The sequence below is a fragment of the Alosa pseudoharengus genome, unplaced genomic scaffold, assembly GCF_046254945.1.
Source record: "Alosa pseudoharengus isolate Yale_2024_CS ecotype anadromous, Long Island Sound unplaced genomic scaffold, YU_APseudo_1.1 YU_APseudo_1.1_scf_3, whole genome shotgun sequence".
Classification (NCBI taxonomy): domain Eukaryota; kingdom Metazoa; phylum Chordata; class Actinopteri; order Clupeiformes; family Clupeidae; genus Alosa; species Alosa pseudoharengus.
In genome coordinates, this window is record NW_027468718.1 from 25598366 (window position 1) to 25670454 (window position 72089).

Consider the following 72089-nt stretch of genomic DNA (forward strand, 5'->3'; position numbering starts at 1 on the left):
AATACCTCTATGTCTTGAACGTGTCTCAGTTCCTCTTCCAGACTTCTTTGCAAAGAGCAGTCATATTCAGTGAGCACCGTCACAAAGTCCACCTTTCTCTGTCACAAAAATAAATATAGAGGATTATTTTATTGAGGGGATATTTTAGGGAATGATTAACTCTGGTTTTGCATATTTGTGGTTATATAATATGCCACTATGCATGTGTAAATATAACAACTAAAGGACAGTGACCTTACCATGTGTATGCTTCTACTGTGATAAAAGTTTGCTATTGCTCCAAAAGACAGCTGGCCACCTATGAAGATAAGAAATCTGTTATCACAAACATAGTATAGCCTACCTCACTCTTGATGTGACTGTAAGTGTGTTGGTGCTCATGGCTCTCTTGATAATTTTTCAAGTTAATTCTACAAATATGATGCAATTGTCAAATATATAGCCCTGAGAAAAGTTTGACAACCCATATGCATAGAGGGTGGTAGTACCGTCATTTTGTATGGTTTGATTAGCATTTTTACACGTTCCGGTTCTGAGAGAATGAATGGGGTTTCGGGAAATTATAAAAACAACGCCCCGACAATAAATTAACTGGGAATTCCCGCATTTGTTTCCTTTCAATAAAATCAGTGTGTATGTTGTCTCCGTGTAGACTTTAAACTCGTTATATTGTTAACCCATTATATAGTCTGTTGCTACGCCTCTAATCATAGTTAGCAAGTTTTCTCACAATAATCGCATAGTTAACATATCGATTACAGAGGGGTTTGGCAGCCACAATCGGTGGATCGTATTTCAGATATTTTAGGCATTATGCAAAGTTACATAAGAAGTCGAGGGGAGTGAGTAAAGAGTTACTCTATCTGTAACAAGGGATACCTCTCAACCGTACTGCTTGCTGCACCAGGCAAGCGATGTGCTGTAGTCCGCTTAATTTCTGCTGTAACATTTTGATAGCAGCAGTTTGTGACAAAATACTGAATAATAAATACATTTTAACTCGCCAGACCGAATGCCTAGGTTTTCAACAGCTGTTGTTTCGCTCACACCTTATTTGAGCCGTATTGAGCCGTAAAACTCCATTCATTTTTCCATAGAGAAACCAGGACCAGGAATCGTTAAAATGTCTAAACACTACTTCTGGGTGGCTACCACACTCTATATGTTGAATTTATTATGTCAATGCATGTTTAAAACCTTAGTGAAACCTAATTATCAATGATAAGGTCTTACCTTTTACAGAGACACGATGATAGAGTTGATACACTCTATCATGGACATGGAGGGCACCTTGCAGAGCAGACGCAGAAGAGGCCTTGTCTTCATCACTACTCAGCTCATCTAGATGGCTGAATGTGATCCAGTACTTGACTGAGTCTCCGAACTCTGCAAACACAAATTCTGCATAACGCTCAAAGGCCTTTGGCAGTTCAGGACTGTCCCAGTCCCCAAGTGTGGCCCTGAGTCCCTCTGGAACAGCTGAGCGGTGTAAGACCACCAGGGGCTGCAGGCCTGATTCAGTCAGCTGCTCCAGAAGGGTCCTGTAGCACCTCACTGTGTCCTGATGGGGGCGACTGGAGTCTCCTGTGGGGAGGATGTGGCACCAGGAGAGGGGCACCTTGTAGTGCGTCACCCCCCGACTCTGCAGATACTGGAAGTGGTCTCTGAGCTTTGAGGGCAGTGCATGGCTGCAGTCAAATACATCATGAGTCTCCTCAGATGGGAATGTCTGGCTCGCAGAGGGACTTAAGGTCAAGTCTTTCACTAAACTGTGGGTCAAAGGGCCAGCAAGAAGCATGAACTCCTGTGGGATATCCCCTTTCCCGTGGCAACCCTGAAGGCTCAGCAGCCACAGAGAGAGCAGAAACATTGTCACCATCATCTCTGCAGGTACTTAACTAAGAACTTTCTCTGAATTTATAGCAATGCAGGAGGCCACTGTTTCATAACATGGCTTTACACCAGTAAGGCACAGTTTATTGTGGTTCTGCTGATAATGCCCTTTGCATATAAACACTGATAGTGGTATTGTTCACCATTGGCATTCTCCCCATAAAACACAAATGTCTGTCTAGAGGTCACAACAGCTATTAAGAGTAGAACACAATCATCCAACACATTTGCCTCATACATTTGTCATCCATCCCTCATGATTTTAGTTGATACCATGACAATTTAACAACAGCATTGCTCCTCAGTTTTTAAAGAATTGAAACTGACATTTGATTGTAACTTAAAAGTTGATCATTTGCAAAATACTGTTTTGCTGTGATGCACTCATCAGGAGATGCTGTACCTCAGTGCTAATTCATCTCTGAATTCATATAATTTGTCCTTGGTGCAATATTCCACTGCCTTACATGCATGCTTTGAGAATTATTTGGAAATTCTTTGAATTGAAAATACACCTAAATGGATTGTAATTTGTCTGTTATCTTATCATTAATGCTGTTGATGTGTGAGTGAGCTCTTGTGAGAAGGCTACATTTAGTAAACGTGGGTTATATGGGGTGTGAAACAGAGTTATGCAACAGGGTGTAAGGTTGTTGTGGAAGTTGTTAGGTTCACGTGAGTTTTTGTGGGTTCTGCTCTCTGTTATCTCCTGTTTAGTGGTCACCCTCTAGTCTAGGGTTTGAAAAATATTGATTTTGGCTTTATTATTGTAAGCAACTACAAAATGTCTAGTTATTTCATTTTTTTATTTCATTTGCTAATTTGATAGGGACAATGCTCAACAATTAAGACATAAAAGTGTAAATACAATAGAGATAGCTTGCGAGTGCTACTTTCCATCTGTTGTCCCTAGCCAGTTCTTAAAAAGGCAGCCTAGAATAAAAGAGCAAATAGAAAAATAAAACCCAGACCCAGGTACTCAGACCCAGACTAAAGATACCCATCAGACAAGACAGTACAGCTATGGATACATATTACACACAAGACAAACAGCTATGGTTACACATTACACACACATGTTAGTTCCATCATGTCATTGTGAAGATGGCTTGGTCATCCCTTCACCTGTTAACCATACAACACTGGCTGCTTGTTTGCATTTATGTGGAGTTCAGTTGTAATGCCTGTACAATTGCAGTGCACAATTCATTATTATATCACAGTGTCACAATATCTTTAAAATCCAAAAAAGCCAATCCAGACAATCAAAAGAATACATCTGCTAGCCTAAAACCACCACTACTACCACCATTACATTTCATGTTAATACTGTTAAAACCTCTGAAAAAGGGGTCATTCCGTGTCAAATCAGATAAGGTTGTTGCTGCACCGTCTCAGATTTTGTTCAAACCTTGTCTACTGTATATCATCAATGGGTCCTAAAACCAAGGCCTGTTAAATATTTCTGTGCAAATCTTATGTCTTCATGTCTTTTTCAGACCTTGAAATTCTTTCATTTTTACAGCTTGAAAAACATGTGCCATGTTTGGGCATTAATATCTTGCCAAATATTTTCCCTAGCCTCCTCAAATTTTCTAGGGTGGAAGACCAACTCATAAAAAGCATGTGTAAACAATTTAAAGTCTGTACTAAATGTCTCCTGACTTTTGAAAGGGCCCTAGATTTCAGAAAAACGTGCATTAAGCTATGTTTTTTTCATTTGGTATCAGTATATACAATCAATGTCTAGTAGCAAAATGCTATGTTGTGTTTCACCTGAGGAGGTGCTAAAATTATTTTTTATTGTAAATGTTTATTTTGGTGTTCCCAAAACACCTGTAACTACATGCATATTCTGTGAATGGGACTTGGTACACTATTGGTATTTTACACTAAATGTCCATATACTTCGCTATTTCCACATAGATTTTTATGGTCCTACTAGCTACCCCACATACCATTTCAGTTGCATGAAAACGACACAAAAATACAACACGCCATGTTTTATCCTTATTATTGTCATGGCCTTTTGTTTGGGAGACTTCACATTTTGGGACAACATTAACAAAAGATTATATTCAGGTGTGTCCCAATAAAGGAGTTTTGAGACCCTCAATATCACTTTTTTCAATGAGACTGTGGTACAAATTTGTAATCATTGAATCGTACTGAGAACATGTGTGAACAAAGTTTCATCATATGAATGTCGAAACATGGCCTCCAAGATAAGGCCTTTTAGAGAGCGTAAACAATCAAGGGCAAAAAGACTATGAAACAATAGAATTTAATAAAAATATTTTACAGGTTTTAGTTATGGAAACTAAACATTGTGTAGACAAACTTTGAGGAAAATCGGAGTCAGTGCTGCAACCATTTTCCTGGATTTTGTCTGATTTGACATGGAATGACCCAAAGAACTTTGTCCTCATCATACGAGATTACTGTTGTTATATGTCATTATCCATTAATCGAAAGACACTTGCAATGTAAACAATATCGATTAGAAAGTCAAATATAGTTGAGTTATCCAAGGTGAAAGTAATAGGTTTTTACTTTTTATTACCGCTCCGTAGATAATCTTACGACACTAATTACATGCAAGTAATAAAAAAATTCATGACACTTACTTCTGCCAATTGCAATTTAACAATGTGACATGGCTGTGTGTGGCGTGGCTTAAGAATGTCCCCATGGCTGTAATTTGCGATTGGCCGAGTGCCCAAGGTAATTACTGCCGTCAGTGCCGTGGTGATATCCTTTACCAACACCACGACCACGTGTGTCATATTGCTTTTATACAACGGTTCCATTACCAACTCATTTAGTTTAAAGATACAAAATTGTGTTTTCTATTGTATGTTTTGATTAATTCATCCTCTGCTTATACAGAAATACTGTAGTTCCATTCTTATCCTTGGCGTTTCAGTGAGAGGCTATATGTGCTTGTGCACACAGTAATTTGTATAACCTACTTACTTATATTAATTTCTAATTAATATTAAATTGAACATTCACCTACTCTTTATCTATTCTATTTTCTCACTCAAATGTCACATTATGAAATCACTGCTCACTTGCTTTGAATTGAATGGAATATTTATGTTGGATAATTTAATGCAAGGCCGTAGTCAATGTCAACATTGAGGGGGGACCAAATCTGTGGTGGGGTCTGAGGGACCCCCAAACAGAATTTCAATAAATTTCCTACCATGCAAAAAATATTATTAAAAATCACAAACAAGTCGTTAGTTAAGTCAGTCAATTAGGGTATTCCAAACTTTTGACGGACATAGGCATAGCATAGATGGATTATGAACCCCTGGGCACAGATGCCCCCCCCCCTCCTCCAGATAGAGGGGTCCTGAGGCATTCTCCCATGGAAGATTTTTTTTTTTAAATGACCCTTTAAATGATGACTTCTGGGGAGTTTTGTGAAAAGAGAAGGGTGGAGAAGAACCAACTTCACACAGAGGCTTGGGCTTCAGGGCCCCCTGAGCTCTTGGGCCCAGTAAGCCCATTCAGTAATCCATCCCTGGACCTGTAGTATGACTCCATTTGTCTTCAAACTTTATACTTTTAAAGAAATGACAAACTAGAGTATCTTTGTTAACCTCTATATTACACAGAATGTGGTTCTTTGACTTATTACTTACACCTGAAGATTTTTTTAACTAAGGCTTAAACTCGTTGGACCTATAGCCTAATAAGATTTTGTCTTTTAATTTAGATTTTATTATGCTGGCGGCTATTCACACAATTTTAACATATGCAAGATGCAACAACCATTTCTAAGAGGCCTATAAACGGCAATTTCTGGCATTACTACTAGCATATGAATGCATTAGCCTATTTATGTTGAAAGACGTGAAAGAAATTAATGACACAGGTTTGCACAAATTCATCATTTAAAATAAAACGTTTCACTTTAGCTATCATTGTGAGAATAGGCTACAATATGGAAAATGTTTCAAAGTTCCCTTTGAGTCTGATCAGCTCCAAAAATGTATGGGATTTCCTTAGCCTGTGCTACACCTTTCCAACAAGTGAAAATTGTACCGGTAGCTTTTGCGATATTGTTGACAGCCCTACCTCACCGCAGTAGGGTGCAGTAAATGGAAGCTTTTGATAGCGCAAGCCACTTACGAAAAACAGAAAACCACCAGGACAAACCACTCAGGGGTGTAGGCTACTCTGGAACCATCACTAGGTCACTAATTTGTGCGTTATTTACGTTTGATTACATTTCAGATGGCGGTGCGTGTTGGTTTCCTGTAGGCCTATAGCGCTTTTTTCTTTCTTTATTTTGCTATGTCCGTATATTGGGGGGGACATTTTGGTCATATTTGAATATTGGGGGGGGGGGGATATTTGTCTATGGTGACTACGGCCCTGATTTAATGCAATGTCATTACTTGTGTACAATAAAGCCCCTGGTCCAGATCTTTTTTAATTATAATTATAAATAATTTGTGGCTACACACTGAAATATTGTGCTGAGCAGCTTGGAGGAGTTTTCCAGCAGATATTCCAGAACTCTCTATCTACTGCCACTGTCCCACAACCATGGAAACACTCCAATTATTTCCATTCCCAAGAAGAGCAGCCTTAAAGTCCTGAATGACATCATGAAGGCATTTGAGAGGATTGTGAAAACTCACATTCAAAGATGGATCCTCTTCAGTTTGCATATCAAACTAGGCAATATATTCCCATATATGGAATTTAATAGTTATATTTTCCAATATATTGCAATAAATGGGAAAATACTGCAATTATTGCCGTTTTCATATATTGAATAAATGCATATTGTTATACTATTTAATCTATTGTTGTGTATATTGAAATATGTCCCACATTATATGAAATTATATATTGGAAGAGGCATTTTATATATGTAAATATATATATGTACAATTATATGAGATCATATACCTCAATGTACAAGATAATATAATCTGATACGGGAACATATTCTGGCTGCCCGCAGGAAATCACGTGCATTGTGGGTAGCTTATTTTTTAATGAAAACATAGCTGACATAGCCTACTATAGAGTGTACAAATGATTTCCTTTAATTTCACGTTTCCATATCATTACAATCCGATTCGAAATTATGTATTATTTATTAATGAATTAGATTATTAATTACTGTAATGAATCATTTTAACACCTTTCCGACATTGCCCTTTTCATCTCGCCTACCCCCTAGTGGCAGCTCGCGTACCACCGTATAGTATATCACATATTTTCCAATGTTCCATAAGGGATAACATCCAAAATGAGATCTCTATACAACGGCCAGAAAAAAACTTTATTGATTCCCAAGGGGAAATTTAAGGTCTCAGTAGCATACAGACATCACACACAACATTCACTATAAGCAGAAAAAGTAATCAAGTATATACAGTTTTTTACAACTGTTTACACACGTTTTCAAAAATGTATGTATTCATAGGTCTATAGAAAAAATTATTGAGCTAATGGTAACTTGGGGAGACACAAAAATATAGTAAAAAAGACAAGTTTTACTGTACATAAAGTCGACGTTTTGTAGAACATTCCTTTCAAAGTATTATATCTGCATTAGTTCTGAACATTTCAACTGGAAATCCTCTAGGGCCAGATTGAAAGGGTCCATACCTACATATAGAGTATATCTACTGTATTCATAGGCCAATACTAAGGCAATGATTGGATGGTGTTCTGTAAAGTAATGAGTGTTTACACATGTGAAGAGAGAGAGTGAAGCACTGGTGATTTAGTGTGGCATTTTGATGGGTTGTGTTTGAAAAACGAAATCAAGTTACTTCCTGTTAGCTTTTTGTGTGTTAAGTAGAAAATTGTGTGTGGTGTTTTGCAAAATGTGTTTTAGTACATTGAAAACTGTTTTGCAGATTTGGTGTGGGGTTATGTTGTTTGGATTGGAAGACATGTTTAGAAAATTGTGCCAAGCAAAGATTTAGTGTGTAAGCAGTTGAAAAAAACTGTATAAAAAACACAGTTAAGCAATAAGGACAGTAGAAGATAAAGAATATACTAAAATACAAATTATACTAAATTAAATTAAAATTTAAATAACACTAAATCTAAATCAAGTCTAAAACAGTATCCACATAGTAAGCTTAGGGGTGATTAAGCATGAGGCGCTTGCAATGACAGAGTATAAGTATATATAAGTATATATACTCTTTTGATCCTGTGAGGGAAATTTGGTCTCTGCATTTATCCCAATCTGTGAATTAGTGAAACACACTCAGCACACAGTGAACACTGAGGTGAAGCACACACTAATCCCGGTGCAGTGAGCTGCCTGCAACAACAGCAGCGCTCGGGGAGCAGTGAGGGGTTAGGTGCTTTGCTCAAGGGCACTTCAGCCGTGCCTACTGGTCGGGGCTCGAACCGGCAACCCTCCGGTTACAAGTCCAAAGCACTCACCAGTAGGCCACGGCTGCCCTCAGGCAGGGACTGAGCCTGTGATTCTCTGTGCATAGTAAGGTAAGGTGCTCTGTGAGAGTGAGTGTCATGGTGATGGTGCAAAAGAGTAAGTCCAACAGTGCAACAGTGCAAGAATAAAGTCTAGAGACCAGCATAAAATAAATATGGACATATAAGAGAGTAGGCAAGGTAATATAGAAAAACTATATCAGTGCAAGAATGGCTTGACGTAATAGGGTTACAGCCATTATACAGTATTGATTATAAAGCATTAAGTATTAAGTATAGGTATAAGTGTGGCCACAATCCGGCTGTGGGATGGAGGGAGGGGTTATGCATATGTGCTAATATAGCACGCAAACAGTGAAGCAGTAAGACAGTGGTAAAAAGTGGCTAGTGGACAGACAGTACACAAACATGGAGAGGGTGGAGAGGCAGACAGACTATGCAGAGAAGTCTATCTCTCCTCTTCCCTTAAGTGAAGCATTGAACAGTTCAATGGCCCTGGGGACAAATGACTGCCTCAGTCTGTCTGTTGTGCAAGGCAGTGAGCGAAGTCTCCAGCTGATCAAGCTCTTCTGCTTTGTAATAGTGCTGTGGAGTGGATGACACTCATTGTCCAAAATGTTGATCAGTTTGTTCAGGGTCCTTTTGTCAGATATTGAAGTGATGCACTCCAGTTCAGCTCCCACTACAGAGCCAGCTTTCCTTACCAGCCTGTCAAGTTGCCCAGCATCCTTCTTCTTTGTGCTTCCTCCCCAGCATACCACTGCATAGAAGAGGACGCTGGCAACAACAGACTGGTAGAACATCCTGAGGAGCTTGCTGCACACATTCATTCTGGCTACTCTGAGGACGTCTTCTGGATGTTCAATAATTCAGTCTTTCAAATGTCTTTGACAACAATGTCTATATAACACCCCAAAAAAGACATCTATAGAACGTCCAGAAAAGATGTATCAAAAACTTTCATTGTGGCTACTCTGAGGACGTCTGCTGGAGTACGGCGGCCATGTCTTTTTGACACATTTTGGACCACTTTTTGCTCAGTGGGTAGTGAAGTTTGCTGAAAACACTGTTCTCCTTTCCCTGCTATCAGGTTCTGTCCAAGATCATGGGCTTGTCCTCAGTGAGTATGTGGAATGGCTTTTTGAAGATAAATGTTACGAAGACCAAGGAAATGTTTATTCACTTCACCAAGCATGGAGGATGCAGGACTGTTACTACAATCCATGGGGAGCCAGCTGAAGTTGTACACGAATACAAATACCTGGGCACTGTCATCGATAACAAACTGCGTTTTGACTCTAACACAGATGTGATCATTAAAAAATGTAAACAGCTGCGGAAGCTACACTCCTTTGGAAACATTCTCAATGGTTTTTACACTTCCTTTATTAAAAGCATATTGACCTTTTTATTAATACTGGTTTTACTCCCTCTCAATCAAAAATAAGAAACACCTCCAGAGCATTGTGAACACATGCTCTAAAATCATTGGCCAGGCCATACTCTTCAGTCTCTGACATCACTGAATGACAAGACAACTCTATAGAAAGTTTTTGCCTGATGATGGTCATCTGTAGCCTAGAAATCTAGACGCACCCTAGCGGCGGCAAATTAATTTGCTCAGCCTGTACGTCTAGTAGGGATTTCTATTGGCTGACGCCGTGGACGTCATCCAATCACATCGCTCTATTTTGTTAGAGAGGCGGGCTTAACAGGATAACGATCGGTTGATCGGTTGTTTGAATCGGTGTTGGCGTCAACTTTGGAGGAGTTGGACTTTTGAGTTGAGCAACACAATGCACTTAAGTCATTCCTTTCGAAGAAGGATGTATTTGCCGTTTTGCCGACCGGATACGGATATGGTCGTTGAATTTCCCCTGGGGATCAATAAAGTATCTATCTATCTATCTAGCGCTGGCCTATTGCATGCCTAGGCAGTTTGAAAGACAATTCTCTGCCCGCCCCTTGGATTAAGCGAGGTGAATGGTTCGATTCCAGACTATACATTTCAATGATATAGGATGGCCCGCCAGGCTAGGTCATCTGACCAAAACGTCGCAATCAAAAGCTACAATTGGAAATTAAGACAATGTGCGGGAGCTTTCTGCTTCCTTTGATATTAGTGACCCTGTGGTCCTTCTCCGAAGCACCCATCCCAAGGAGGTGTGCAAAAGCCCTCAATAGTATCCCTTGTGGATGAGTAAAATGTTTTCAATTGAATTGAATTGTATTGCTGTATTCTCAATTCCAGAAAGTGCTGCTCTGTTGTCTTTGGTTATAATCAGCAAACTATCTGGCAGTAATATTCTAGTCTTTGTCAGCAACTGTCAGAAACTGTGATAAGGTGTCAGCCTATACTTGCTTCCATATCCCAGTTTCTTTTGGAGTAGTGTAGGCCTACTCCAGCTAACACAACCAGATATCTCAAAACTAGGATTAGGTTTATCAAGGGTTCTGAAATTGGGATATGATGTTTACGTGCAAACACAAAATCCGAAAGCTTAAAAACCCATTAATAACCAGGATACTCAATATCCATGTAAATGCAGTCATAGTTGCCTCAAGATGAATCACCAAAGATATCAATAGATGAATTATGAAACACAGTGTCAGTTGTCTTTATTGGTTCACCACATCAATGAGGTGATTTGCTTCCCTAAAGTCCATTAATAATATTATATTACATTAGATGATCATTTGATTTTTTGCTATATGTTTCCATGTAAAATGTAAAGCTTTTTTCATGATACCAATTATTTTCTTCTGTAACTGACTGCTACAAAATCTCACACCATCATTTTGAACATACACTTTATTGACAGTAACTTAATGACTGCTTTAGCGCTCTTGATTTTGGACATATAAAAGAGAGAATTTTAATCAATGTACAAGTCGTGTATGAAAACATGATATCTCAATAATTATATAATAATACAAGCTATTTTACCATTTAATGTATGTATAATCTTTAAAGAAAATAATATAATTAGTTTTTTTCTTCTTCAGAATTGACTCTCTAGGCAGATACTTTCAGCAGTAACAACTGAACTATTTGTTTTAGAGAAAATAATTAGGCATTGATTCAGTGCTGTAAAAAGAATATGTACTTAGTGTGTTTGTGTTTCACTGACTAAAAGAAGGGAGTTCCACACTTCTCAGTTCTCTAGGTTTTGACTTCTTAGTGGCCCTGAAACACTGATAGGTCATGACAGCTGCGGCTACAGCACCAATAATGGAGAGGCTGAAAAGAACATTCAGAGTCGTCACAGCATCAGGAATCGACACCTCCATGCCCAGAAACCACACCACTGCAAGCTCGACTGAAAAAAAATAATTTGATTCAGTCTATATTCAGAAATTATGATGAACCTATACAGCTGTGATAATACAGGAATGACCCGTTAATTCTTTATGGTCATGATCACTGACGCCAGTCAAAGACGTGTGGGTAATCTTTATCTTAAGTTCTTATTGATAAACCTCGACAGTGGACAATGTCAGCTTTTACCTTGAGTCTCAGGAGTGAGGCATTCATGAGGAACCTGTGAGGGGTCTGGGAATCCATTGCAGCGGGTGACAGAGGTGTACCATTGTGCAGATCTTTTGGGAACACGAGGCAGGGAAAAATCGGAACGGTTTACATAGAAGAGGCCAAACCGCTCTGAATATCCACTGGCCCACTTATAGTTGTCCATCAGGGACCATGCTGTGTAGCCACGGAGATCTACACCATCAATCAGGTATGCTGAAACAGATATTGGAACCACATTTGAGCCTATTTTTGTGACTGAGTGGTTGTAGAGTGTCTTGTGTGTTTTAAGTAGGCAAGTTAGATTAATAGCAAATTGTGGTTGGCTGTTAAATGGAAAGTGAACAAATTCACACTCTCAAAAGAAACTATATTAACAATGTACCTTTCAAGGCCTGGTTGATGTAATTCTCATAGTAGTGGATTCTGTGTATATCATTGAGATCTACAGGGCCTACTTCGGAGACACCGTTCTCTGTGACAAATATGGGAGGGTTCCCATACTCATCCTTGATGAAATTCAGGAGCTTTCTGAAGGCATCCGGGCTGACCCTGAGCCACCCAGATCCTGTCTCCAGCCAGGACCAATCATAAATGCCTGCGGTGCCCCTAGGTGACGTTGCAAGAATAGCAAGTTAATGAATAATGCTGAATTGTGGGGAATATAGCTATTATTAGAGGTTTTATTACCTATCCGCGTCATAGCTTTGAACGTCAATCCTATAACCCGCTCTAAAAGCCATGATTGACGTGTAGTGGTTTAATCCAAAATAGTCATGAGTTCCGTTGATCCTTTGTATTTCAGATGGTGTAAATTCTGGAAGCCTTGTAAAAGTCAGAGAGAATGTGACCATTGAAAAGATATACCATCCAACTGAATTCAATAAAAAGCATGTAGATAAAACATAACAGGCTATATCTTTAAAAGTAAGGTTTCCCCCAAAGGTTAACATTATTAACATTAATGTGCAGCCTCTGGTAATACATTAATACATGAGAATGTTACCACCATTCCTGCTGACCATAATTGTACTGATTCTAATGATGAGTTATCCTCAAAGTATCCTAGCAACTCCGTGGCCATCCATATACTTTGAATCAGCTCCTTGCAGTAATGTTTTCACCCCTGTCAGTTTGTTTGTTGGTCCGTTGGTTATTTTTTTATCAGGATTATGTGAAAACTATAGGCCCAATTTTCTTGAAATCTGCTTAAAATAAGCATGTGGCATAGGCCAAAGATGATCCCATACAACTCTGGAGCAGATCCGGCTCACAGGAATGGCTTCTAATCATTCAGTGTGTCCTGCAAGTCGGATCAGCACTACCGTGTCATGGGTTTGTTAAAAGTTTTAATCATTTTTGATCTCATTGCTTCTGTCAGTTCATTTAGTTGTACAGGACGTGGGTGGGGACCCCAGCCTTAACATGGTGGGTCATGCAGAGGGGCTTTTAAACCTACATGTGCATGACACAGTCTATAAGTTCCCAACCATACATAGATGGTGCTGTGTATGAAAAATGAGGCATTAAAATGGTCTGGTACAGCACATTGTATTCTCACCTAGACTTGGGAAGACCAGCCGCAAGGCTTCTCTCTCGAACAACACGTTTCGTGATTTCATGATAATCCCCTTTGAAAATTGGATGAGCAAACCATTCAATGAAGAACTGCCAAATACACAAAGACTATGTGAAATGTCTTCAACAAAACATATAAGTTTAAAGAATACAATAAGCTGTTCCTTACTTGGTTGTAACGCTTGACCATATCCAAATCATCCTGTTTTGATGGATTGTGAGGGTATGCCCAGTCATGATTGATTGTGATGGAGATTATGCCCCCTTGCTTGGAACGGTATTTATCATTGTACACGTGCCAGGCTTCAGCATGGGATTTGATTATGTTATGAGTAACGATGTAAGGCCCTGTACCTGGTCTGTCACTGATACCTATAAAGAAAAAACAACCGTCATGAGTTCAACATGCAACTTCAGACAATGTTTTCAGAACATGTTGCAAATATTATTGCAACAGGTGGAAGGAAACCTAATTAAACCAAATCAAACAAAACATGGTCAGTTTTACTCTGTTACACCCCTGTGAAGTATTGTTTTACACTAGCCCCTGTGTAACATTATAAAAGCACTGTGAATTGTTAGGAACAGAGCAGGATGCACTTTGATGATCAATTCCTCACCCAATACTTACGGTAATAGTATTGGCAATTCATACATAGTTCTCCTTCTGTATAAGAATGTCTGCTAAATGGCAATTGATGTAATGTAATGACTACAATATATAAGTAGTAACAAATAAGGGAGTCACACATAATAATATGATGCCAGACTGTTTTTGAAACTTATTAAATAAATCCTTTAAAAAAATGTTAAAATGACCTACAAAATGTTTTTTTTTTTTTGCTTCATATCTCATAAACATAATTACATACATTTCTGGTGAAATATTGTACCTGGTGCAAAGGTGCCATATCCATATCCTATAGCAGCTACAATCCAGGGCTCATTAAAGGTGATCCAGAATTTCACTTTGTCTCCAAGGTGACTAAATACGAGATCTGCGTAGTCCTTGAACCACTGAACGCTCTGAGCATTCTCCCAACCGCCCATGTCCTGCAGAGCCTGGGGAAGATCCCAGTGGTACAGGGTCACCTGAAAAACAAATGAGAAAGTAGCCACCAGCATAGTAATGTTACATTTATTTAGGAAAATGGATTCAAAATGGATTTAAAATGAATTAACCATTTCATTGGTGGGTGATGGTTGTGCCAACAATTCAGTCCATAGATTTGAAAGGGACACACATTTTTTTCAAGCATGCATAATTAGTGTATGCATTGTAAAATTGTAAAGTGTGTTTGAGTGTGGAAACTAGGGAAAAAAGTCCCAACCTGAGGCTGGATATTAGCAGCCAGCAGCGCATCAATCAGACGATGGTAGAAGTTGAGCCCAGCCTGGTTAATGGTTTTAGTAGTGCCATCGGGCAGAACCCTGGCCCAGGCTATGGAGAGGCGATAATGGCCCACGTTTAAACTCTTCAGCATGGATATATCCTCCATGTATTTGTTGTAGCTGTCACAAGCAATGTCTCCATTGTCATCATTTCCAATCTTTCCAGCAAGATGAGAAAACTTGTCCCATATGCTGAGACCTTTTCCACCTGATCTCCAGGCCCCTTCAGTCTGAGAGTTAATAGTGAGGAAAATGTAATAATGAACAATTAAATCATTTGCAGACTTCACATAACTTACTTAACAGACATTTTTAACAGATCTAACAACAACATGGGAAGGTCATATCATGCATATTTATTATGCATATTTGTATAGCAGATGCTTTTGTCCAAAGTAATGTTGGCTACAAGTAAGGTTGATAGCAATCCAGGAAAGAGCAGATTAAAATCACTAAAGGCCACCATTTATGTATCCACATGAACAGGCGATGGATCTTTGCATAATTTGGTTTCATATCAAACAGGTCACCATTGACCAAATTAATAATGCTTAATTTTCTGTTTAATTAGGCCTTTCCTGGACCAGCTGCCGAGCCTGCTTATTTTCAGTGATTCATTTCAAGCAATCTGATGGGCAAACTAATGAAATGTTATTTGGGGATGCAAAGGGTAAAGACGTAGACCAAGGAAGATGCATTAAAAAAAGATGGAATGGATATTCTAATTTCTTCCAATTCCCTAATTGTATTATCATTAAGTAGGCCTTAAGGCAAAAGCTGTATTGCTGTACGTGTGCGTGCGTGCGTGTGTGTGTGTGTGTGTGTGTGTGTGTGTGTGGGGCGTGGGGCTTCATTCATAAATATGAACGAATGGGTGGCAGCTATTTCATAGGAGGTGTTCACTTTCTCTGAATGCCAATGTGCAACAGTGATGGTAAATATATGTGTAGAAAAGTGTAAAAATAATATTTACAGAATTGTTTTTTTAATCACCTGATAGGCAGCTGTTGATGAGCTCCAGGCAAAACCATCTGGGAAATGGCCATAGATCAGTTTGTGCACCATTGTTTCTGGGAATCCATTTTCTGTAATTATCTTGTGGTATAAGTGAGCTGATTGTTTTGGTGTTCTGGGATGGAGGGGGTTTGTGAAGTCAACGTGATGAAGCCCAAATCCCAGTGTATAGCCACTGAGCCACTCAAATTGGTCCATGAGGGAATACAATGTGTAGCCCTTCACCTTTACCCCATCCAGATTGTGAGCTAAACAGATATAATACACAATTAGATACACAATTAAAGCAGAAGTCCTCTCATAAAATGCTTACTTACAAAGTATATATATATATATCTTTACCTTTCAAAGCCTCATCAATAAATGTTTTCAAAAAGAATGTTCTGTCAGTATCTTCCACAGTTACTGCAGGAGGTGAAGCCATTCCATTTTCTGTGATGTATATATCTGGATCTCCATATTCTTCTTTGATCCAGTTGAGAAGTCTTCTGAGGCCCCATGACACAGCTCTTTGCCCATGGATAACAGTGGTAGGAGAATCAGGAACTTCCTCATTCCCAAGGTCCTGATCAGTGTCAAAAGATGGAGGGGTAAGTGCAGTGGTCACATGTCGCACAATTTTTGTGGTGTAGGAGGTAATGCAAAAGACATCAGCAGTGCCTTGAATATAAGCCCTGTCCTGGTCAGTGAAAGTTGGCAGTCTGGACATTCCGAGGTCCTGAAGTTCACTCTTGTTGCTAACTTGCCATTTCATGGCATCAGGGTAGTCGCCATTTTTGAAGATGGGGTGGGCAAACCAGCCCAGCTGGAACTGGAGGGCTCGGTCAGCAGCAGTTACCTGTCGAGGATCGTTGGGGTCTTTTGGCTCAACCCAATCTGCATTGAGGCTGATGGACACTAGTCCTCCTTGAGTTGATCTGTAGTTATCATCATAGGTGTGATATGCTTTAGCATGAGCTTTGAGGAGATTGTGTGCAATTTTGTAAGGGGCATTTCCTGGATCTTTAGAATTGGGAGGAAACTGGCCCAGTCCATAACCAGACCAAGCAATGGTATAAGGTTGGTTGAATGTGATCCAGAACTTGACTCTGTCACCAAAGGTGGAAAAGCAGAAGTCACAAAAGTCATTGAAGATGTTAATCATGTTGGCATTGTCCCACCCACCAGTGTCCTGTAGAGCCTGAGGAAGGTCCCAATGGTAGAGAGTCACCATTGGGGTGATGTTATGGGCAAGGAGACCATTGATGAGTCTATTATAATAGTCTACTCCCTTCTGATTCATAGAAGGTCTTTGGCCATTCGGAAATATTCTTGACCAGGACAAGGAAAATCTGTAGGACTTCACTCTCAGAGACCTAAGCATGTAGAGATCCTCTTCCACCTTATTGTAGCTGTCACATGCAATATCACCGGTATCATTGTTTGGGGTGTTCCCAGGCTTCTGAGTGAATGTGTCCCATACACTTAGTCCTTTTCCATCTGTGTTCCACGCACCTTCAATCTGATAGGCTGAGGAGGAGACACCCCACTGGAATCCTTCAGGGAATGTTCCATAGTGGTAAAGAGTTCTTTGGAATTTTGTTTGACTTGAAAACTTTTCCCAAACAACTTTGGCTTTGGAAGGAACTTCAGAAGATGGTAAACTCGACAATCGAGTGCTTAAAGAATGCTTGAAACTAATCGAACCAGCATTTTTTCTTTGTACATCTGCAAAGCCATTGTTCTGAACTATTTCCGAGTAGAAATACGCAGATTTTTGGGGGGTTCTTGGCCTGTTTAGATCTTCGAAGTTCACATAGTGTAAACCATACCTCTGACTGTAGCCTTGTGGACCTTCAAATCCATCCATTAATGACTGAACAGTGAATTTTTGAATGTTAACTCCATCTAGATTTATAGCTGTTAAATGAAGAAAAAAAACATTATTTTATCAGATGATAAAAACTATTTGGTAACACTTTACTTGACAGTATCGACATATGAGTGACATGACACTGTCATGACACATGAACCCTAACACCTAACCCTAATCCTAACCCTAATCCTAACCCTAACTTGTTATAACAAAAACGTTTATGACTTGTTTATGACACGTTCATGACAGTGTCATGTCACTCTTATGTCGATACTGTCAAGTAGTGTAACCAACTATTTATTTTGTTAAGCGACAAAAATTGATAAAAAACAAATTACCTTTCAGTGCCTCGTTGATGTAGCCTTGCAGAAATTCTACACATTGGGTGTCATTGAGCACATTTCCACCGTAAGCTGTTGGCATCCCAGTTCCAGTGATGTGAATTGGCACATTGTTGACTAATGTGTACTGTGCTGAGATGTAGTTGAGCAGACGGCGAAGTCCCCATGGTACTATTTGAACCGAGCTAGACCCTGTACTTGGCCAGCTGGGGTCAACATGAGACTGGAAGTCTCCAACACCATGAGGTCCTGGAACACACTGTCCGCTACTGTCATTTATAAGACGGCTGGTATAGTGGTTCAGCCCAAAGAAATCTGCTGTTCCTTTGATCCGCTGTTTCTCAGCTTCTGTGAACACAGGAAGTCTTGCTACCTCAGCGGGCTGACATTCCTGCCTTTTCTGTTCAATCTGAGTCTTTAGCTTCACTGGATAGTCTCCATCCACGAATATGGGGTGCGCAAACCAGCCCAGCATGAAGTCCAGGTAGCGTCCAGCTGCCTCAGTGTCCTGAGGATTTGTCAGAGGCTCAGCCCAGTCTGAGTTCAGAGCTATGCCCACTCTCCCACCCTGCTGTTTCCTGTAGTTATTGTTGTAGACATGCCTGGCCTCAGCATGGGACTTCAGTATGTTATGGGTCACCTGAGAAGTCCAGAGTCAATATTGATGCTTTGTTATTGTTTTGGTGTGCGAATAAAATAGTTGAAAGAACTGGAAAGAGTCGAAGATCAAAGTATGCCATATCACATCACACATCACATCACACTCAGCCTCCACAACGGTGGGATTCGTCCAGCCTCCATTGTCTTGTAAGGCCTGAGGAAGGTCCCAGTGATAAAGGGTGACAACGGGCTCTATGTTTGACTGAAGGAGCGTGTTGATGAGGTTGTCATAATAAAGGGCTCCTTTCTCTGACAGGCTCCCCCTGTGGCCAGTAGGGAAGATTCGGGCCCAAGATATGGAAAACTGAAAGGTGTCGGTGAGCAGACCTCTGAGCAGATACACATCATAGTCCACCTTGTTGTAGCTGTCACAAGCCAGGTCAGCAGTCTGGTTATCAAACACATGACCCTGGTGTCCAAAACGGTCCCATATTGTTTCCCCCTTGCCATCTTCAGTCCAGCCGCCCTCCACTTTGAAAGACTCACTGGAGACTGCCCACTGAAAGCCCTCAGGAAATGATCCAATCAGGAAGTCATCACGCTCAGATGGGGACTGAGAGCTAAAACTCTGCCAGACGTTCTCATATGTGGACAGTGACTTTTTGTTTTGCAATTTAGCATTCCCATTATGCCTTGTCAATCTGAAGTCAAGAAAATAATTTGTCAGTGCCGAAGGAGTTTACGTATAAATGAAAATTGAAAACTGAAAACAGTTCAGATAGGTCACCTGATGTTGTCTCTGAGCTTCACAAGAAAGTCTTGTACATCACAACCCAAAACTCTGCCATCTCTCCAGTTTTTCAGGACTGGAAAAACAGAATAGTTATTTTCTAAATACGCAACCACATATTCCAAAGTGTCCAAATTCTAAAGTAGAATTATGTGCATATAAGGTTACATTTTGTGCATTGGATGGTTGGCCTAATTAAAAAATTAGGATATTCTTACCCCCTAGATCATTAGAAATGGTTGGTAAATATTTGTCCTTGTTGGAACATCTCTTCATACTGAATTGATAGATGACCACTGGTAGGTCACTGTACACCTAGGGCAGTAAATGCAGTGTTCACAGAAATGAGGGTTAAGAAAAAAAAACAGTTGATCTGATAATCGGTGACATTTTCTGGCTGAAAGGCTTTGTGTTCTTTCACCAATACACATAGATCCATCTGGCAATTTAAAATGGTTTGTTATATTACCAGTCACCATATTTATTGTAATATATCACAGAGACTGTTAGGTATCTTTTGGACATTCAGTTTGGACATTCAGTAACTAGTATGCCCTCATTGAAGTTGGGAATTTCCTGTAGGGAAATTTGTTCACTTCATTCTACCCTTCCAGGGGTAGTGTGCACACATACATACACACTTGAACTCACTAGGAGCAGTGGGCAGGCCTTAGTCCAGCGCCTGTGACCAGTTGGGGGTTAGGTGCCTTGTTCAAGGGCTGTTCAATCACTCCCCTCACCCACATTTTTCATATCAGTCAGGGATGGAACTGGCCACCTTTTGGTCACAACTCCGATTCCCTAACCAGTAGGCCACAGATGCAACAATGTGGACTGATACACTGTTCATTGCATTCACCAGCATTTTCACTGCTGAATCCATAGATAGCAATTAAATGCTTTTATTTGGAATTGGTAACAACAAAAAGTTTAAAAGTGCTACTGCTACCCAAATTATCCACTTCAGGGTGGCAGTTTTCGGCAGTTTTCGGCATTTCCTCGATTACCTGTCTCAGGTGCTCCTCCAGGCTTGTTTGTCTGGAACACTCATAGTCAAACACCAGCGACACAAAGTCAGAATTCACCTGTTGAATTACAGGGTCAAAAGTTTAATTTTGCATTTGATTTTGTAAATGTATGACTACTTCGAACTTGAACTTGACCTTGGCCTTACCATTTTAGCGCTGCTTCTTTGATAAAAATGGGCTCTTAGTCCAAATGCCACCTGACCACCTACAAAAGATAATTGGATTTTTATTGTCATATTGAACAACCTTGATAAGCTTTTAGATTCAGTTGATCCTTCACTCACTGAGAATCTGAAGAAGAGCTCGAGACTGCTCTATGTGGATTATACACTACAGTATGACTTATAGCAAATAAATGTACGACATTGATAAAAATAAACATTGTGATGGTTGTCAAGTTGTGTTTATAACATTGGGTCTGTGATATTCATTTCTGTATATTCCTTGATTAAAACATAACTTGCAACTGGCAAATATCTATCTGTATGTGTGTTTGACATTACAAATGATATTGCATATGCTGATAAATTACTGTAATATAGCATATTGTCATAAAACATATTTTATTCTCATGCATGAATAAAACCTTACACATTAATACTTTAACTCTTCAATAAATTATCATTATTATTCTTATCTTACCTTTTACAAAGAACATAAGATGATAGAGTAGATACACTCTATCATGGGCATGGAGGGCACCTTGCAGAGCAGACGCAGAAGAGGTCTTGTCTTCATCACTACTCAGCTCATCTAGATGACTGAAGGTGATCCAGTACTTCACCGAGTCTCCGAACTCTGCAAACACAAATTCTGCATAACTCTCAAAGGCCTTTGGCAGTTCAGGACTGTCCCAGTCCCCAAGTGTGGCCCTGAGTCCCTCTGGAACAGCTGAGCGGTGTAAGACCACCAGGGGCTGCAGGCCTGATTCAGTCAGCTGCTCCAGAAGGGTCCTGTAGCACCTCACTGTGTCCCGAAGGGGGCGACTGGAGTCTCCTGTGGGGAGGATGTGGGACCAGGAGAGGGGCACCTTGTAGTGCGTCACCCCCCGACTCTGCAGATACTGGAAGTGGTCTCTGAGCTTTGAGGGCAGTGCATGGCTGCAGTCAAATACATCATGAGTCTCCTCAGATGGGAATGTCTGGCTTGCAGAGGGACTTAAGGTCAAGTCTTTTACTAAACTGTGGGTCAAGGGGCCAGCAAGAAGCATGAACTCCTGTGGTATATCCCCCTTCCCATGGCAACCCTGAAGGCTCAGCAGCCACAGAGTGAGCAGAAACATTGTCACCATCGTCTCTGCAGGTAGTCAACTAAGTCTTTTCACTCAATTTATAGCAATGCAGGAGGCCTTTGTTTCATAACATAACTTTACACCGGTGAGGCCCAGAGTTTATTGTGATTGTGGTGATAATGCCTTTTGCATCTAAACACTGATAGTATGACATAAACACTGACAGCATTGGCTTTCTCCCAATAACACACAAATGTCAGTCATATAAACACTGATAAAGCACCACTGTTGCTGGTTGCTGTCATTCTCATAAAAAGAGGTAATGTGTAAAGAGAAAGCCATGTGAGCAGCAACAGCGGAGGGTACTTTATTTTGCATGTAAATTGATATGGGTGTAGATTTTCAACTTATTTAATACTTGAGATTTCATTATACTGGTATGATAAGTAACTATTCTCTTTAATAGAATATTATGGAAAAAATCATATTTTCCCGTAATTTATTTCAAAAACTGAAACTTTCATATAATCTAGGTCAGTTTTTCTTAACTGGTCTGGCCTGGGGACCCTCAATTTCCCGTGGTCATTAAGTCACGACCAAGTTCCCAAGCCAAATGATATGGTGAGCTACATGGTAAGACGCGCAAAGTGCCTGTATTGTTTAGAACATGTTAGTGTTAGGCACATTTGCAAAGTCCTCAACTCCTAGTGTCACGTTTCGAAGTACTCGACAGGTTGATCTTTGACAGTAGAGAGTTTGTTTCCATGTGGCATTTTAGATTTGATGGTTTCATGCTCTCATGCTCCAGCAATTCACTGCACACTACCCACTGGGGCTTCTGTACCATTTTGTCCTCAACATAAGTGAATCCATACTTAGTTTTATATTATTGCTAAAATGATGTCTGTCACATAAACATTGTCTATGCCCATCACAATGACTGGCATACAAATAAAGTCTATCAAAATAAAGTTCCCACATTAGATCTGATAGGGTAGCATTTTAAATAGGCGATTCTTTTTTTTTTTTTTACCACAGGCTCCGTGATCCAGCCAGAACGGTTCCATGACCCACCAGAAACACTGATCTAAATGATTATGGTTTACAGCTAATGGAAATCAAAAATCTAGAATCTCAATTGGAATAAAACATGTATTATAGCTTACAGCTGTTGACCAGAGATGAGCTCTAATCAGCTAATTAAGTCAAAACACTGGCAGTGGTTTCCTGAGCCTTTCATCTCTCTGTCTGGGCAGGGCAGTGGACTTTTCCATGATATTCTCATTTTTTGAGATGCACCTCTTGTCTTGAATTTCCCCTAGGGATCAATAAAGTATCTATCTATCTATCTATCTATCTATCTATCTATCTATCACCTGTAGGCTATGTCTAGCCTGGGAGTACCCATGCGACCTTTCGGCAAATTTTGGATTTGCTCTGCAGGTCCGTCTGGCTTAGAGGCCATTGAAGCCCATTTCAAATGTCCCTAAAACACGGGCACGCAAATACATCGCTAATCTTGCATGGATGTATTTCTTTGGAACTGAGTAAACAACTGCATTTAAAACCTTCGTTTACAAGATTGCTACACTTTTGAAACGATTTAGTAGGAGTTTAATGTACCAATTTAGTTTTAATTTCACTGCTAGTTACGCCCCTGCTGAAAGTCATAAGCCAATTGAACCTTTTCCAGACCCACTCCCAATTGTACAATTGTGAAGGTCTGGGTGTCCAGGCTAGGCTATGTCCCAACTGATCTGTCTCAAATGTCAGAAGCTGATAAATGTATTGCTTTTCCTGTTCTTGTTGTATTATTTTAAAGCAATTGACAATTGCTCAAACCACACTGGTTGATCACAACCACATTGATAGGGTTGCCACCTGTGTCTGACAAAAATCCTGGACATTTTGACCATCCAATCGACCTTTTTGTTTGTGAGCAACGGCGCCTTTCGCACATCTAACCCAAGATAAAAACCGCCATTCTAAGCGACAATTGTATAGCTAAAATTAGTAAGAATGACAATTTCTAGTTATTTGTTTAGTTAATTGCTTTATTTAATAGCAGACCTTTATTATTTTGTTATATTTTCAACAGTTTTTAGTTGTGGACACCTGGGGGCAGTATTGAGAAAAAAGGGGGAATACATAATTAGGTTCTTTTTTTTGCTTATGTGGAATAAACTTTCCTTTCTCTGTCTCTCCTTGTCCCACACACTCTCCATCTCCACCTTACCATTTCTAATGAACCTCCATGGTGCGTGCCCCCACCACCACCACCCATGTTATGCTACGTCATTTTTGAAGAGCCAATAAGGCTGTGCATACGTTTATGGAAGTAGGCACGCTTCAATTAAACTGAAATACACATTTTGCGCATCATGTACAAAAATCCGGGACATTCAGTGTCCAGGATTTTTATTTTTATTTTCCTGGACAGACCATGAAAATCCTGGACAGGTGGCAAACCTACACATTGATCATTTTCAAGATTATAGGCCCGAGTTCAGTGGCGATATATGTAGCAGAAGCTACGTCAAGGCGGGGACTTTGAAATGGGCGAGACCTCTCTGGTGAAGTGAATTTTAAAGCCAATTACATGCAACCAGTGTTAAATTCTCTTTTATTCAATAACTTCGGCCTGACTCTGCCCACTTCATGCGTCTGACTTTTCTCTGGCCACAGTGTACATGCACTGTTGGCAAAATACGGTGTCAAACTCGCACTCTATAGCCTAAGTTGTTCTATATAATGCAGACTTTTGATAGTTGAAACAGAGAACTAACCTATGGAGACTGGTCGTTAAGGGCACTTATTTGGATGTGCAGTGGCCTAACCCAGGGGTTCCCAAACTTTTCCATGACAAGGCCCGGCCTAATACCACTGGTTCTGACCCAGGCCCCGTTTTGCACACTCCCACACAACAATACCAGTTCATTTACCTTAGTGTACTCGTCCACTATCTTCCCTTTCTGGCTCTACTTTCAAAAAGGTGTCCATATTAGCAGAATTAGCCAGCTAGCTAAACAGCAGGAGCACTCGTGGATGCCATGGACTTTACTGTCCACACTGACAGTTTACGTGATGATAAAGGTGTTTGAATACCAGCCAATCAGAAAGAATATCATAATGTTCAGATCAAATTATTATAATTATAATAATTATCAGATAAAATGTTATAACAACATTTATTATAATAGGCATATTTGTAAGTTTTTTTTTTTTTTTTTTGCTTTTATTTTTACTTCCAACTTGCTGCAGCACCTCCTTATGGCCCCCACTTTGAAAACCACTGGCCTAACCCATGTATAAACATAGTGAAAAACATTTTGTTCTAGAACAGCTTACTGTTCTAGCTATAAAAATGGCAGAATTATTCATTGTGCATGATATTTCCATAACCGCGAGACATGCTTCACAATGACGACAACGAGTTGTTATCATGCATTCTGTAAGACATATAGCCCAGCAGCAATCTATCTAAAATGACACCTTTTGGAAGTACCATTCATGATGTTAAATATTGAATTTGTCCCGACCAGGAGGGACGAATGAAACATTACGCACGTCCACGACGGCGTAATTACGCATGTCCATTACGGCGTCACTAGACTTAAGACGTTACTGGGGCACGTGCCCCCCTCCCCCATCAGAAAATGTTTTGCTTATTTTTAGGGTAAAATACATCAGTCTGTTGTACTTTGGGGCGAATTCTCCCATTTGCGTAGGGTCCGTATAAGTGCGTTCTTTAGCCTGCACGAATTCTCCCCTTCACTTAAATCTGTCATTTACACGTGCTGTAGGAGTTTGGGAGGAGTATCTCCTAAAATCTTGGCGTTTTTTATGTATACAATTGTTGTGCGCATTCTGCCACTGATTTAAGCACCTTTTCAGCTACGCGCTCCCGAGGGCTGTATTAAGTTCGAGTGCCACTATAAAGTGAAAAACAGCAAATTGCTCAGCACGTCCCACTTTTGCTGAAATCATTTCTGAACGGTTTTATTCAGAGCTGAAAACAAAACAGAGGTATCTGTCAAACAGTATTTGACAGAGGACAGATGTGGGTTGCTAGTGACAAAATATTAGCCTTCAGTGTGGTCCAATCTCTGTGTAAATTACGTTTGATTAAAAAGTGTTTCAATTGTCCATGTATCCACAAGATGGCAACAGATGGATAGTTTTATAGAACGACACTGTCAGTTGTCTTTCTTGGTTCACCACATTAAGTGAGGTGATTTGTATCCCTTAAGTTCATTGATAATGTTATATTACATTAGATGATCATCTGCTATTTTGCTTTATGTTTCTATGTTAAATTTAAAGCTTTCATCATGACACCAATTATTTTCTTCTGTAACTGACTGTTAAAAAATCTCACACTGTAATTTTGTACATATACTTTATTGACAGTGAAAATAATCACTTAATGACTGCTATAGCACTTTTGATCTTGGATATTTAATACATACTTGCTGGATCTGCTCCCTGCTCTCTCAATTCTATGATCAAGTTGTACATCTCCAATTGCCCACTGCGGCCCTCTGATGAGCATCTGTTGTGTCGACCAGCCATAAACAAATTCAAGACTCTTTCCATCAGTGGTTCCTTGTTGGTGGAATAAGTTGCCCAGTGCTCTCCATTCCTGTGATAGTTTTGGGTCTTTTATGAGGGGTCTAAAGGCATATCTGTTCACCATGCACTTAGATAATTAAACGTTTCTTATGAGTATTGCATTGATTGCATTGACATTATTGTTTATTATTGCTATTCTCCTTAATGTAGTCTTGCCATTTAAAAAAAAAAAAACTGTTCACTGTTAATTTAACTATCGTGTTGTTTTATTTTTAAGTCGCTTTGGACAAAAGCGTCTGCCAAATCACATAACCATAACTATAACATATAAAAGACAGTTTCAACAATTTACAAGTTGTGTATGAAAATATGAAACCACAATAATTGTAATACATTTACATTACATTTATTCATTTAGCAAACATGTTTTTCCAAAGCAACTTACATGTCATGATATTATATGATGACAAGCATATGATGATATTACAAGGACCATCCTCCCCAGAGCAACTCAGGGTTAGGTGCCTTGCTCAAGGGCATAACAGTGCAACTTTTAAAGAAAAGAATAGAAGTAGGTTTTTTTTTCTTTCTCAGAATTTACTCTCTAGACTGATACTTTCAGGAGTAGGCTGTTCAATGGCATTGAATGTGATTCAGCCAATCATAATCCAATACTGGAACTATCCATTTTAGAAAAATGAATTATTATGCCGTAAAATGAATATGCACTTAGTTTGGATGTTTCACTGAACAAGAGAGGGGAGTCCCTCACATTTCTCAGAATTTACTCTCCAGGTTGATATTTTCAGCAGTAGGTTTTGACTTTTTAGTGGCCCTGAAACACTGATAGGTCATGACTGCTGCAGCAGCAGCACAAATAATGGAGAGGCTGAAAAGAACATTCAGAGTCGTCACAGCATCAGGAATTGACACCTCCATGCCCAGAAACTTCACCACTGGGGGGTATAAGGTGGTGGCGATGGTTGTAGTGGTGTGAGGTGCACCTGTTCCTATTGGTACAGAAGGAAACAGCAGTGGTTAATGTTCACTCAAGACATAACCATAGAATGTTATGCTTGAACATTGTGTGAGGTTATACCTTCGGGCTCAGGAGTGAGGCATTCATGAGGGCCCTCAGAGGGATCAGGGAAGCCATTGCAGCGGATGATGGTTGAGTAGCGCTTGGCAGACCCCTTTGGCAGGCGAGGCAGAGAGACATCAGAACGGTTGACATAGAACAGGCCAAACCTTTCCGCAAAACCAGGTGCCCATTCAAGGTTGTCCATTAGGGTCCAGGCTGTGTAACCACGGAGGTCAACACCATCAAGCAGGAATGCTGAAAATTTGACACAAGAACAGATATAAAAAATATGACCTTGCTTTAAACTCAGATGTCCTTATGCCAACAGATGCTAAATTGATCACACATATTCAGGGCATATATTGCCTGTTACTGTTCTGTGAGCTACTGCTACCAATGGCCTTGATGATATAACAGACTGTGCAGTGCTGTACCTTTCATGGCATTGTTGATGTAGTTTTCGTAATAATATATCCTGGGAGAATCATTCAGATCGATTGGGCCTCGTTCTGAGACACCATTCTCTGTGACGTATATGGGGGGGTTTCCATAATCTTCCTTGATAAATTTAAGGATCTTTCTGAATCCAGTGGGAGTCATCTTTAGCCACGGGGAGCCAGAGTCCAGCCAGGACCGGTCAGCAGCCGTACCCACCCCCCTGGAGGGAACATACAGATGGGGATGCTTGTAGCATAAACTTTCTTATAATTAGGTCAGGATTTGGCTTGGCAGCATTTTACTTGAACTATGGCAAGCAAATTAACAATAAAAGAATCTAAAAGGTTGTTAGACCTCATTACAGATTGCAGTTAATGCTTATGAAAATGATCAGTTAAACCTAAATGAATGGAACCTCTCAAAAGTGAATTGTGTATATGAAGCACCAGTACCTACCTATCAGCATCATAGATTTGAAGGTTTTTATCAAAGGCCTTTGGGAAAGTCAGGACTGAGGTGTATTGGTTAAGTCCAAAGAAGTCATAAGTGCCATTTATTCTCTTTATCTCTTCAGGAGTGAATTCAGGAAGACTGCAAAGATAGACCTTACACTTACACTTACACTTATACTATACAGATAGTGCTCTGCACATGGCCATACAGCAAAACAAATAGGAGCTGTGGCATACATCATTAACTATGCAGATAGACAAGGAGGTCTCATACCGAGATTTGAGGAGTCCTGCAGCTAAGCTTCTTTCACGTATGGTGGTTTTCATAATTTCATTGTAATCACCTTTGAAGATGGGGTTAGCAAACCAGCCCATATAGAACTAAAGAAGTCAAAGTGTTTAATATAGATCCTTTTTCTTTACATTGAAAATGTTATGTATAACAGAGCTGAAAAAGAAATAACTCACATTGTCTGGTATTCTGTTAATGTAATGGTATCTTATATAATTTTGTCTTTTCTATTCCTTTATGTGCATATTTAGCATTTTGGTTAAGAGTGCTTAGAATGTCACCTGAACGTATCGTCTGGCAGCATCAATGTCCTCCTGCTTGTAAGGGTTGCGAGGTTCTGCCCAGTCCGAGTTGATGGTAATGCCGATGATGCCACCCTGTGTAGGGCGATACTTTTCATTGTAGAGATGCCAGGCTTCAGCATGGGCCTTCAGGAGGTTATGGCCCACAATATATGGTAGAGTGCCAGGCCGAAGGCTTATGCCTGTATGATAACATAAGGAGAGTGCTGAATCTAGTTCTGCTAAAAACATTTTATAACTTCACATGACATTTCTACAAGTTCCTCAAGAATGCATAGAATCTAACAAAAGGAACATGCCCCTCAGTGTGTCCCACACAAAGATATACAAAAATACATGAAACATTTAACAAAGAATGAAAAGAAACGAAAGACAGTCATTTAACAAAGTCTATCTGTACTTAGACTCCTGTTACTAAAATGAGGCTAAATTAAAGCAAATGAAGACAAGACATACAAAGAAACAATGAACATAACAGAACATAATTAAATGTTAAATGTTAAACTGCAGTCATATTTAAGTAATACTTATTATTACAAAAAACAACTGTTGAAGTCAAGCTCATACCAGGTGCATAGACTCCGTAGCCATGTCCTAGATTGGCTACAACATAGGGTTCATTCAGTGTGATCCAAAACTTCACTTTGTTTCCAAGGCTGTTGAACACCACATCAGCATAATCCCGGAACCGTTGAACAACAGTGTCATTTTCCCAGCCACCCTCATCCTGCAGAGCTTGAGGAAGATCCCAGTGGTACAGGGTTACCTGAACATATGCAAACATTGAGAGGTCACTCAGTATGTAAACCTTGCATGTTTTTCTTGTTAGCAATTTATTTTCCATCTATATTTATGATAATGTTTTATAGCGTATTTTATAATATGAGAGCTTCTTCATATTGGTTGTCTGTTCCAACCTGAGGCTTAATGTTGGCAGCTAGCAGAGCATCCACCAGACGGTGATAATAGTCCAGTCCTGCCGTGTTGATGAAGCTGGTGGTCCCATCAGGTAGAATTCTGGGCCATGAGATAGAGAACCTGTAATGGTTGACCTTGAGTGTCTTGAGCATGGCCAAATCCTCGGGGATTTTGTTGTAGCTGTCACAGGCAATATCTCCATTTTCATCATCTCCTACTCTTAAAGGTGTGTGGGAAAACTGGTCCCAGATGCTTAATCCTTTACCATCTGCCCTCCAACCCCCTTCAATCTGGGAAGAAGGATAAAGAATAATTCTGCGAAATCTATTAATTTTAAAGCACTTCATAAAAGTAGCTTAATTCAAATTACCTGAAATGCTGCTGTTGATGTGCTCCAGGCAAAATCCTCACGGAAATTACCATACAGGACATTATCACCACTTGGTTGTGGAAAGCCATTGTCTCTTATGATCTGGTAATAGTAATGTGCAGAATACTTTGGGGTCCTTGGGCGGGATGGGTTTTGAAAATCGACGTGATGAAGCCCAAATCCCACTCTGTAGCCGTTAAGCCATTCAAATGAGTCCATTAGTGAGGAGGCTATGAATCCCTTGACCCTTACTCCATCTAAGCTATATGCTAATGAGGAAACAGAAAGTCATAGATTTGAACTTATTCATAAAATGATTATTCAGGCCATTTTAAACCACATTTCCTGACACAGAAAGATTGCAAACAACTTATGACTGAAAATGACAGTTAAGATCAATGACAAAATTAGAATTCTCATAAAATCTGTAATTGTAAATCATTACCTTTAAGAGCTTCATCAATGTATGTCTTGTAGAAAAATATTCTGTCTGGGTCATCAACAGTTGTTCCAGAGTCTGTAGCTACTCCATTTTCTGTGATATAGATATCAGGATCTGCATACTCCTCCTTAATCCAATTTAAAAGTCTTCTCAAGCCCCATGGTACTGCTTTTAGATCTTCAATAGCTGTGTCAACTGAGTGATCAGCATTCTCTCTACCCAAATCTCGGTCTGTTTCATAGGATGGAGGCTTCAGTGATGTGGTAACATGATGTACCATCGTGGAAGTGTAGGCATTGATGGAAAAGAAATCAGCTGTTCCTTGGATACTAGCTTTCTCCTGGTCAGTGAATATAGGTAATCTGGAAAGTCTAAGTCTCTGAAGATCAGTCTTGTTGCCAACTTGCCACTTCATGGCATCAGGGTAGTCACCATTTTTGAAGATGGGGTGGGCAAACCAGCCCAGCTGGAACTGGAGGGCTCGGTCAGCAGCAGTTATCTGTCGAGGGGTGTTGGGATCTTTTGGCTCAACCCAATCTGCATTGAGGCTGATGGACACTAGTCCTCCTTGAGTTGACCTGTACTTGTCATCATAGGTGTGATATGCTTTTGCATGAGCTTTGAGGAGATTGTGTGCAATTTTGTAAGGGGCATTTCCTGGATCTTTAACATTGGGAGGAAACTGGCCCAGTCCATAACCAGACCAAGCAATGGTATAAGGTTGGTTGAATGTGATCCAGAACTTGACTCTGTCACCAAAGGTGGAAAAGCAGAAGTCACAAAAGTCATTGAAGATGTCAATCATGTTGGCATTGTCCCACCCACCAGTGTCCTGTAGAGCCTGAGGAAGGTCCCAGTGGTAGAGAGTCACCATTGGGGTGATGTTATGGGCAAGGAGACCATTGATGAGTCTATTATAATAGTCTACTCCGTTCTGATTTATAGAAGGTCTTTGGCCATTCGGAAATATTCTTGACCAGGACAAGGAAAATCTGTAGGACTTCACTCTTAGGGATCTAAGCATGTAGAGATCCTCTTCCACCTTATTGTAGCTGTCACATGCAATATCACCGGTATCATTGTTTGGGGTGTTCCCAGGCTTCTGAGTGAATGTGTCCCACACACTTGGTCCTTTTCCATCTGTGTTCCACGCACCTTCAATCTGATAGGCTGAGGAGGAGACACCCCACTGGAATCCTTCAGGGAATGTTCCATAGTGGTAAAGCTTTTTTTCAAATCTGGTTTGATGTGAAAACTTCTCCCAAACAACTTTAGCTGTGGAGGGCACTTTGGATGGGGGCAAGGCTGGATTTTTTCTGGTGGTCTGTAACTTTGGAACATCTGAAACTGATCTAACCTTTTCAAAGCCATTCATTTCAATTACATTAGCATAGAAGTATGCAGATGCTTTGGGCGTTCTAGGTCTACTTGAGTCTTCGAAGTTGACATAATGCAAACCATATCTTTGGCTATAGCCTTGTGGACCCTCAAAACCATCCATTAGGGACTGCACTGTATACTTCTTAATGTCCACCCCGTCAAGATTTATAGCTGTATGAAAATAATAAACAAGACTGATAATTAATTAATATGTATACACACAATACACTCAAATACACAATCTGTAATATGTCTGTGCTTATCAGGAAAGGCAAGAACACATACTGTTTTCAAATTTTAGCAAGAAGAGAATATCCAGTAAAAAAATGAGCCAACATATTTACCTTTTAGTACTTCATTGATGTAACCGTTTAAGAAGTTAATACGTTCTGTATCATTGAAGCTTTCACTGTTGTAGTACATTGGCATCCCATTTCCAGTGATGTGAATTGGCACTTTGCTGACTGATATGTACTGTGCTGAGATGTAGTTGAGCAGACGGCGAAGTCCCCATGGCACTGGTTGAATCCAGTCGGAGTCTATGGTTGGCCAGCTGGGGTCAACATGAGACTGGAAGTCTCCAACACCATGAGGTCCTGGAACACACTGTCCGCTACTCTCATTTATAAGACGGGTGGTGTAGTGGTTCAGCCCAAAGAAATCTGCTGTTCCTTTGATCCGCTGTTTCTCAGATTCTGTGAACACAGGAAGTCTTGCTACCTCAGCGGGCTGACATTCCTGCTTCTTCTGTTCGATCTGAGTCTTTAGCTTCACTGGATAGTCTCCATCCACGAATATGGGGTGCGCAAACCAGCCCAGCATGAAGTCCAGGTAGCGTCCAGCTGCCTCAATGTCCTGAGGATTTGTAGCGTTCAGAGGCTCAGCCCAGTCTGAGTTCAGAGCTATGCCCACTCTCCCACCCTGCTGTTTCCTGTAGTTATTGTTGTAGACATGCCAGGCCTCAGCATGGGACTTCAGTATGTTATGGGTCACCTGAGAAGTCCAGAGTCAATATTGATGCTTTGTTATTGTTTTGGTGTGCAACTAACATAGTTAAAAGAACTGGTGGAAAGAGTCGAAGATCAAAGTATGTCATATCACATCACTACTCAAATCATACTTGACATGCACACAACATAATTTGATCATATTTTGACATGTTCCTCTGTGTCTTGCAGAAAGCAATGGCTGTTAAATGTTGACTGATGTTTTACCTGATAGGATGATATTACTGGGTCCTTGACTCCCGGTGCATGCTCACCAGTGCCATAACCAGAGTGGCTCACGACCCACGGACTGCTGAAGGTGTTCCAGGTCTTCACTCTGTCTCCAAATCTGGAGAAGCAGAAGTCTGCAAAGTCTTTAAAAGCTTCCACAACGGTGGGATTCTTCCAGCCTTCATTGTCTTGTAAGGCCTGAGGAAGGTCCCAGTGATAAAGGGTGACAACGGGCTCTATGTTTGACTGAAGGAGCGTGTTGATGAGGTTGTCATAATAAAGGGCTCCTTTCTCTGACAGGCTCCCCCTGTGGCCAGTAGGGAAGATTCGGGCCCAAGATATGGAAAACTGAAAGGTGTCGGTGAGCAGACCTCTGAGCAGGTACACGTCATAGTCCACCTTGTTGTAGCTGTCACAAGCCAGGTCAGCAGTCTGATTATCAAACACATGACCCTGGTGTCCAAAACGGTCCCATATTGTTTCCCCCTTGCCATCTTCAGTCCAGCCGCCCTCCACTTTGAAAGACTCACTGGAGATGGCCCACTGAAAGCCCTCAGGAAATGATCCAATCAGGAAGTCATCACGCTCAGATGGGGACTGAGCACTGAATTTTGACAAAATCTTTCCATATGTGGATGTGAAAACATCTATCTCCCGATCACTGGAAGTATCTTTAGATGGAGACCTGTGTTGCAGTGTTTTAAACAGACATTAAATAGTGCTTTTGACTTTTATGAGAAGGTACACATTCTAAAGGAGGTATAATGAAATGCATACCTTGCTGCATTGTTGTTCAGTGACCCATCTCCATACAGATCAACAATGTCACAGCCCACAAGTAGTTGTTCTATATTTGATTAAAATGGAAGTTAATAAGAGCATTACATGGAAAAACAGTTTGTGCTCTGTACTGATATTAAATAAGTTTGCAGTGACAAAAAATATCTCCTTGTTTAAAATTAACAATACACATGCTGATGAAATTATACACCGTTGTAACATTACCCTGCAGTGATCTGGCAAGGAAAGGGATTGTGTCTGAGGCACAGTGGTTCAATTTCAGTTGATACAAAAGAACAGGAACTGGTCCATTATCAACCTAAAATAAGTTGACCTTTTGTTAAAGGTTGAAGTTCAAACATTTTCAAGGAATTTACATACTTAGAATTATAATCTGATAAAGATGTATATGATCAATAAAGGGGTTTGTGCATCAGCAAACTATATCAAGATCATAATATCTTACCAAAAGTTTTCTCAGTTGTTCTGCAAGACTTGTTTGAAAGTGGCAATCAAGTGTCACTGATAGCAAGTCCATACATATCTGTAATTGCATGCATATAAAGCAAACCATTGTTAGTTGATAAAGAGAAATTATGTTTTGTATGAATATTATTTCTGTATAAAATAGATGAGCATTTTGTAATCTCAATATTTATGAAACCAGATAGACACACATAACACAAGATAAAGCATGTGCCTCACCTTGTCCTTGTTTATTGCCTTTATCTTATAAGCAAGAGGAACTTCACTGGCCTTCACCACCAAAGATACACTGCAATCTGAAAGGCATCTTGTGATTAGATTACGCTATTTGCATAAAATAACAAATTTTCTACTGTCTACATGTGAACTTTATTTCTGGAACAATGAATTCATTTTGTGGTTTTGACATTACTCTGGAGGAGAGTTACAGCTAAATACATGTACATGAATAAACACAAAGTTTCATCTGCATGTTAAAATACATTGTAAATTTGTTCAGGGCCTCATTCAAAGACAAACACCTTTATGCAATGAAATTTCTTGTCCCATCCCTTGGGAAGTATTTGTAAACGGAACAGGCATTCATGATTATATTGCAGAATAGATGCCCTAGGGGCACCCAACTGAGACATCTTGTGGCCACTCTCTCCTTTTGTCCAGCACTATTTCTTGCATGCGTTTGCTTCCTATAGCACTTTTACTAAAACCATTGTATGTGCAAAAGTTATTGGTATGAGCTTAGGATATGTATGATTAATAATCAGGTTCAATAGCCAAATGAACAAAAGAAACATTAATAGCAATAACGTGAGATTGATCTGATGTATAATCTACCTTGAATATTATACGAATGTCAATACTTACCCCTGTTGGGTGATAAGCGATGGAATAGTTCATAAACCTTGATGTGAGTTCGGAAGACGTTTTCAAGAGAAGATGAGTTTGGATCTGTGAGCCCTCCACTCTCACTCAGTTCATCTAGATGACTGAAGGTGATCCAGTACTTCACCGAGTCTCCGAACTCTGCAAACACAAATTCTGCATAACTCTCAAAGGCCTTTGGCAGTTCAGGACTGTCCCAGTCCCCAAGTGTGGCCCTGAGTCCCTCTGGAACAGCTGAGCGGTGTAAGACCACCAGGGGCTGCAGGCCTGATTCAGTCAGCTGCTCCAGAAGGGTCCTGTAGCACCTCACTGTGTCCTGATGGGGGCGACTGGAGTCTCCTGTGGGGAGGATGTGGGACCAGGAGAGGGGCACCTTGTAGTGCGTCACCCCCCGACTCTGCAGATACTGGAAGTGGTCTCTGAGCTTTGAGGGCAGTGCATGGCTGCAGTCAAATACATCTTCTCTTTCTGAAACCAAAGACTGACTGGCTGCTTGATTTGTGCTCAAGTTTTTTAAAAAACTTTTCGTCAATGGACCTGCAAGATGCATAAAGTCATTCTGGTTTTGAGCCTTGCCACTGCCACCACCGGAACACAACCACAAAGTGAAGAGCCCTAACAGTGTCCTCATGTTAGCACTGTGTGAATAGTAACAACTTTGCCCCATCAGCACAGAATTTATACCGATGCATAACATTGTATGCACACCCCATGCTCTATGTTTCATAATCAGGGAGCCTTGCTAGTACCCTATCACAGCAGGTTTAGTGCTCTTAATGGTCTAGTAATCACTCCTGACTACAGCCTTTGATTATTTACTGCCTGGTCATTCTTGATGGATAAACCAAAGTCTGTTCAGAGTTCACGGTCACCTTTACGCAAAAACAGGTTTCCATGTTTAGGCATCCATAAACCCGGGTTTATGAACACAGAATATAATTTGTTTAAGTAAGGGCATATACATACAATTGAATATTGGAAACATCCCTGTCTGAACATGTCAAAGTAATTTGCAACAACAGGCAACAATTTATTTTCTACTGATATGTGAATACCAGTACAATAACTTTCTTTTTTTATAGCATATTGAGTATTCATACATTTTAAAATATAATGCTTTATTTGTTTAAGTGATCAGTATTCCCTTTGTAATGTTCTGTGCTGTTGGTTACATGCCACCATGTTTTTTACTTCCATTCTCTTTGGGGCCCACATAATTCAATCCTTAAATCATCAATCTTAAAAAATAGTCATCAGCAAGTTCACATTCAAACCTTTAATGTCATATGCAAAACACATTTATTGCCACATACATATAACAAAGTAGAGACTCAACTTTAATAATAGATAGATTAATATGCTAAAAGCAGGTATAATATAGTTTTGCTGTGATCAGAACTCTGAGAATAACATTCAGAATCATAATTCTACCAACAGCAACATTTTATTTTACAAAACATTAGGTTACACGTGTACTGCAATGCCCATTGCTCTATTCACAAATTAGCCTAGCTAAATTCTACCTTTTACCTTTCTCTAACATTGTTTAGAGTTGGAAAAGCATAAAATGTGTTGTAGACCCATGCAAAAGGTCCACTTATGAGATTAAATTCATATGCTCCACTTATTATGATTAAAGGATTTTATTCAGATAACCAGTGATCTTTACAACATTCAATAATTCTCAATAAACTTAATAATTGAATTGCAATTAGATATTGCCATTAATATACGCATAAAGCTGAATTGAAATGGGCTCGTTTTTATTGACATAGACTAAACCAATCAATTAAAATTTTTAAACATAATCATTCATGTATTTGTCAGATAAAACTAACAATCCGAACCTACTCTGCACAGAATAATAATGACTAAAGTACTTTAAATTAGGGCTGTCAAAATAACTGATTAATTTCGATTAATTAATTTGAGAAAAAATAACTGATTAAAAAAAATAACGCAGATTAATCAATTCCGTATGACCCCGAGCCATTGTAGTCAATAACCATTAGACTGTAAAAAGAAAGAGAGAGAAGAAAATGTTCTGCCTAGATCATTGATTGGAACATTTACTTTTAAAAAACGGTCTGATGGTGTTGATTAAAATAAAGTCCTCTGCAATGTCTGCAGCAAGGAATTTGCATATCACCGGAGTTCATCAACTCTAAAGTCGCACATCAATGCAAAGAAATAGTGTTGACATTGAGGGGAGTGTTAATTTATTTTCATTGTGTCCCCTAGGTTATATCTGTGGCCTGAAATACCCTTTATATGAAAAAAAAGTTCTTCCCGAAGCACTTTTGAATTTATTTCCTCAGCATATTAGGTCATATCATAGATTATTATGGCCATTATTAAAATAATAATAAAAGAGTTTTTGAACTTTAATGTCACTAATGCTGATTATTCAATGATTCATTTGAATTATATTTTATTTTATGTATACAATTCATATTTAAAATACTTTCACAGCATTTTATATATGTGATTAATTTAGATTAATTAATCACAGAGTATGTAATTAATTAGATTAATATTTTAATCGATTGACAGCCCTACTTTAAATGCATATGTACAGCATACAGTATGCACTCAGAATCTTTTCTCCAGACCAATGTTTTCACCTGAAGGACGTTTTGATCTCTTGGTAGCCTTGACGCACATAAAGCATATCAGAGCAGCTGCTGCAGCCCCAATGATAGTGAAGCTGAAGAGGACGTTCAGAGCTACCTCTGCATCCGGGAGAGACACCTCCATGCCCAGAAACCTCACCACCGGAGAAGGGGAGATAGGTGGTGGTGTACTCGTTCCTGTAGGGGCAGGAAAACAATGGATCTTAACTGGAAGAAGGGGGATTATAGGTCATGTTTAACAGTCATACTCCAGGTACCATGAAAGGCCAGCATTTCTTTTTTTAAGTATATGTTTTGGTATTTTTGCCTTAATTGTTACAGGACAGTGAGAGAGAGATGGGGCTAGGACTCAAATGTGGTAGGTTGCTGTAACCAGTCGAGCAACTGCGCCACAGCACGCCCAAAAGGGCAGTATCACAATCTTAAGTTTTGGCATATGTGCATTTTCCTGACTCCAAAATGAAGGCCTGAGTATATGTATGGCATTTTTTATCTAGCCTGTTCCAGCATATTGTCATACATGTCAGCCATTTGCTATTGTGGTTTTTGGTATTTCTTACCATCTGGTTCGGGGGCTAGGCAAGGGTGTGATGGGTCTGGAAAGCCATTGCAGGTGATGATGGTCCCATAGTGCTTCACGGACTCCTTGGGCAGACGGGCCAATGAGGGATCAGAGCGGTTCACATAGAACAGACCAAACTTCTCTGAAAAGCCAGTGGCCCACTCCAGGTTGTCCATTAGAGACCAGGCAGTGTATCCTTGGATATCAACCTTGTCAATCAGGTAAGCTGAAATAGAAATAACAGTTACTTTTAGAATGTGTCTCCTATTTGCTTTAAAGTTAAAAAAATAAAAATATTATGTTTAGAGTAATGCAGTTGTACTCTATTGAAGAGAAAATGATACACTCAAACATATCACAAACATGAAAATACTTAAATCAGTTTTTTATGTACAATCTGTATAGTGCTTTACATTCTCAGATTAATCTTATTATGTCTCAATTAAATTGGATCCAAAATGCCCCCCCCCCCCCCCCTCTGCTTTTGGTGCTACCCTGACTTCTGGCTGCAGTGTGGGTGCAGCACAATAAGTAGATGCAACATATTGGGTACTGAAATATTCACAAGAATCCATAGAAATTGAATCTTCATGTTGTGTTATGCAATATTAGTTGTACAGATGTATAGTCTATCTTATACACACTCATTGAACCAACAAAGTAAATGCAAAAATAGAGACTTTTTTTGTAATCATTCCATATTTAGTGTAGTCATTCCTTATCAGAACCCCTGAAGTATAATCCAAATACAAGCATAAAACTTCAATGTGTTATCTTTCATTTGAGACCAGGATTATGCTTCTACACAAAGGGGTTCATGTGCAGTAAGCATTTGATTGTCAGTATGCATTTTGGAACAAAAAGTCCTATGGGGAGTTTCCATAGGCATTTTACAAAACGCATGAGCATACCTTGGCAAATAATAGTCTAAAGCACTCATATTTTCATTCTATATTGATCTACTTTTGCACACAACTTCACAAGACCTGGTGCTAGGGCTCAGTTGTGTTTCTAAGTCATATCAAGTGACCTAGATATAATATAAATTATATATAATAATATATTAATATAAATGTATACCAACCTTTCAGCGCCTGATTGATATAATTCTCATAGTAGTAAATTCTGTGGATATCGTTAAGGTTCACAGGGCCCCGTTCAGAGATGCCATTCTCTGTGATGATAATAGTTGGGTTCCCATACTCCTCCTTGATAAAGTTCAATATTTTTCTGAATCCAGGTGGAGTAACTTTCAGCCAGGTGGAGCCAGAGTCTAACCAAGTACGGTCAGCAATTGTCCCCGCCCCTCTAGAGAAGGATTCAGATTCACAGTGTGAATGACCTTTGACTCTCCATAAACTAGACATTGAATAATAAAACCATACTACCTGAGTGTTGAGTGTTGAAGGCTCACCTATCTGCATCGTAGTGCTGAAGACCTTTGTAGTCCACTTTAAAAGCCAGGACAGTTGTGTAATGGTTGAATCCAAAATAATCATAGGTACCTTTGACTCTATTGACTTCAGCAGGTGTAAATTCTGGGAGCCTATAAAATGACATGTTTGAGCAACAGTAATTAATGTAGACCTATGTATTTAGTGTTTGCCCTGTAATAAAAGCCTAATCTCCAGTGTTTTAGTAGGATCGATGGAAAGGGACAAACCGTGATTTTGGTAATCCAGCAGCTAAACTCCTCTCTCGAATTATAGTTTTCATGACATCACTATAGTCTCCATTAAACACAGGATGAGCAAACCAGCCAATATAAAACTTAAAAGTGGGAAAAGAAACAGTATTAAGCACATTTCCGTAACCAATGAGTGTGTATTCTATCTCTGTTTTAAGATTGCTTTTGTATTGACTTTACAAATGACAGACAAACTCACCTGGACCACACGTCTGGCAGCATCAATGTCCTCCTGCTTGTAAGGGTTGCGAGGCTCTGCCCAGTCCGAGTTGATGGTAATGGAGATGATGCCACCCTGTGTAGTGCGATACTTGTCATTGTAGAGATGCCAGGCTTCAGCATGGGCCTTCAGGAGGTTATGGCCCACAATATATGGGAGAGTGCCAGGTCTGAAGCTTATGCCTATAAAGAGAAATGACTTTATAAATCAACCTGTACCGGTAGTACAGACTTCATTAGCAGAGGTAATGCTCAATGCTGGTTATATTTATAAACATATTTGTATGTGTATACATTTGTGTATTTGTATATGTGTATATGTGTATAGTATCATACCAGGAGCAGCACTCCCATATCCATGCCCAATCATGGCCACATTGTACGGCTCATTAATGGTGATCCAGAATTTCACTTTGTCTCCTAAGCTGTCAAAAATGACATCAGCATATTCTTTGAACCGTTGCACTATTGTGTCGTTCTCCCAGCCGCCTTTCTCCTGCAGGGCTTGTGGTAGATCCCAGTGGTACAGCGTTACCTGTGGCATTAACAGAATATACTCAGTGCAGATATTATTTCTGTTACAGAGTTCTGCTCTATCAGAATGGCCACAGCCATAGGCCTCTAAATGAGTGTTTATCCTATTTGCATGTTACAATTACACAGAATGAGTGGACAAAAATGGCTAGAAGCATCCTATTATTTTAGTACCCTCACTATTCTTGAGATGAAAAATAAATAAAGATGTTTGACCTGAGGCTTAATGTTGGCAGCCAGTAGAGCGTCCACCAGACGGTGATAGTAGTCCAGTCCTGGCTTGTTGATGAAGCTGGTGGTCCCATCTGGCAGAATCCTGGACCATGAGATGGAGAACCTGTAATGGTTGACTTTCAGTTTTTTAAGCATGTCCACGTCCTCTGCGACCTTGTTGTAGCTGTCACAGGCAATGTCTCCGGTGTCGTCATCCCACACCCTTAGTGGTGTATGAGCAAACTTGTCCCAGATACTTAGACCCTTCCCATCAGACCTCCAGCCACCTTCAATCTACCAAATAAAGAGACAGTGATTTGTACGTGTAAGTGCATGATCATGTTGGACCTGGTCTTAGTTCATGTTGTCAAAAGGATATCTGTCTATAGTATTACTAATGAGGTGGTGTGAAAATATATACTGTATATTTCTAATGTAGTTTCACTAAGGAGTCTATTTATCTTTGTAATGTTATTTTGTATGATGTTATGCTATGTGTTATTTCACTTTTTCACCTGATATGATGCTGTTGCCGTACTCCAGCGAAAGCCTTCTGGGAAATGACCATAGATCAGTTTCTCCTCATCTGGTAGTGGAAAGCCATTATTTTTGATGATTTGGTAATAGTAGTGAGCAGATTGCTTTGGTGTCCTTGGACGGGAGGGGTGTTCAAAGTCAACATGGTGAAGTCCAAATCCCACCTTATAGCCATTTAGCCACTCAAAAGAATCCATGAGCGCAGAAGCCTGGTATCCTTTAACTTTCACTCCGTCCAGGTTGTGTGCTGAAACATGAACCACATCATCAGTATACATTCACACTGTGCAACTGACTGAATTGAAGACAAAAAAGTGAATAGTTCTACCTTTTAGGGCTTCATCTATATATGTTTTGTAGAAAAATATTCTGTCTGTGTCATCAGCTGTGGTTTCAGAGTCTGTAGCCACTCCATTTTCAGTGATGTAAATATCAGGGTCACCATACTCTTCCTTTATCCAGTTGAGAAGTCTTCTTAGTCCAAATGCTACGGCTTTCTGGTCATTCAGAGCAGTGGGATGAGAATCCGCCTCTTCTTCCCAACCCAGGTCTTGGTCAGTTTCATATGATGGAGGAGAAAGCCCAGTTGTCACATGATGAACCACTTTTGTAGTATAAGCATTGATGCTGAAAAAATCAGCAGTCCCTTGTATATATGCTTTGTCTTCATCAGTGAAAGTTGGTAGTCTGGACACTTCTAGACCCTGAAGGTCACTCTTGTTGCCAACTTGCCACTTCATGGCATCAGGGTAGTCGCCATTTTTGAAGATGGGGTGGGCAAACCAGCCCAGCTGGAACTGGAGGGCTCGGTCAGCAGCAGTTACCTGTCGAGGGTCGTTGGGCTCTTTTGGCTCAACCCAATCTGCATTGAGGCTGATGGACACCAGTCCTCCTTGAGTTGATCTGTAGTTATCATCATAGGTGTGATATGCTTTAGCATGAGCTTTGAGGAGATTGTGTGCAATTTTGTAAGGGGCATTTCCTGGATCTTTAACATTGGGAGGAAACTGGCCCAGTCCATAACCAGACCAAGCAATGGTATAAGGTTGGTTGAATGTGATCCAGAACTTGACTCTGTCACCAAAGGTAGAAAAGCAGAAGTCACAAAAGTTATTGAAGATGTCAATCATATTGACATTGTCCCACCCACCAGTGTCCTGTAGAGCCTGAGGAAGGTCCCAGTGGTAGAGAGTCACCATTGGGGTGATGTTATGGGCAAGGAGACCATTGATGAGTCTATTATAATAGTCTACTCCCTTCTGATTCATAGAAGGTCTTTGGCCATTCGGAAATATTCTTGACCAGGACAAGGAAAATCTGTAGGACTTCACTCTCAGAGACCTAAGCATGTAGAGATCCTCTTCCACCTTATTGTAGCTGTCACATGCAATATCACCGGTATCATTGTTTGGGGTGTTCCCAGGCTTCTGAGTGAATGTGTCCCACACACTTGGTCCTTTTCCATCTGTGTTCCACGCACCTTCAATCTGATAGGCTGAGGAGGAGACACCCCACTGGAATCCTTCAGGGAATGTTCCATAGTGGTAAAGCTTCCTCTGGAATTTTGTATGATGTGAAAATTTTTCCCAAATCACTTTGGATGTGGACGGGACCTCTGATGGAGACAGGACTTGCCGCTTTGTTGTTATTGAATTTGGAACATATGAGACTGATCTTGACTGAAGATTTTCAAAGCCATTCATTTGAACTACATGAGAGTAGAAGTATGCAGATGCTTTTGGAGTACGAGGTCTGTTGGTGTCTTCTAAGTCAACATAATGCAAGCCAAATCTTTGGCTATAGCCTTGTGGACCCTCAAAACCATCCATTAGTGACTGGACAGTGTACATCTGCACTTCAATGCCATCAACAATGATTGCTGAATAGAGGGGGAAAAACATTTTAGCAATCAGTTAAAAAACAGTATTTTACTTTTGCGGTTGTCTTAATGTAATATCTACAAGTTTGGAATGGAGAAAACAGATCTATCCTACTTACCTTTCATTGCCTCATTTATGTAACTCCTCAGGAAGTTAATGCGTTCTGTGTCGTTGAAGCTTTCACTGTTGTAGTACATTGGCATCCCATTTCCAGTGATGTGAATTGGCACTTTGCTGACTGATATGTACTGTGCTGAGATGTAGTTGAGCAGACGGCGAAGTCCCCATGGCACTGGTTGAATCCAGTCGGAGTCTATGGTTGGCCAGCTGGGGTCAACATGAGACTGGAAGTCTCCAACACCATGAGGTCCTGGAACACACTGTCCGCTACTCTCATTTATAAGACGGGTGGTGTAGTGGTTCAGCCCAAAGAAATCTGCTGTTCCTTGGATCCGCTGTTTCTCAGATTCTGTGAACACAGGAAGTCTTGCTACTTCAGCGGGCTGACATTCTTGCTTCTTCTGTTCAATCTGAGTCTTGAACTTTGCGGGATAGTCTCCATCCACGAATATGGGGTGTGCAAACCAGCCCAGCATGAAGTCCAGGTAGCGCTCAGCTGCCTCAATGTCCTGAGGACTTGTAGCGTTCAGAGGCTCAGCCCAGTCTGAGTTCAGAGCTATGCCCACTCTCCCACCCTGCTGTTTCCTGTAGTTATCGTTGTAGACATGCCAGGCCTCAGCATGGGACTTCAGTATGTTATGGGTCACCTGAGAATCCGAGAGTCAATATTGATGCTTTGTTATTGTGACTACACAGTTGTAAGAACTGAAAAAAGTCAAAGATCAAAGAATGTCATATCACATCAGCACTGAAATCATAGTTGATATGCATACAACTTAATTTCATTGTATTTGGACATGTTGCTCTGTATCTTGACTGAAGTTTTACCTGATAGGATGATATAACTGGGTCCTTGACTCCCGGTGCATGCTCACCAGTGCCATAACCAGAGTGGCTCACGACCCACGGACTGCTGAAGGTGTTCCAGGTCTTCACTCTGTCTCCAAATCTGGAGAAGCAGAAGTCTGCAAAGTCTTTAAAAGCCTCCACAACGGTGGGATTCTTCCAGCCTTCGTTGTCTTGTAAGGCCTGAGGAAGGTCCCAGTGATAAAGGGTGACAACGGGCTTTATGTTTGACTGAAGGAGCGTGTTGATGAGGTTGTCATAATAAAGGGCTCCTTTCTCTGACAGGCTCCCCCTGTGGCCAGTAGGGAAGATTCGGGCCCAAGATATGGAAAACTGAAAGGTGTCGGTGAGCAGACCTCTGAGCAGGTACACATCATAGTCCACCTTGTTGTAGCTGTCACAAGCCAGGTCAGCAGTCTGGTTATCAAACACATGACCCTGGTGTCCAAAACGGTCCCATATTGTTTCCCCCTTGCCATCTTCAGACCAGCCGCCCTCCACTTTGAAAGACTCACTGGAGACGGCCCACTGAAAGCCCTCAGGAAATGATCCAATCAGGAAGTCATCACGCTCAGATGGGGACTGAGAGCTAAAATTCCGCCAGACGTTCTCATATATGGATAATAAAGTGTTCCTCTCAGGCTCATCACTTGTTAAAGCTTCCTCGCGACTAAATGCCAATAGAATGAGAAGTCATGAATAAACGATCACAAATCATAATGTGAGTACACTGGATAACCACATTGATACACAATAATAAATATTTAGTTGGTATACTGTACAGTTAGGAACAAAATTATTCATACCCCTGGCAAATGTTGATTTTCTCTTGACCAATATGTTTGTTCTGACTGAAAATTATACTGCCACATGGCTAAAGGTTGTAAGACAACATGGTAGAAGCATTTCCATCTTTTTAAAAATTTTTATGAAAAATGTCCAAAATTATTCATACCCTTTTTAAATAATAAATGGAAATAGTTATTTGCATTCACAGCTCTCAAAATGGTTCTTATAATACCTACCAAGCGTCTCCACAATGATTCTATACCGCACCTTTTTAGCAGCAATCCAGGCTTTGAGGCAGGAATGATTATTTGCCATCACTCTGGCCTTGTGCTCACCTTTTTTGACGGACTGAGGTCTAGACTCTGGCTGGGCCTACCTCAAAACCCGGATTGCTGCTAAAAACGTGCAGTCTGCATTAAATCAATATTTGCCAGGGGTATGAATAATTTTGTTCCTGACTGTGTATATCTTATATATAGCTCTTCGCACCTCATTGGCTTTTCCTCTTCTAACATTCCAAATAAGTTAGTGATGTCAAATCCCCGGATTGGTAAATCTCTGCTGTGTAAAACTTAACATATACAAGCATAAACAATTTAGATTGTTAAAGTATTACAGCAGTTCATGCAGTCACTATGATAGATCATAAAATCAAATTAAATTTGCCAAGAAGAAACATTATACTTTATCGCTATCTGTTATCTCAGTCTCAATCTGTATGATTGTGATCATGTATCACATAACTATTATGAAGCAATACAATGAACAGTGTGAACATTCAACAATCTGAGATATATCTGAAACATACTGTATATCTGTAACCAATAAACATTGAATAGAACAGTAAAAATCATTCATTTCTGTTTGGAATATTATGATCATTGTACAGAAAATGGAATGTCTTTGTTAATGAAATTTCATGTTCTTGTCACTATCATCTCTGTTCAGTCACTGTACTCAGCCCCTCGGTTATCTTTTGTTTTCCGTATGTTATCTTGGTGACTTCTCTACTCTATACAGGTAAACAGGGAGGCTGCACAAGCTTCATACCTCCCAACACACTGGTCAGGGGCTGGAGTGTTTCCTCTTTTGAGCACTGCCTGATGTTCAGGTCGTAGATTAAGACTGGCTGGCCAGTGACCATCTGAAATAATATTATCCAATGTTGCTTGTTTTCATTATGAATAAATAAAATATGTGGTAACAGTCAAAACCTACATATGGTCAAATTGGGAGATACAATAGTAAATTACCTGTATATCTGTCAGCTCTTGTAACAGACTTGATTTAGTGGTACAGTCATATTTAGCGCATACCGATAGAAAATCCATAAAAACCTGAGTAAAACATATTCAAGGGCAGTGTTCATAAGGTTCAGAACTGATCTACAATTTATTTGAATGTTTTAGAGACATCTTATTTATTACCCATGGACCATGTCATTGTTATCCCATAAAAAAACTAGTGTAGTTCCAAAAATTAGATATTTGACAAATCTCTAAAGATCATTAACCATACCATGGACAAAGTGTCACGTTGGAAAACGGCACCAAAATCACTGGCCTTTAACCCCAGGGATACTTGACCACCTGATGAAGGTAAATCATGATTAAATTAAATTTAGGTGAGAATGACACTTGAATGACAAAAAAATGAATGTAACAATAAAGATAAATAAGTCTTGAATTATACATGAAATTCAATAAATCAAGCAATATACTGTAAGTCTACATGCAGGGCAATTTCAGTTCCAGAACTTCCTTATAACTTTACAATGAATTTTGCAGATACTTGTTGATTCTATTGAATTAATGTTGAATTACACTACAAAAGTACATAAATTAAGTAGATTCTCTGTCAACTAACACAGCATTAATTTGGAGACAATATTGGACATATTGATATGGTAAATCTACTTTGGAGTTTAGTTAAGAGGGAGCAAAGAGATTAGAATTGATTGTATTGTTTACCTTGGTCACTGATCATGTTGTGGTAGAGCTGGTACACTCTGGTGTGAGCTTGGAGGACATTTTGGACAGATGGTGCATCAACAAGTTTTGCATCCCCCTTCACTTCATCGAGTTGGCTGAAGGTGATCCAGTACTTCACCAAGTCTTCAAACTCTGCAAACACAAATTCTGCATAACTCTCAAAGGCCTCTGGCAGTTCAGGACTGTCCCAGTCCCCAAGTGTGGCCCTGAGTCCCTCTGGAACAGCTGAGCGGTGTAAGACCACCAGGGGCTGCAGGCCTGATTCAGTCAGCTGCTCCAGAAGGGTCCTGTAGCACCTCACTGTGTCCTGATGGGGGCGACTGGAGTCTCCTGTGGGGAGGATGTGGGACCAGGAGAGGGGCACCTTGTAGTGCGTCACCCCCCGACCCTGCAGATACTGGAAGTGGTCTCTGAGCTTTGAGGGCAGTGCATGGCTGCAGTCAAAGACAATGTCTCTTTCTGAAGCACCAGAAACCCAGGACTGACTGGTAGCATGATTTCTGCTAAAGTCCTTCAAAAGATTGTTTGTTAAGGGCCCTGCTAGAAGCATGAACTCATTTTGGTTTTCAGTCTTACTGCTGGAAGCACAAAAACTCAGTACACACAAAAAGAGGATCCTTAGTAGCTTCTCCATCTTCATACAGCAAGAATGAGCACATACTTTTCGAACACAATTTATAGCCATCGTTTGTAGACCCATCATATAATCATGCAATATAACCTGCTGTCACAAAGTAGTTTTTACTGCCTCTTACTCAGACTCTGACCTCTGTTGAAGATCCTAATGCAAGGAGATAATTTTATCAGCATATCAGAGTCGAGTTGAGGCTAGCTCACAGACAGCATGACCAAGGTGCAAAACGTGATGTAAACAGAAAATAATCTACAAGTAACCACTCTTAAAAAAATCAATACCTTCCGTAAGTGGACTGGTTAAATTAGTTTCTTCCTTTTACAGCCCAGCATATTTGTCTGAGTCAGAGTCAGTCATTTTCCCTGGTAAAAAGGCTTGATAAAGTTGAGCTAAGGTGCATGCATATTACTGTCAAAACAAAGAGGGGAACAAAGAGTACTACATCTTCACCGGTTCAAAAGTGTTTATTTATAGAAACAGCACAAAAAAATACTATTTGTACAAAAAGTATAAAAAAACAGGAGAAATATCAAAAATACCATGAGATGAAATTTTTGCCTCAAGGCTTACAAATGCAATGAAATATATCAATGGAACAATAGCTGACATTTTTTTCTTTTCAACAAATTCTCCGGTATTGCCCCAGTCATAAGTGTTTAAGCTATATCTTTGCCAGACACAATATTAATATTGCCACAGGTCAAGTACCGATATGTAAGATGGAACACATATTATTTCGTAATGGTGTTGCATAGAAACACTTTATAATCAGGTATGCGTACAAAACGACAAAGGAAGTCAATACACCAGGCATATGGCTTGTTCCCCTGTTAGTCTTCCTAGTGCTTTTGGAAAAAAGGACAGGCAGCTGCTCCACACTAAACTCCTGGGCATAACTGGCACATGTGAACATGATAAGACTGATGAGAGATTGTTCTAAAATAGAAAAGTTATTAAAAGATAACAGTGAACAATTTACACTTATCGAAAGCTTATGTTCATACTGTGTTACAGTCCACAGATGTACTCCTTATATACAAAAAAAGGAAAGGGATCGTACAAAAGATGAGAAATATATAGCAAACGCTTCAGAAACATTAACATTAAGATTCACAAGTATTTCAAGCATTTCCCAGGTTTTTTGTTTCATTCATTTTGGACAAAGGCACAAACACGTGGCTTCCTAACACAACATGTAACAAAGGCCATGGTCACTGATCTATGTGAACTAACTAACAAAAAAACATACAAACAAACAAACAAACAACTTTCATGCACAGTTCACTGTTGCACTGATCCACCAGTTAATGCTGAAAGTTCTTATGGAGTGGTGGAAAGTTCTTACCTTCTAAAAAAAGCCACGTTTCGTACCAGATCACAGCTATATAATAGGCATACTCACTATGGGTCTCTAGACTAAACATTACTAAACCTCCTGTATGACACATACTTGACACGACATAACATCTACTGTGGCTCGACCCCAAGTCAAGCCTCTCTTTTTGGAATGACAAATGTAAACTCCAGTTAAAGTTTAAGGCATTTTGAGATGCAAACCTCAGCACTTCATCAGAAGAGAGGTATAAACTGCCCATCAATTTATATGACACATAAAAAAAAAAATCAAAAGTACTGCACAGTCGCCTTCTGGATGAGATAGGTATTGAAAGCAGCTCCTCTACCATTGGCTCTTGGGCACTTTGGATAGTCAGGCGTACTGGCTCTCAAGTAGTGGGGGAGATGTTCCTTAACAGAGTTTGGCATGTTTCTTTGATATTCACTCGCCATAATACTGTGAGGCAGTCTTTCCACCAGTGCACGCACACTTGCTTGCACACAGACGTAGTTTGTATCACGCAGACACACACATGCGCACGTAGTTTGTACCACGCACACACGTTCACACCCACACAAATGTCTCCTAAGAATCTGTCCATGTCCCTTCTCCACAGGGAACATTTTGGCAGACGTTGAAGCAGACTAAGTTGAGGAGAGTTCAGGCTCGGATTCCTAAAGTACAGGGAAAAAAGTGGTCAGGTGAGTTTCTGAAAGTTCATATAGTAAAAAAAAAAAATCTGTAATCATGGGGCTCTGACAACTCCGGTTATGATGCCATATACATATTCTACTGACCTTTTTCACAGGTTCCTCCCTGTTTCTCCTGAGCAAAGTTGAGTCGATTCTGTTCGACAGCTGTGCCGTTTGATTCAGGACTGCTGCTCCGTGATGGGCTGCTCTCCTCGTTCTGATAGGCCAGGTCCAGGTGCTGCTGGGCCAGCTTCAAGTGGCGCCGCAGTCTGTCCAGCTCTCGGGATGAAGCCTCATCCCCAAAAGACTCCCGGCCCGAGTCGCCCAGGTTGTCCCGGAAGTCAGACGGCTTCATGCCACCGGGCAGCTTTCCGTCCTTCTTAACGGCTGTGTGGTAACCAGGTGGGGCACTGGGTACCTGACGGCAGATGGAGGGCCGCTGGCTGGCCGTGGGCACGTGGCTGCGGTGTTGGGATGAGCGTCTGCGGAAGGCGTCACGGATGCCGCTGATGCCCAGGTGTAGGATCTCCATTATGGTGAGCAGCAGGCACAGGCAGCTGACGGCATACATGATGAGCAGGAAGATGGTCTTCTCGGTGGGGCGCGACACAAAGCAGTCCACCGTGTGCGGGCAGGGGCTGCGTGTGCAGACGTAGGACGGGATCACCTCCAGGCCATACAGGATGTACTGGCCGAACAGGAAAGACACTTCCAAACCGGCGCGGATCAGGAGCTGGAACACGTACACCTTCATCAGGCCGTCACGTTTAATCCGTCTGCGCCCATCGTGCTTCTTACTGGGCTTCTCTGCGTCTTTGTCCTTCTCCTTCTCCAGTTCAATCTCCTCTTCGATCATGGGGTCCTCCTCACCGTTGTCCTCGGCCTCCTCGTAATCCCGGGCTGCACCACGCGTGACCATGGGCATGCGCTTCCGTGTCCGTGGCTGGTACTCGCTGTCGTCCCTACGGGCAATACGGTGCATGGCGAAGCCGAGGTACATAATGGTAGGTGTGGTGATCGAAATGATCTGGAAGATCCAGAATCGCACATGCGAGAGGGGCGCAAAGGCGTCATAGCACACATTCTCACACCCAGGCTGTTGCGTGTTACACACAAATTTGCTCTGTTCATCATAGTAGATGGACTCTCCACCCACCACTGTTAGCACGATCCGGAAGACAATGAACATGGTCAGCCACACCTTCCCCACAAAGGTGGAGTGGTTGGAGATCTCCTCCAGCAGCCGCGTTAGGAAGCTCCAGCTCATGGTGCTGGTGGATCGTGGGGCCTCTCAACACCTTCAGGAAAAACAGATATGCATCGTTAGGCTTTAAAACATAGTTAACTTGCCATTGCCAAAAAGTGGTATTTTGCACTGTCTAAAGCAGGGGTGGGCAAACTTTTTGGCTCAAGGGCCACATTGGGTTTTGAAAATTGGCCGGCGGGCCGCACAACAACCCCCCCCCACACATTTTTTATAGCGTATAATTTAGTATGAAAAGTATTTATTTTAATTTTAAAATATTACTTGCTTAAAAATACTGCTAATTTTATGCTGTTTAACAAATGTATAAATTGTGCAGTCGCTTTAAGACAGTTGCTTTAATTCACGTTTATTTCTCAAGGATCTTCTGCCTGCTCCGCTATGGCTAGTGCTGTACCTACGGCTGGGTCCTCTCACAGTTTTTAAATGGTCAGTAGTGGGAACTACTGTTGCCTTCATGATTTCCTTTTAACAGTTTCTTATAAGGAGATATCAATGATCGACAATGACAAGCCAGCTGGAACCTGCGGCTCTCTCTCCCTCTCGTGAGTGCAGACGCGTTCCCAATTAAATGGATCGCATAATGTTCACGTTAAATCTGCTGCAAAGGAGATAACTAAGAGTTAACTTAGTTTAACATAATGTTCTCTCTATTTAACATGATGTTTTGACATTGACATTGTAAACGTTCTCTAAGGAGAGTGAAAAGCAGTTTGCAGTAAAGCTAACCAACGTCGTCTATCGCAGGAAAAAAATAGCGAGCAGCCTGATAACCAAATGAAATGCTCGGCGGGCCGGATGAAAGTGCTTGGCGGGCCGCAGTTTGCCCACCCCTGGTCTAAAGGCATGATTCAGAATGATCCGTGTTGCCCTGTAAAGCAGTTAGCTGGCAACATGCATAACTGGAAATCCTAAACACCAAGCATTGGCTCAGCTGCTCCGTCATGTCCTCCATTTAATAAGAGAAAAGCATCAAACATTAGGACACCCAAAAAATTATCTACAAGCAGCCTGCAGGATGAGTGAACGGTAAGAGTGTGCCGCCTTTGTGCCTCTGAGCCTTACAGCTCGAGGTGAGCCATGCTGCTTAAAAGGCCCAAAGAAAACATACAATCTCTGCTGGCCATGTTCTTTGGACATTAAATGCCCTCATCTCTATATTGTGATTTAAAACAAACGAGATCCACAGTCAACCACTTGCCAACATAGTGAGTCACTGATCACATGCTTAAAGGCCAGTTGCTATGGAAGCATTCAAAAACATACATAAATAGTTTAACCATTACAGCCATAATTTTCATGACCGATGAAGTAGGAGAAGGCTTTACTGACAAGAGAGCATCTTTGTGATATACTCAGCCTGGATAAAAACATCTCTATACATTTAATCCACTAGAGGGAGCCATTGAAGTGCTTGGGAGGCTATGCGGTGCTCAAAATTTTGGCTACACAATTCTGTTCACGTTTTGTGATTTGTAAGGGCAATCAACACCCACAATTGATGTTATTTCCAATACAGGAAAAAGAACAATGTTGGAGTGGATTGGATGGAATATACTGATAACTAAAAATTCACAGGGTCAGAAACAGCTCAAAGCTTCTTGCTACTCCAACTGTAGAAACACCTGTAACAATAACAATGACATCCTTGAGCCTGGGTGATGTGCCTTTCCACATCCGTCCCATAAAACTATCATAATAACAGTTTAGTCATCTCACCTCAGCAGCAGGTTCAGTGGCTACTTACCAACACAGATTAAGGCTTGCAAAAGGTTCAAATCTCAGTTTTCGGCTTTAAAGATAAGCTTTCAATTATCCTACAGAAAGTCAAATGACAATTCCAGCAAGTCTGAGAGTGCAAGCTCTAGCCATCTGTAGCTGTGACTTCTCACAATGCAAGTTCAGCTCATTATATGGTCACATGAAATGTCCTAACTGGGGGAGAGCCAAACGTAGGCATGACTTCTCAACTTCTTAAATCAACTTAAGCAGCTTCTCTAAACATGCAGCCATTCAAAACCGCATTCCTACACTGATTTAAAACTGCCGTGAGAGGGCAAACACAGGGCTAGCTCCAATAGCTGCATCCTGACCCCCAGGGTTTAGTGCCTACTTACTACATCCCCAGCTATGTGTGAACATCTAAGACACAAATGCCTTCACTTCACACCCAACTGCCAGATCTGGGAGAACAGTCAGGCCCAACAGATGCCATTCAGAACATACTGCGCAGAACACACAGAGTGCATGAAGAGGAATACCAAAGGAACAATGATTAACCTCTAGACCACTCTCCTTCAGTATATCACCTACACTGAAACCATTAACTATTTAGTACATTTTTTGCCAAAATTATATAGTAATAGATTAGAGAAAATTAACCATACATCTTTATTTAAAAATGAAGTTTAAAAAAAAATAAATTCAGACAATTTAGAAATGATCAGTTACAGCCCATGACCATTTAATTTTAAACTGTTGAGGATTGTCACTGTACGATAGGAGTAACCAACTAAATGGTCACACTTGCTCACCTGGTTTAACGACCAAATACTATTTCATGGTGCTCAACTACCATTAACTATTTATTATATTTTTGCCAACTATATAGTAATATATTAGAGGAAATTAACCATACGTCTTTATTTAAAACTTTACTTTCAAAATGAAGTTTAAAATAAATAAATTCAGACAATTTAGAAATGGTCAGTTACAGCCAATGACCATTTCATTTTAAGCTGTTCAGGATGTCACTGTAGGATAGGAGTAGCCGACTAAATGACCACACCTGCTCACCTGGTGTTCCACTTATGATTTAATACATTCCAAATATGGGAGTGCCCTAAACATAGATGATGCCGGGAACGTACACTCACCCAAGCAAATCTCTGACAAAACAACCAGTTTAAGAGCCCTCAGCCAACACTACCTCTAGTTTTCAAGCCAACACCACTCGCTGGGTTAATGCCAAAGCCTTGAGTTTGGTGGCATGCAAAGGCCTAAATGGTTGTGAAACAGTGCCCTTCTCTTAATGAACAGGCATGCGGCAGCATGTCAGACAGGGCAACATGGGTGCCTGCTCTGCTGAAGAGTGATATGGAAGGCTTAACAATGGAAGGTTGTTTCTTTATAATGCTTATTCATGGGTCTCATCAGGTCCCTTTCCACGGGTGTATAAAATCAAGCACCTTGATTATCAATGCAGACTGCATGGTGCTTGATTAATACAACTGTGGAAAGGGACCTGATGAAACCCATGAATAGACGAGTAAGAAACCAGCAACAGAAAGTTGGGAAAAAGAGGAATTTCCATCGCAGTGTGTGGAAGGCAAAAACGGGCTGGCCTGGGGCAAAACAGACATGTAATGATTCAAGAACAGTCTCACCTAGACAGAGTGCCCCAGGATCGTAGTTCACTGACTGGTGAACACTGTGCAAACTCGCTTTCTACACTCTATACACTAATTGCAGTGGCCATCCAGACAGCTCATTTCAAGTTTAATTCCACAGGAAGTTGTCCCTGTTCGAGAAAGAGAGAGAGAGAGAGAGGCTCATTGGTGGGAGGTCTTCACTAACACAAGGTGAAGCTGGGTGTTTCACTAAACTGGATCCAACCTGAACCACACCTGATTAAACCCCACCTGATGTCATACTTCTATTTAAGTGAACTCACGTGAGGAAGAGAACGTGCATTGCCGTTTACATCCAGGCAATAGCATGGCTCATGTGAAAACCATAGCTCTGAAGCATCACTCCAAAACAGTCCACAACCCATGTGGAATTTGAGCAGGCCAAACAGTGAGATCGTTTCTTTAACTCGGCGACTAGATGGGCCTTCCAAACAGAAAGGCTTTGTAAAGTGCCATCTGGGTGAGCGTGGTTCCCTTTGGAATTCAGAACTCTTTTGGTCTTGGCAGTTTAAACACACAACTACACTTAATTTATGATTGAACGAGCGTTTTGTGTATAAATAATAATAATAATGTGTATTATTAGAAAGACCAGGGTTACTTGTGGCATCCCCATTTCAACATTAATAACCTTAAAGTGGTGTTTCCTCGCATAGCAAAGGTGTGAAATAACATCAAAATGGGAGATTAACATGCGGTTACTTTTTGTACAGTAACTTATGATCCCACTGACTATAACAGTAATATATAACTGCTGTGATTTTTTTTCTTTTTTTTGCAAATGTGAGCGACCAGTAGTGTTCCAAATCCCAGTAGCAGGACCACACCAGGAATGTGGTTGGGGACGGATGCCCATCAAATGCTAACACGAGAATTAGTGAATGTAAAAAACACCACCAGACAACAGAAGTATATCTCCATCAATTTAAAGACGATAGCAACCATAGTTGACAAAAAGGTAAGCGAGTATTTCTGGTTGCCCAAACTTCCCTGCGTTGTCCCTCAAAAGTGCAACGTGTCGCCTCCACCAGTAAGCTAGTCCTAACGCTAGTTAGCTAGCAGACTACCTGGGGAGACATGGAAGGAGCTCGCGGTTTTCCTCACACTTGCAGTGTTTCTTCGAAAACAACTCTCAGCCACGCGGTGATGGAGAGGTGCTTTGTAGGTAATAAATTCACATGTGACTTTATATTTTACTTTAAGTTATTACCTGTTTATCACAGAAAGTGTCTCAGGACCTAACTCGTAAAACTCCCGCGTAACTAATGTTAAGGGGATTTGCTACAACATTCAGTATTGTCCTCAACCTGAATGTGCAATTTCATCCCCGTGGCCGATATCAACTATTTAACATTGTAAAGGCTGCTAGCAAATAGTGCTACTCCATGACAATTCAGTAGCCTGGTTGAAAGGTTTGCTGACAACAACGTTCATTTTCATCCTAAATTCTATGGCATCATTTCAATAACCACTAGCTAAATCAAACCCGCTGCTTATGTGGCTTAACATTACTAACGTTAACGTTACCCAAGTTAAATTGCATAGGCATAACGTTACGTTAAACTGTTGTTTAGAACAAAGGCGAAATGACTTACCTTAAAATAGGCTAATAGCCCGTCTTTGCGCTGACGATTTTCTTCAATATTTGTGTTCTACGGTAATATATTACAATTTTCTTCTCACTTTTCCCTCTTCTGTCCTTATTGAACAAAAGCGTACGCTTGTATTAACCCATTCAGTCCAATGTGGTGGTACCATGTGACCTTCCCAGCAGAGGCAGACTCCTAAATACGGGGAAACAAAGAACATCCCCAAATCCCTTTTCGTCCTCCCCCTCTGTCTTGTGTACCCCACCCCCTTTTGGGGCCCAAGAAACCTGATAGCGTGAGCTGTGTTGCTATTCGTTCCTTCTTCCGTCCCACTCCTGATGCAATCACGATTTCTTAAACCATTTCCTAACCCCACACTTATTAATATTTAGGCAACTGGAGTGATATTTGTTTGATTAGGCCATTCATTTAGAATGAAAACAATTCAGTATAGGCTATAAGAAATATATTTTATTTGTTGGAGTAGGCCTAATTTTACACAAATACAAATGTATAATACAAATGTCTTTAATGATCATTTAACCTACAGGCAATGCCTGAGAGTGGCATTTGTAGGATAGCCTGGGATGTTGTGTGTGATCAGGAGAGACAGTAGCCCATGGGCCAATCACAGGCATTATTTAGCTGAAAAGTAACCTACTTTACAACATAACAACAAAATAATATAACATAACATAACAACTTGTTTTAGTATAGTATTGTATAAAGGCACCCACATCGTTTTCCATTGAAGGGGGCGCCTCACCATGGGCACCCACCTGGGTGATGCATGGCAAGAACACTCACCACACACCAGCCTGGGGTGGAAAGGGAGGGAATGGATAATAAGAATGAATAGTTTACAGTCTATGGTTTAAGCAGTAGGCCTAGACACAGATGTCATAGATGGCAACTGAGTATTTGATGAGTAGAGTGGGCAGCTTGGTAGTGCATAATTGTTTTTCATTAGTTATGTGCCTGATTGGGAGCAGTAGACCCCTCTTTGTGTTGAGCGGCTGTTCAAAAGAGTGTAAGTCTTTTCCTCTTGCCGCACTCTTAGTTTTGGGATGTCAGCCAGGATTGCAATAGCTGAAGGAGCTTGGGCGTTCAGTCTCACTTACAAACCACATCCTCACTTCCCAGTTTTACATATATTTACACGCCAATAGTTGTTTAACCTTTGCATACAGATAATGTAGCTTATGACACAGGGTCTCACTTGTGCAGTATAACAGACACAATGTGATACTTAGAGGAAAAACTTAGAGGACAATCTGAGGGAATACTGCAAGACAGAGAGAAGCGTTAACAGAGGTGATTATAGAGTTGTTACTAAGGGGCCGTGCACACGACGCCGGTTTTTGTGAAACCGGTGAGGTTTTGTTAACGGTTAGGCCTACGCCTTGCATGTAGCCTACACGACGCCGGCAGTTTAGGAGACTGACACCGATAGCTTTTGACAGGGGCGCCTGCAGGAATTAATGCAATGGTACGCACCCCCATCACTGAGCCCCCCCCCCCCCCCCCCCCAAAAAAAAAAAAAAACATTTCACGCGTGGACAATATTTGTCCGTTTCCTGGTTTTAGGTCCGTGCATTGGTCAGCAAAAAAGTAGCATAGCAACATTCACATGCAATAATACAACAACAACGTCTTCAATGACCTATTCATTTGGACAACTTGATACAGCCCTATACAGGCTAAAGTTACCTTTAGTTTTGTTCTAGCTTACCGTGACGTCTGGCTTTAAACAGCTGTCTAATGCAGTCTAACGTTCTGACAAGCAATTGCCTACCTTGTTCTTGCCCATCTGGAATAACTCCTCTAGCTTTGCTGCATCCATCCTTTCTGTTTTCGTTGTTTAAACTTGATATCCATGATGAGTATTGAGTTAGTGAATTAACTCAGCAGTGTGTGCTGATAACCATATATAGATAACCGAGTAAAAGAAAACAACAAGTAGCCTAGTTGCGTGCCTGCGTGCGTATTCTCTCTCTCCTGCTCAAACAAAATGTGTGCGCGTTAATTTTGATAAGGTATTCACTAACTTCAATAGAAAATTGTAAATTGCCTGATGGCATGCAGCTAATGGGAGATACTGTCCTTAGTTGGGAAGGTATGGTGGGCCAATTTGGTGTGAATACACACACACGGGAAATTTTGAGTAGCCTGATGGTACGCACAGTGTGTACGGACGTACACCTGCAGGCGCGCCTGGCTTTTGAAACCGGCTTCCGAAGTGGGAACTGTTGACACCGCCGGCTAACTTTCGCCGTGTAGACGCCTGTAGGTGCGAAGCCATGACGACACAGCCCCACCTCTCAACTCAGCCACGGCCCTCGACCTGACATGTTGCTTGTCAAAACAAACCAAACCATTTATTTATCATATTAAAATGTTTTTCTTTCCCCTGTCATGATTTATGTGCACAATAGCCTATCAGCCTTTAGTGGCTAAGTTAAAAGCACACGTTAGCTTAACTTAGTTAAACATTAGCTTACTGCATGTTAGTGTTTTCTCCAGTGGTGCTCAGACCTAATGCAATGTGTAGGCTAAGCATTTGAAATTTCACATAGCAGTCAAATACCTTGACAATGAACTTTATTAGTTTAACAGTTGAATTGAAAACCGAATTGTCTGTAGTCTCCTTATTTCATGACACGGCTTAACCAGAGCACTTATTAGACATTCTCTGGCTTAACAAACTGTTTCAACAATGTTTTCTTCATTCACGCGAAATTATCGTTAAGCTTCTGCATATGCACTACAGCACATTTAGCCGGTTACACCTCTGTGTGTACACGCGAGGTTTTTTCTTGCCGGAGTCGTTAAAGGTGTGAAAGCGGTAAGAGACAATCCACCCGGCGGTGTCGTGTAAACGGCCTCTAAGTATGTGAATGCCTATTGAGACCAACAGTAACAAGGCCAGGCATACCACTGCGGAGAACCCATTTAACTACTTGAATTCCTCTGGGATGCCAATAGTTCACTATATGAATTTCTTGCAGAGCTTCATGGGAATCTTATCAGGCACAGGGCTTAATGTGTTGCTGCAGCAACATTTCTCAGAAATATGAAGCAGGTGCTGTTCATTTTGTGAATTAGCACATTGTTCAGAGAAATGTAATACTGTAGAAGCTTGCAAACTACTGCTACGGTAGTAATATGCAAAACGTTAATATATTTTAGAAATTGTCAGCGACATGATTTAATATAAGAGGAATCTGCTTTTGCTCCAGTCTTTCTCATATCTAGCCCAAATCATTCAGCTAAACCGGGGTATTTAATATCCACTGTTAACACTTGGGAACAAAAGAATTTCTGCGTTCCCTCCCCAACGGGTTGGCAGGACTCTATTGTCCAGCATTGCATAGGACTTTATTGTGTTAAAAAACATGCACTGATTCATGGGGGTTCCCATCAGGGGAACCCTCATCACATACACACTGGTAGCCCCACTTTAACCATAATAGCTTCCCCACTCACATTGCCAACACTAACAGTGTGAGTAGGCAGTGTCTGTATGAGATGAGAAATCAGGCCAAATGCCATGACCGAGAGTGATATCTCCAGATCAGTGCAAGTGCCCACTCGTGATGTCTTTCCAACAACAAGAAAAAAAAGGCTTTTGCACAATCTAACGTGCCACAAATTTACTTCTGAAACAGAACATGGTCAACTTTTGCTCTGCATGACAACACAGCTTCCCCATTAAAGAAGCTGTGCTCAGCAGTTTTGGAGGCTTGCCTGAAATGTATTCTGGCTGAAGTCCTATAGTCAAATGGACACCAACACGTGGAGAAAATGTGTCAGAAATAGCTCAACCTGTTTATGCATGATTGAAAGAAGAAATACTAGTTGTCATTCTGTATCTGAGGGTTATTAAATGCTATAGCTGAATGTTTGCTGAGGAGCAGCTGACTCATGCTACTGTTTGTATTACTCACACAGATTCTTCTGTGTCACTTGTGGTCACCAAAAAGCAAACTTGTACTCCCCCCCCCCCCCCCCCCCTAAGTGTGAAAATACTCTGGCCTTGCAGATTATGCGGTCCGTTTGAAGCATCAGAGATGGAAGGGGGTTCTGAAAGGCCTAATGTTATTGGAAAATACCTGAAGCTATCACCATGCCAACATGTGGTGGAACGATGTGGCTTTGTCATATTAATCCCGCTGTTGTGTTCCATTTTGTGTTCACCACATACCACAATCAGTCACATGGAGTTGGGCTGGGAAGCTACAAAATAAGTTTTAAATCCCTCTTCTGTCTTTCTTTACCCATCTTTATATATCCCCCCCCCCAAAAAAAAAAAAAAAATATGATGTAGTCTACGTAGATCTTTGTTGTGGAACTGTGGAACTGTTGAACTAATCACCTCAAGTTATTACTCACTTCAGATCACTACAATGTTGTAGTCTTGTGGCTTTTTTACGGCTTCTCCTGTTGTTTTCTCAAACCATATAATTCTGCTGGTTGTATGTGTCTGTGATCGTGAAGAAAGTTTATACCAAGTGAACTTCTGTGGTCAGTTAGCGCTTATGAAACACATGTGTACTGAGTAACACCTGCAGCTTTTGGATACAGAGTCTGTCTACATATTAGACTAATTAGCTTGTGTAGTAAACATTCCTCCCATTGTTACTGTTAATTTACAGTTCTACTGAGAAGGGGAGTCAGGTGCCAATCACCCTAATATTTACCATATGTCTCTGGGAGTATTATGCATGTGCCCAGTTAGTCTGCCTTGCATACATTCATGTACTGATTCATAGTCTTTGGTTCAGGCTCTCAAGCTTATGAATTATTTCACAAGCTCTTTTGGTTGGCCTCCTTTACATTAGACACAGGCTATATCTAGACATACTGTATTGGTCAGACTCCCAATTAAAGTAAGCTTTTAGGCCAGTTTTGTATTTATTAATGCTACAGTTGGGTGACTGGATGAATATAAGTAATTTGTTATAAACTGCAACAATATGATGCATATCATTTTTATAAAAAAATATGTGATTTGATGGCAAAATGGGGAGTAACTTAATCATCTAATATGTAGCTGTAGAACATTGTGGCTGGTGCTTTATCAGAGACTACATTCTGGGGGTTTTATGAAGCCTTAGTGTTTTGATATAATGGAATTATGCCATTTAAAGCTGGAGGATACTCACAGGATAAACTAAACAATTAAAATACTGAATCAGTTATATATAGCTCAGTTGATTGGAAGTGACTTGAAATGAAAGCACAGCCTTGAAAGAGAGATAGTAATAATAAAACAAGAGTGGGGGTGAAGTTTCCCGCCGGGTGAAGCTGTTCACTGTGTGTGTGTGTGTATGTGTGTCATTGAGGGGGTTGGTAGGTTGGGGGGTTGGGGGGTTGGGGGTACAGGCTTAAGGGTGGGGGTTGGGCACAGGAGGTTGGCTGTTTTGAAAGCTTGCTGCCATGGTGGATATCAGGGAATGGGGGCTGCAATGAAGCTCTCGTTTCATTGCTGGTTTTCTTGCCCTGTCCTCTTACCCCGTAAGAGTGGTCAAGTTACAGGGAGACAACAGTTTACCAAGGCCCCCCTACACATTAGGGAAAAGGGCAGGGGGTTGCCATGGAAACAGACAGATCCACCCAGTTCTTCCCCCACAAGCTGTAACAGATGGTAGGATGTAAAGAGAGTTCGGGGGTTGGTTAGGGTAATGTATTTCCAATATAGATTATTTAAGTTTCCCGCCTAAACTGTGCATGACACTGTGAAAAGAAATATGTTGTTATTAACCAGATTTATTATGGATACTTTAACCTCATGGTTGGCATAGTAGCCTAATGATTTGTCTAGTGGGGAAAATATATAGATCTAACATTTTTGAATGCAGGAAAATTATTGAAGGTTCTATTTATTTGTCTCATTCTTATTTGCTTCACTTCACTGACATTCTTCTTTTAAAAGAGGATGCACCACCAACCAAAAGCAATTCAAAGCATGGCAAATGTATTTAGACTGAAATGTAGTTTTTGAGTAGCTCTTCTAGTCATGTTTGTTGTTGCATCAGAAAGGCCCTGCAAGACATGCACGCGTAACCTACAGCTCACTAGCCTCGAGGCAGGGAGGGAGGTGTATGTGTACAATCCTACTGACAAGATTCAATTCATCACTGAAAAAAAAAAGCCTACGCTGATAGGGGTCAACAGAGAAAGTGTGTGTGATGATCGTGGACGCCTCTGCCACACTGACATGTTTGTCTGGTCAAAGAAACATGAGAGATGGCAAACAGTGTCAGGTATCCGGGCACGTGGAGGAAAGGAGAAAAACGTGGTGTGCAGGGGTCTCGGGGGGGGGGGGGTCTCCCTCTGTGACTAGCATTTATCCACGCTGACTAACTTGTTCATGCCTGGGTGATGAGGTCATGTGCTCGACCTCTCTCACCGGACTCGATGCAGAGGGTGCTTGTCGAAGAGTTGCTGGGAAAGTGTGGTTTGTAGGTCAGGTAGACTTGTTATAAACATGACACAAAAACAACAGACAATACTCTCTGTCAAGGTGGGCTGAATTTGATTGCTGATGGAATTTGAAGTATGAGCCCCGATTAGGAGGATAATAACGGTGAATGAAAGAATCACGGTGCACAACTGTGTTGTCTATGCCCTTTGCATTGTCAGGAATTCATGCCTCTCCATCCCCAAAACAAACACACGGCCACGCAAACAATAACAAAAAGCTACCCAAAAAGCTTGGATACACAGAGAATGCCACTGAGAGTGCTTCTCATGGAAAAGTTGATGACTTCCATCTGGTACACAGTGTGCTGAGAGGGTGGGTGTGAGTTTTCTGTGGGCTGGCTTCTGGACGCTGGTCATGCTGTTTAAGAGAAGAGGTCGGCCATTTCTTACAGACATAACATCCCAAAATTCTTGTGGTGGTTTGCTGTGCGTCTCTAGTGGGCATATTCTTTTAAGCAAGAACACTAACACATTGTAAAAAACATCTTTCATGATGAATATTAATTAGTCTTATAAACTATAACAACATAATATGTTTTATGAAGATGAACACAGTATTGATATTATGCTTCCTTCTTTGTTTCTCTCCAATGTTGTACTGCCCTCTTGAGAAATGACTGGGATGTAACCACAAGTTCCATGGATGTAGGCAAACAATGGCTCTGAACAAAGACCTTTTGGTTTAATGAGAAACTGGTGGCAACCGCGTGATGGGTCTTAAGACGGCCTGGTGAGCGTACCTCAACTGGACTGGAAACAATCCTCCTCAAGGTCAACACAGTAACCCCCATCTGCCTATCACCTTTACAATGTCTGCCCTGAAAGCACGTTTGGCACACTTTGGCGCTGTCTGACCTTTCGGACTTTCACTACACTTGAACATGAACAATCCATAAATATTGTTTGCAAGGGGCTTTTGTGTGTGTGTGCGCTTTGCTCTTCCATGACCTTTGCTCTCAAGCCAAAAGGGGGGTGGTGGGGTGGAATTGGACCTTTACATGATATAGAATCCGGGGTGCACAAAAGAGCCTAGCTCAAAGGCCAGGTCAGCAGCTTGACCTGGTGGGCTCCCTGCATGTCTTAAGCTTGACTATTCTTTTGCTTCATGTGATTCACCTTATATATAATAATATATCACTTCATATACAATATGTGTATACATTATTGGCTGGTGTGCCTCTATATTATCAGAGCAATGTCTTAACAGGACCAAATGGGTTATGAATTATTATTATGATATGTTCTGAGTGGGTTTGATTCACTGGGAGAACATACATGTACTGTTTGTCATGTTTTAGCTGTAATACTAGTGTATGATTCAAGGTAAGTACTCCAAGTCTGGTATCGGAACTCTATTACTCCCCCTATTACCGTCGGTCCCGTATTTCCGCCGTCTTGCGTGTATGTGTCACTTAATATCCATTTCTATACAAACCAAGACGGCGGACTCCTAGAAACGCAACCACCCACACCATAGGTGTATCTATTAGCTATGTACCAAAAATGACATTTTACTGTGACTCGAAGAGCTGTAAACAGTGTTGTAAGGCTGCGGGTACACAACCGCTTGGAGCTCCAGTGGAATTTTAATTTCATGACGAGAATTCTCGGTCTAACCGTTCATGTGCCGTTGAAACGGCGTAAATAGGCAACCCATCAGGCCAGCACTATAACTCCGAGCGTGGTAAACAAAATGGGATATTTCAGGCAGTAAATGCTCCCGTTAAGAACCAAACCAGATTCTGAAAAATGTAAGGTTCATTTAGCAAATGTTATTTTGAAGTGTTAAAAAACATTGTTGTTTTAGAATTTCTGAACAAAAGTGGTGATAATTGGGGGTGTAACGATATCTAACTGAAAGTACAGATTGTGACACTGAGCGTGCTGTTCAAGTTGTTACTAAATCTTTTATACTGTGCTCAACCCATTATGAAGTTTTATGTTCAGAAAGCAGACTTCACACAGGAGTAGATGGACAGAGGTCAAGGTTGACGCCATTTTGGCTATTTTGGGGATTTTTTTGGACTGATGGTGCAGTTGGTATGCTCTGTTTACCACTCTTGCCCTGTTTCCAGTATTCTATCACAGAGACCAGCTAACAGTGGACACTCTCCATAAAAAGGGCGATGGTGTATTTTTCATATGACTCAAGTTATGAAAGAAAGGTCTGTAAACAAGGTGTATATTTGTAAATAGCCCCATTGCATACTTGTAAATAGCCACATAAACAATGCAGACTTGTAAATAGCCACACGCAAGTTGCTCTATGGCCAGTCAGGTGAGTTATGAGATACTGCCGGCAGCAAGTTGATTAGACATTATTGTCATAAAGGTGACTTTAGGCTGACGTTTCAGCTGATGCTGCCCCTACCAGAATGCCTTTCCATACTTAAACCAATTTAAAGTCAGCTGACAGTAAGAGCGTGGCCAAATAAAGGTCAGCACTGAGTTTCTGAATAACGGGGCCAAAATAATTGGCCCAAATTCCTACTGTCACAGATTTATCTATCCTGAATGGTAATGAGACTAAGAGGTTTAGCTTTGAGTTTGACGCAGAGTTTTCATTCCCATGGCTGTGATCAATGTGCAGGTCGTGTTAAACTTCTCTGAGCCACACACGTGATGGGGGTTTTAGGTTTACCCCATTCAGGGTGAAAATCCATTTCCCTTGTCATTTTATTGCAAATGTACATATCGAGTGTTTACTTAAAAATCCACCTCAATTACCCTCACATATAAGCTTCAGTTGTTAGGATCTTTGAGTTTTGCTCGCAAGAAACAGATGATATGTTTGCTTTGGCAGCTGGAAACAGAAGGGTTCTAAGCCTCCCTTTTGCCTTTCACCACTAATTAAGATGCACGTCAGCAAGTGAAGGCATGTCCCCTTTACTGCAGACACTCCAATCACTAGTGCTCAGGGCCTGAGGCAGCACTGTAAGTCGGTTTGATCTGTCTCAACTCATGCAATTCAGGACTACTGCCCAACAGACTGAGCAGCTTTTCCAGACCACCGTGACAGAGAAGCTGGACTCAGAGTCTGTCTTCACGGTCCCATCCTGCTCTGACCTTTGGGACAAACAGAGAGATCAAGTTACACGGGTGCCACTCCTGTGTATTCTCACTATTGACCATACACATGGCAACGAATCTTCAGTGTTGTCATTTGAGACTGGACTTGTTTAACCAAGGTGGGCAGTGCTACTGTTCAGTTTTTACAATCCAAGGCTTTTGTTGTTTCAGAGACTGACGGGCATCGGCTTTGTGTCTGCATGAAGTTTTTGTTTATCAAGTGCTCATGCTGGCCTGTCAGAGCTCAGAGCAGGTTTCAGTGTTGTGACCAGAGATTCTTCTCTGATGCAGATTGGCAAGTTTTACGCATATTGTTAACCACTACAAATGTGAGCACACAGTGAACAGTCTAATGGCTCGGATAAGAGTAGGAGTGGAACAAGAACCCATCCAAAAAGAGACATTTTTCATCAGTCTGCATTGGTCATGTATTTACACAAGGAAGCTCTGGCATTTGGCTGTACAAAGGCTAAGTCATCCCACTTTCAGGCTGAAAAGGGAAAAGAGTGGTTGGAATAGTCTCAATGTAAGCAGTGATTCTGGATTACATTTTGGACTTGAAATACAGGAAGGAACATAGAATACAATTTCCTGTGTGCCATGCCATGTCCACCAAAGTGAGTTATGCCAGAGAGCAGCCAAATCCAACAAGAATGTCTCACTCCAGAGAGGCAGTGCTAAAGGTAGATGTACCCGTCCAAGGGAGTTGTGAGACACAGAGTCGTTTTAATTTGCAGTGAAGACAGATAGGAGCAGCTGCTGCACCATCAAACAAACTCAGTCTTAGCGGAGCTCTCAAGTGCTGACAACAGGGGAAGACCTGTATATAATAAACATCCTCCCTTCATCCTGAATGACCCTTTTAGATGAGGCTAGAGGATTTTTGAATTCCCACCTGAGGTGTCTGCAAAAGATGGGAACAGCACCTGCAGAACAGGTGCAACACAAACTATCTGCACACATCTCATTCACTCACGTTATTTTTTTATTTTTTTTTAACAATATGCATGCATTGCCTAACTCCCTTTTCAAGCCAGTATGCCAAAGATTATCATGCGGTTTAGCATCTAATTTACATGATGAGAGCGCAAGTAGCAAGCAGACTGTTTTTATTTATGGCAGTCCAATCCGTGGCGCATAGTACTTGTTTGTCTCCAGATGTGGGTGCAGTCTTGCAGGGTCCAGGAGAAAGGAGTGGCCGAGTGGGAAACCCGCTGAGCTGAGGAGAGCATAGGCTGGCCAGGGCTGAGTCAGGTGCTGGGCGGAGATCTATGGTCACTGAAGTAGATGGAGAGCTACTTAATGTTATGGGCCCGCTGGCAGAGAGCACATAATGGATGGCTGTGTGTGGGAGAGGGCAGTGGAGTGTCAGTCCACTGGTTTCCAGGAGGGATGGGTGAGAGGTCGCTTGCGCTCCAGACCAAGCGGGAAATGATGTCATCTCTAACAGTCAGCGGAGTATGGAAAATTACTTATGTGTCAGTGTGTGCGGGGCATTTTTAAACGCAGAAGCAGTGGATTTTTCAAATTAAAACGGAAAATCTATTTTTGAATATCTTACTGTTTTTATGCAGCGTAATTTTCTTGGATGGAAACATGGCCGTTTATTTGGAAACAGTTCACTGGCAACAGCTTAGGCCTGTCACTTTGATTCAAACTTGATCCAAGCACACATTCCACTCAGTATGATTACAGAGAGAATAGAACCACCAACTCGCCAGTGGCCAGGGCTTGGCTTTAAGACTCCAGAGCAGCTCCCCCTCAGTGGGATTATTCTCTAATGTTACCCCCTCTTTAGCTATGGAAACTATGCATCTTATCTGATGCCTGTCTTCTCTCTCAGAAGCAGGGTTTTTGTATTTCCTCAACAGGGTTTTTGTATTTCCTGATCTTGGCTTGGCCCCTGTCCAAAATACTTTTTTGCAAGGTGATATCAATCAATGCCCCATTCAAATAGATTGGATCCCTTATAGTGGTCGATCAGCAAATTTGAGCACAAACTGCTTTTTCAAATTTTCAGTGAAAATTGAAAGGAGACTCATAGAGGTATACAGTATACAGCTGTGGCACATTCTCACAATCATAAAACATTTTTTTCTGCAACTCATCATTTTTCCAATGACTTTGCAAGGCAAAGTTTATACAGTAAAGTCCAGCCAGGTTATTTCAGTCAAGGGCAGTCATAACAGAGTTGAGTGTTCCATAGCGATATGGAGCGATAACACACAGCGGTCACTTTGTAGATAATAACAATCAAGTGTTTGCTTTACAATTTGGTGACATAAGACATCTGACATGACACAAGGAGTTATAAAATAATCAAAATCTTCACAACATAAACATGCAATTCAAACCTTTGATGAATAATATTGCAAACATCTATTCTGTACTCTGTCTGATGTTGAACTATGTAGCGGTGTTCTGTGCCCTTATGTCACAGAGAATTTGTAGGATTTCATATACTTTTATTTTTATGATGCTGTTTACATAAGATCTCATGACAGTTTGAACATGACCCATCATGTTGCGAGCGAGTTCAGCAAAGACCAAATATTCTCCTCCCTTTTTTTAGATGATGAGAACTGTGTGGAGAAAATAATGTCATATTTTGTGAATAAACTCATTGACCCCCGAGGATTTCAAGAGTTGGAGGTTTCCTTTTCTGCCGCTTTGGTAAAGAAGACAACCTCGTGGTTGGAAGATTTAAATGCCCTTTTTTGAGAATCATGCTGACTGTAAGCTTGATGGTACAAGGGAAACATTATTTTTTTGTGCTATAGTGAAAGCCAGAAATGACATACTGCAGAATGAAAACAGGTCAAAGGCAGTGGGAACATATCCACCCATGCAGATCAGCTCTGTTTTTGTATGTGCATAATTCTCTTGTTCTGTTACAGTAGAGGAGCCCAGTCCTCACCGAATTAACAGAAAACTGTCCATTTAGTTTTTAAAGAAGAAAAAGAAAAACATTTGGGCTCTTAGTCCCCAGGACTGCTTGAAATGTTGATTTATACAGGGGGTCTGGCAGCACACTAAATGTTGTGCAAGCAGTGTCTTGGTACACAACATGTTTTTTTTTTTGCAGACAAATCTAATAAAATTATTAAAAAACTGTTCAACAAGGAACGAACAGCTCTATGTGCTTTTTTAACTTGTTCTCACTGCAAGTCTGAACAATCAGCCAAGCGTGCCAAATTCCTGAACAGGAGCAGTTCCTGTGGAATTGAGTGCCGTTGTAACTGCTGGCCTGAACCCTTGCTGCTCATTAGCTGACCCCAGGGCCTGGGTTCAGCCCTGGTGGTTCTGTGCACTGGAGAGCCCTCTGTTTAGCTAGGCGTTGCTGGGCTGTGCCCTGTGGATTTCAGTCAAGTCCCCTCTATGTGTGTGCTTCCCTGTGGAACGCACACAATGGAGCACAGTGTGAGTGTGGAGTGATGCTGGGCTGCCAGTGGCCAGTCAGGGAGCCTGTTGTCCCTGATGTGTCAGGGGGTCAATGAGAGACGGACCACGATCATGTTTTGCTCTGTGCATGCCTAGAATGGAATATTATATTTAAAATGGAAACATTTTATCATGACAACATTTTGGGGCAGCCGTGGCCTACTTGTTAGCACTTCGGACTTGTAACCGGAGGGTTGCCGGTTCGAATCCCGACCAGTAGGAACGGCTGAAGTGCCCTTGAGCAAGGCACCTTAGCCCTCACTGCTCCACGAGCGCCGCTGTAGCAGGCAGCTCACTGCCTCTGGATTAGTGTGTGCTTCACCTCACTGTGTGTTCTGTTCACTGTGTGCTGAGTGTGTTTCACTAATTCACAGATTAGGATAAATGCAGAGACCAAATTTCCCTCACGGGATCAAAAGAGTATATATACTTACTTATACTTATACTCAGGGTTGAAGAAAAGTAGAACCTTATAGCAGAAGATGTTTTTTTTGTATATTTAATTAAAAGTGCAGAGAGTCATGAGTTGCACAACCAAGAAACCAGTTTGGAACACTATTGTGTTGTATTGTAAATGGACTAAAGATATTAGATGTGATGTGGACCGTATCCATTTCATCTTTTGTGCAGTGTTTCCTCCACTGTCAGAGCTGATGGGAGAGCCAGAGGGGGCTGTGTTGTGTTCGGACTGTACCGTTAGGATGCAAAAGAGGGAAAGGAAATACTTTTGCAAAGCTACAAAACAAAAGGCTATAACTGTGACAACCCTATCCATTTTCATGATTCCCAAAAACTAGGTCCAGTTTTGTTCAGACGAAATAGGAAGCCTTTTGAGGAGAACACAATGTGCCTGAAAGAAAAGAAAACACCCCACACTATCTAACTTCACTTGGTCTTCTAGGGCACAAAAAGATACTGATATTACAAAATGTATAAAGGAAACCTAAGAAAATAATGAGGTGAGTGCAAATATTGTTTTACCTATTGAGCAATGTTCCTGACTAATGTTGTTTTGGGATGTTCCCATTGACTTTGAGCATATTCTTTTTCTGGAGTACTTCAATTATCAGTGGCACATTGTTATGATCATCTTATCAGAACACATAGAGCCGGTTACATGGTTGCCCAGCAACAGTGCCCAAAAAGTTGCCCTGTGTATCCTCAGTTTTATTTTAGTCCACAAAACATTCAGTGCAAATGGTAAAAATAGTTCTCTTCAAAGAACTATTTGCCAACACAAGCATTTGCTGAGGAGTATTTACTTAGCGGTGTTTGCTTAGGTGCTTTGTAAGGGTGGTTCTGTCTCCACATGGTCTTTATGGTTTCGCTCATTTTCAGGTTGTATGAGCGGCATGTATATTCAGGTCAGGTCCCTATGGGATGCATATAGTAGGCGTGATATTTCCTTTTCACAAGGCAGCTTTTCACAAGCTCAAAGAAAGATCACTGTTCTCCTGGAACACTTAAGTATGGACAGGTTCAAAGACTCTCATTCTTTATTTGAGAATTCCATTAGGCATTTAGGAAACTGATCCTTGGCCTCCATCTCCCAGAGGATGAGGTTTTTCCCTCAAGGGAAATATTAAAAGATGATCTCTTGGATCCACTGTGATAATACCAGTTTCAGACCCATTGTGAATGAGTATGTCTCTTGACGCTTGCGCAATCGGGCCTGTTTTATAATAGTAAACCCGGTACACTTTATCCCGGAATGTAAGATGGAGGAATGTCAAAACATCTCGTCTCTACCTACTGGTTGTCCGGTTGAATTAGTTGCACTTTTGAAATCTCAGTTTATTTGCGCTCAACATTTGCTTATTACAGAGGTACATGTTTAAATGCATGATTTCTTTCCAAGCAGCTGTTGCGTGTGCATGAGAACAAATTATTTGCCAGTATTCAAATGCTTTTAAACACAACCATCTGTGTCTATGTTTGAACCGATAATGTAAATGTTTTCGATTGATATCTAATACATTAAAAAGGGGGATTTCTAGGGATCCAGTAACACAATCAATGCAAGCAAATGAGAATGTGCTAAGTAGCAGCACTTTCACTTTTGGAATATTCAACAACAGATGGCAAGTTCAAGTACAGCAACACCATGCCACCACCCTAAAATTACAGCTACAAAAATATTTCAAAGTTTTTGACCATTGAGTGCATGAGTGGGATGTGCAGCACACCAGCGGCAGACCATCCGTTATTTGAGGTTGAGGGGGGAAGTCGTCCAGCCGTTGGTTTACTCACTCTGCACAGCTGTAGGATCACTTGACTGACACCAAATCCAAAGGGCCAACAGCTGTGGAGGCCTCATCCTGTCTGCATTATAAGCACTAACTGGGATGTGTACCACACACACACACACAGCTCTGAGAAAAATCAGGCAAAGGAGTCTGATTAGTGTTTTGCCACAGAGAAGTAATGTGATTAGATTAATCATATAAGATATAACAGCCGCAGTGTCACAACACTGGCATCTGTAAATTCATTTTGTTGTATGCTGTGAGGAGTTAATAGGTCAGTTAAAGTTGATGATTGCTCTCTCAGATTGAGAGATCCTGCTTCTGAACTCCTGCACAGACACTTGGAAAGTACAAGCTCTCCTCTGTCTGTAACCTATATCGCTGTGCTAAGGAGTTGCCGTGGCATTTTCAGTGGTCTCCCTTTTCCCTCAGAAAGAAAAACATGAGATATTCTGGGATCGCTGCTGATGCTTGAAAATACAGAAACCGGCTGCTGTAGCCTCCACATAAAAATGACCATTCATTCAGAGTTTGGTTTTGGAATCTTGTCATGGCGGTACAGATTCTCATGCAACCAGCAAATAACAATAACAGATCTTGGCTT

At 40.9% G+C, this 72089-nt stretch overlaps 4 protein-coding genes and 1 pseudogene across 5 annotated transcripts in view; all 5 read right to left on the reverse strand.

The window, feature by feature from the left end:
- Positions 1–1870, reverse strand: part of LOC143099894 (lactase/phlorizin hydrolase-like) — a 17340-nt gene extending 15470 nt beyond the window's left edge. Inside the window, exon 1 of the mRNA XM_076262805.1 lies at positions 1291–1870. Coding sequence (XP_076118920.1) covers positions 1291–1870 — 580 coding nt within the window. The remainder of the gene's footprint in view (positions 1–1290) is intronic.
- A 9590-nt stretch (positions 1871–11460) lies between these two features.
- Positions 11461–21755, reverse strand: LOC143099895 (lactase/phlorizin hydrolase-like; annotated as a pseudogene).
- Positions 21756–27044: 5289 nt separating this feature from the next.
- On the reverse strand, positions 27045–35938 carry LOC143099897 (lactase/phlorizin hydrolase-like). The gene is made up of 15 exons (XM_076262806.1): positions 35830–35938; positions 35290–35796; positions 33937–34006; positions 33157–33844; positions 32287–32935; positions 30566–32113; positions 30121–30389; positions 29750–30040; positions 29400–29598; positions 28812–29014; positions 28513–28619; positions 28243–28377; positions 27783–28006; positions 27367–27603; positions 27045–27277 (listed from the first exon to the last, which is right to left on the reverse strand). The coding sequence occupies exons 1-15, from the start codon at positions 35936–35938 to the stop codon at positions 27045–27047; spliced, it is 5469 nt and encodes a 1822-aa protein (XP_076118921.1).
- Positions 35939–37858: 1920 nt separating this feature from the next.
- LOC143100500 (lactase/phlorizin hydrolase-like) lies at positions 37859–47891 on the reverse strand. 2 transcript variants are annotated; one of them, XM_076263727.1, is made up of 17 exons: positions 47307–47891; positions 46846–46916; positions 46581–46664; positions 46378–46471; positions 45817–45898; positions 44521–45208; positions 43691–44339; positions 42021–43571; positions 41671–41939; positions 41159–41449; positions 40745–40943; positions 40389–40591; positions 40166–40272; positions 39917–40048; positions 39587–39810; positions 38501–38728; positions 37859–38117 (listed from the first exon to the last, which is right to left on the reverse strand). In XM_076263727.1, the coding sequence occupies exons 1-17, from the start codon at positions 47866–47868 to the stop codon at positions 37900–37902; spliced, it is 5652 nt and encodes a 1883-aa protein (XP_076119842.1). In that variant the 5' UTR covers positions 47869–47891; the 3' UTR covers positions 37859–37899. The 2 variants fall into 2 exon arrangements, with proteins under 2 accessions (XP_076119842.1, XP_076119840.1); XM_076263725.1 differs by having other exon boundaries at positions 37859–38126; positions 38495–38728; positions 45808–45898.
- A 514-nt stretch (positions 47892–48405) lies between these two features.
- On the reverse strand, positions 48406–57020 carry gjc4b (gap junction protein gamma 4b). The gene is made up of 3 exons (XM_076263728.1): positions 56250–57020; positions 50086–51278; positions 48406–49962 (listed from the first exon to the last, which is right to left on the reverse strand). The coding sequence occupies exons 2-3, from the start codon at positions 51245–51247 to the stop codon at positions 49949–49951; spliced, it is 1176 nt and encodes a 391-aa protein (XP_076119843.1). The 5' UTR covers positions 51248–51278; positions 56250–57020; the 3' UTR covers positions 48406–49948.
- Positions 57021–72089: the final 15069 nt, after the last annotated feature.

What these genes read in the sequence shown, in the direction of transcription:
- LOC143099897 (XM_076262806.1), bottom strand. Translation starts at nt 35,938, where the DNA reads ATGAGGACACTGTTAGGGCTCTTCACTTTGTGGTTGTGTTCCGGTGGT. An exon ending in CAGTAATATCATCCTATCAG is followed by an intron (nt 32,936 to 33,156) that starts GTAAAACATCAG and finishes TGGACTTCTCAG; the next exon opens with GTGACCCATAACATACTGAA. An exon ending in CATTGATGAAGCTCTTAAAG is followed by an intron (nt 30,390 to 30,565) that starts GTAATGATTTAC and finishes TTTCCTCATTAG; the next exon opens with CATATAGCTTAGATGGAGTA.
- LOC143100500 (XM_076263725.1), bottom strand. Translation starts at nt 47,868, where the DNA reads ATGCTTCTAGCAGGGCCCTTAACAAACAATCTTTTGAAGGACTTTAGC. An exon ending in CTGCCAACATTAAGCCTCAG is followed by an intron (nt 40,944 to 41,158) that starts GTCAAACATCTT and finishes TTAATGCCACAG; the next exon opens with GTAACGCTGTACCACTGGGA. An exon ending in CAGCACTACGATGCAGATAG is followed by an intron (nt 39,811 to 39,916) that starts GTGAGCCTTCAA and finishes ATCCTTCTCTAG; the next exon opens with AGGGGCGGGGACAATTGCTG.
- gjc4b (XM_076263728.1), bottom strand. Translation starts at nt 51,247, where the DNA reads ATGAGCTGGAGCTTCCTAACGCGGCTGCTGGAGGAGATCTCCAACCAC.